We start from the raw sequence: 55,060 nt of genomic DNA on the forward strand, positions 1-55,060 counted from the left end.
ATCACTTGATTGAAGTGAATTTGTGGCATTTAGTAATAAATCATCGAGTATCTGATCCATGCAAGTTTTGTAAAAAAATTTTGGGCCAAAATGCACCTATTGTGTCACCATTAACGCAACTATATGCAAGTTGTCATTACCTCAATAATGATTTCAGAGAATGACAATTTAAGATTTAATTAATTTGAAAATTAAATACTTCCTTCAATATTAAATGTAAGAGATAATATAGAGGTTTAATTTGCTTTGGTCCTAATGTAAGAGATCAATTTATTTTATTTTTTAAATTTATAATTTTTCCTAAACGCACTCAATTAATCGCATGAGAAGTAGTGTTGAATGCTAGTGATTAAAAGAGACATTTTATGAGAATTAATACCCATTGTTTTATAAATTAAGCACCAAGAAATATATAAGACTAATTCTTTAAATTATATATTAACTGTTAAATAATTTCATATCTCATATAATTAATTATTTCCAAAAATCATTGTTATTTATACTTGAAATCATTTTAAGCAAGTAGCACCACTACGCAAGTAGCACGACCTAGACCTACACCCAGTTGATTGATTGTGTGTGTGAGTGTGTGTGTGTGTGTGTGTGAGAGAGAGAGAGAGAGAGAGAGAGAGGGCTTTATTATTGAATATGACGTAGACAAAGTGGAGGTGAGGTTGATATAAATATAGGGTTCATCCAAAGCATAGTCCTTAGGAAGAAACACAACATTTAGTTTCTTCTTCTTTCTTTCGATCTCCACTAATAACTCTATATCTATCTATCTATCTAATATATTTCTCTCTGTCATCTTCTTCTTCTTCTTCAATGGCTTCCGAGAAGCTTGGGTGCTGTGGAAAGTTCCTGGAGAACTCAAAACCCTACTTCGCCATGATCTCTCTGCAGTTTGGTTACGCAGGAATGAACATTATCACAAAGGTTTCTCTTAACCAGGGCATGAGCCACTACGTCCTTGTTGTTTATCGCCATGCTTTTGCCACTGCTGTTATCGCCCCTTTCGCCTTCTTCTTTGAAAGGTTATTTCATTCCTGAGTTTCGATACTGATCTGACTCAATCAGATAAGAGTTGTTATTGTATATATTACACATATATGTTTACTTAATTGTGGTGGGTTTATAATTTTCCAGGAAAGCTCAACCAAGGATTACTTTCAGACTTTTCATGCAAATCTTCATACTTGCTCTCCTTGGGTCAGTATATATCTTCAATAATTTACTCAAAAGCTACAAGTTCCAAATATATTTTGTTGTTTCTTCTCTATTTATTTCTTTGTTTTCACTTTTCAGTAAGAATATAATAGCCAAAGTATAAATATCACAATTATTACTTATCCTCAAAAGCTCATCTCCACTTTAGTTTTGTCGTTACTGTACAGCTTGATGTGTTATGTGCTGCTTTATTGTAATATTCTTATTTCAGATTTCTACTTGTCTTAATAGAAGTCGTTCATTTTTTAATAAAATTTTGTCCTCTGATCCCATTGATTTGAATCATCACAATTTTTTTCTTAAAATTAAAATAATTTACTCTCAACAATTTTTTTTTCTTGGTCAAAATCAACTGATCTACTGCTAGAGTAAAATAACAATAAACTAATTAGGAATTAATTAACATGAAATTTAATTAGTGGGTTTTAATAATGATATATTTGGAACAGGCCTGTGATTGATCAAAATTTCTACTATGCTGGGTTGAAATTTACATCCCCAACCTTCTCATGTGCAATGAGCAACATGCTTCCTGCAATGACTTTTGTGATGGCAGCATTATGCAGGTATATAAAACATTATTCTCAACTTTTTTCTCTTAATAATGTTAATTATACATATTTTTTGGGTTAATATTGATTATAAATATATAAATAAGCAGGATGGAAAAGATAAATATGAGAAAGGTGAGATGCCAAGCGAAGATAGTGGGAACGTTAGTGACAGTTGGTGGAGCCATGTTGATGACACTATACAAAGGGCCTATTGTGGATATGGTTTGGACCAAACATCTTCATAATCAGCTTTCTCACAAAACCTCTGCAATCTCTTCTTCTTCTTCTGCAAACTCTACTTCTGATAGAGAATGGTTAATTGGCTCCATCTTCCTCATCATTGCCACTCTTGCTTGGGCCTCCCTCTTTGTTCTTCAAGTAAGACTTCTTATACTATCTTCAAGTTCCACATATATATTACCTCCAGTCCTTAATATAAGACCTAATTGACTAATTTGAGGAGATTAAAAAAACTACTAAATTATTTAATTATATCTTATATTATATGATATTTCTAAAATATTTATGTGTATCATTATATTACATATCAATTTATAAATGAAGCAAATTAGTTCGGAGAAAAACGATAAATATAAATACTTTTAAAGTAGTTTAGTAACTTTATTCTCTTTAAATTAGTTAACTGGGTCTTATACTAAAGACTGAAAATTTTGTGTGTGCGCGTGTGTGTAACATATTGGTTTAATAATGAATGAATGATTGTGCAGGCCAAAGTTCTGGAGACATACAAGAACCATCAGCTAAGCCTCACATCTCTGGTGTGCTTCATAGGCACTCTTCAGGCCATTGTTGTGACCTTTGTGATGGAACACAACCCTTCTGTGTGGAGAATTGGTTGGGATATGAACTTACTTGCTGCTGCTTATGCTGTAAGTTCACTCTATCTTTTAATTTCTTTTTATTAGTATTGCAAATTAAAGTCATAATTAATTAATTAATTAAATTGACGATTCTGATGATATTATAATATATAGGGGATTGTGACATCAAGCATATCATACTATGTTCAAGGTTTGGTGATCAAGAAGAAAGGACCTGTCTTTGCCACTGCCTTTAGCCCTTTGATGATGATTATTGTCGCCATCATGGGTTCTTTCATCCTTTCTGAACAAATCTATCTCGGAGGGTAATAATTCATTCTCTCACTTATCATAAACAACAACTAAGACAATGACAACTAAGGGCATTCATGTAATTTCATACAAAATTTTAATCACAAACTGATCCCTAGAGATTTCACGCTAGAATTGGGATTTACATATTGATGTGGGGGTATTTTTGTAACTTTCTTCCATACAGTATTCACACACATAAAAATGATCATTTCTCATTTAATTAGCACATCTTATATATATAGTTGGCTTCTCTTAACAAAAGCAATATTATTATATATGCAATGCAGGGTGATTGGCTCAATGTTGATAGTGATAGGGTTATACTCAGTCCTATGGGGAAAGCACAAAGAGAGTATGGAGGCCAAAGTGATAATGCTAGAGACACATCAAGAAATTGTAATGCCACCAATATTGCCTCTAAAAGCTCCAAATAATAATAATATTAATAATACTGCTGATTCAAAATCTGAGAATAATCACTCCTGTGTTGTTCTTAGCATGCCTTTGCCTGAATCTCCCATTAAAAACCAACCATTTGACGAGGCAGCAAAAGCTTGAGAATTTTCTATCCTCATAATTAAGGATAATGCTTTTTGGTTTTTTTTTTCCTTTTTTAATCATTAAGATATGTAATTCGTAGTGGATTTGTAAGGTTTGTAATTTGATTGAGAATGATGGGAAATCATATATTGAAAGTCCATCATCATTTCGGTTGCCACTAATTAATTAGCTTTGATGTTATTTTTCTAGATGCTGATGATTGATCTCAATGTTAATTGTAAATTAAGAATTTGATTCGTATCTGTTATATTACTCCTTTATTCCAGTTTATAGTCTTATCTTTTAGGCCTCTTTTCTAAATGTAAGGCTCAAGTTTTCGCCCAAGTCAAAGATATAGTTCTATCTGCAGAAAGATCTGATCTCATACTCTTTATTTTTTTTTTTTAAAAAAAAAGAGAAACTGATTTTTAGGCTTTATTTTCTCTCTGAATTTATTTGGTTTCAATGTGATCCATGAAATTTACTATAATTTTTAATTTCAATTTCAATTGTATCCTTTAATTTTTTTTTTACTTTAATCTAACTCACTTTTAATCTTAGTTTCATTTTAATATAATAGTTCAAGCTGGAGGCCAATATTTGAGCATTCTTCTTCTTCTTCTTTTTAAAAAAATTAGAACTACTATAAAAAAAGGAAATCAAACAGGCCTGATTACTTGAATATCATCCAAAACTTCAAAGGTTAACAAATGATTGTGTTTTATTCTTATGAAAAGAATAAACCAAGATTTTGTGCCTTCCTACAAAAATAAGGTTCATGTTGGCTCAAGAATATCTCTTCCCTATTTCCTAAATAAAATTTTATGAAATGTAGGTCCCTAGCCATATTCTCTTTTAAGTTTCATCACTCTTTCCTTATTTAGTAGATGTACTCTCTAATTCATTTCATTTTATGAATGTAAACAATATGAAAAATTGCTGTGCCGCATAAGTAATCTAATCATTAAAAAAAAAAAAAGAGTTATCAATACGCCATAACCTATTATTGTCATTTCCTTATCGAATTTTGTCATGGTCATGCTGTTCATTTGTTATAGAACTTTTTAATAATTAATTATTTATATTGGGCTGTACAATATATTTCCTTTAAAAAAAAAAAATTCCATATCGGTATGTTTGTCTTTGCCTGCCTCTATGCTCTGTCTCTTCTTCTTCTTCTTCTTTTTTTCCCCCTCCCTTAGGTACACTATTTTTCGTTGTCAAACGCAAGCCCAACCCAAACCCCAGAAATCCAGAATTGACTTTTCTTTTTTAAAATAAATTCCAAAGTATTTCTAAATTATATATAAGAATATTATGTCATAGAATTATATTAATGCTTCTGTTGTAAGATAAGCTACTTCCTTTAATCTTAAATATATAAGTTGAATAATTAATTTATATATATTAAATAAATCAGCTGAGTTAGTTATTAATCCTAAAAAAATGTGTATTAATTTTTTCTAAAATAAACCATTTATTCAATAAAATTTTTAAAATATAAAATTCAAAAAAATAAATTAAAATTTTATATTTAAAATTTAAAAAAACTTCTTGATTAGTACTTTTTATATTTAGAACCAAACACATTACATTTACGTGCATTGTATTTATAGATATAATTTTTCCTACCAAACGTGTATGCCTGTGAGGGGGAAAGATTCTTGCTCCAACCATTTGAATGTTCGTCAATTAGCATCGACATTAATAGTTGGCAATTTTTTTTATTTTTAAATACCACCTGACGAAGATTCTATATATTCTTCAAAAAAGTCAAATATAGTGGCTAAAGTATAACCAGGGATGCATAGCTCTTTAATAGCCAATTAATTACTAGAAATCAAGATTATAGGCTTTATGCTCCTACTTTGACCTCTATGAGTCCTATCATCTGCTTCTCTTCTCAGTTCTCAGTTCTCAGTAACTAACTTCTTTTTACTCTGGACGGATCCATCAACTTTTCACCTTTACAAAGTTCAATCTTTTTTTATCTTTCAATATTTTAATGAGAAAAATTTTTATTATAAAATTTATTTGTCCAAAATTATCTAATAATTTAGGATTACGAATAAGTATTTGAGTAAGTATAATGGGTATAACTCTTCCTTAATTATAGGTAATGTTTTTTTAGTTATATGCAAATATTTTTTATTTTATTTGTAGATGAAGATAAATTATAGGTAATGGAAAAAAAGTTGCACAGTTGAAGATACACAGCACGTAGATCATTAAATAAATTTTAGTTATTTTTGAATAATAATTTTATAATGATGGGCTTTTCAGTAATTTTTTATTTTAATTTTTATATGAAAAAAATTCATTATTCACTCTCCAATTAATTGTTATAGCATTCTCCTGTCAAATCGAAACAAAATATTGAAAAGCATACAGGAGAACCAGGGGTTACCCTGTCTAATCACTACGTTTAACAATCATCATGTTCACAAATAAAAAATAAAAAAGTTACTATATAGTCTTACATAAATAATTTAATTGCTCAAATTTTTTTCCCCAATATATCATGACCTATTATCACTTCTTATTTACTCTTGTCATGCCATTAACTTATATCTCTCATTGGGTTACCTTTTTTTTTTTTTGGCCAACTACCTTATTTTGATTCTTGTGTTTACCAATTTTTATACTCACACATAAAGAAATTAAGTAACAGAATAAATTATTATGCAGTCTCATATAAATAATTTAATTACTAAAAAATTTTGATTTGTTAATATGTCATGATCTGTTACCCTTTTCTACACCGAATCATGTAATTAGCATGCCATTCATTTATTATTTCTTATGAGACTTTTGAATTTTTTTGCCATCTTTAGTGACTAATTTCTTATATATATATATATGATTACATAGTAATTTTTTTCTTAGATAATAAGATAAGATAATTTCAAATATTCTCAACATTAGTCCACCGAGCTTTTAATTTTTTTCAATAATATGCACGGCGTTACGAAATTCCTAGCAACGCGTGGCAGACGCATCACCGTACTCTTTAATCAACCAAACGAGCCGTCGCGGAATCACGGGCACAAAACGACAGTCGAAGTCGTCGTCTTATCTGTCATCATTGAGGCCGTGAGACTGACAGCACAAAAAGTCAGGACAAGAGGAAGGAGAAGGGAATAGCACAGGGTTCAGAAGCTACCGTTTCAATTTGCGAAGCCTCGAGATCAACCTCTCTCTTCCCATTCGCCGATGCGAAGAAAATGAACTCAACATGTGATTCTCAACCCTCCACTTTCTTGGTACTTCTTCTACAATCTCTGTCTTCCTCTTGCAATCGAGGCGGCGATGGCGGCTCTTCTCAGCTCCTCAGGGACTTGGTCACTCGAGAAGTCAATGCTTTTCTGTGGCTTGCTCTTATTGTCATCACTGCGCTTTTGCTCAGGAAGGTCGTCAAGTTGTTCCGATTGTGGTATCAAGCTAGGAACATTCCTGGGATTCCCAGTCCTTCCTTTTACGGACACTGCAAGCTTATTTCCCGGGAGAATTTCACTGGTCAGTTTTTTTTAATTTTTTTTTAAATTTCCATTATTTGTTGAGTTCAGCCGTTGTCTTCTTCGAGCAGTAGAATTAATTGTTGTTTTCTGAATTTCTTTGATGGATTCTTGCTAAGTCAATTTTAGATTTGGTTAATTTATCGTTAGTTTATAAGGCGGTGGCGGTGCATAGATATGGGTCTTGCTTGATGCTCGTCGGCGGTCTACTTCTGTTGCTAATATCAGATTTTTTTTTTTTTTTTTTTTTGCATTTAGATTAAAGATCTGAGTACTTTTAAGTACGCTTCTGTTCCCTGGATCACCTTTATTGGTTGAATAGATTTCTTGTCGAGCTAAGGTTGTAATGGAATTTTTTTTCAGCCTACGATTGGTTGCAGGAAATAGATGGTATTCTTTTTTTCGCCATGTCTTTATTTATTGGCAGTATGTGTGTGCATTCATTCTTTTGAGAAGGATCTATGGGATGAAAGGTTTGAATGCACCTCTAGTCTATTGACTAAGTTGTATGATGCATAACACTGAGCAGTTTGAGATTGAAAACTATATGTGGCACGACTCTAATCAGCAATGATTTTATAAAAGATTGAAGGGGAATCTGTAGTATTTATTACATGCTTGCTTGTGAACGGAAATTATATGGTTCAATGCGGGAATGGTTGAATTGTTGATAATCATGGACTTCCATAATAGCAATAGAATTGGCGTATGCTGTCAATATTTAAACGCCTGAAGATTCCATTTTGCTGGTTGTCTTGCAGATCTGCTGTCAGAATCTCATAAAAGGTATGGGCCAGTTGTTAAGCTATGGTTAGGTCCTACTCGGCTTCTGGTGTCGGTTAAGGATCCAGTGCTAATTCAAGAGATGCTTGCAAAGGCTGAAGATAAGCTACCTTACGCTGGAAAAGCTTTTCGTCTAGCCTTTGGGCAATCAAGTCTCTTTACTTCTTCCTTTAAAGAGGTGCTTAGCCGTCTAATTACTCGTTGTTGTCTTCCTTCCCTATTCTTATATATTATATACTGTGCTTGTGACTATCTTCACAAAAGTTGAAGTTGTAACCTAATATTTTTTCTCACTTCGGTTATTTGGAGAAATCTGAAATCATTTATGAAACTTATCACGGATTAGTATCATGTACATACATTATTTAACCACGACAGAGCATTCATTTTTCCATTTTGATGCCAATAACTCAGGTTCTAAATATAATTTCTAGTTGAAAGATTTGTTTTGGTTCTAAATATAGGACCTTCATTTTCTTCATCTCCCTTATTTAATATTTTCTCTCACGTTACCCTCATTAATTTTATAGTTTTTCTTATCCTCTTTGTCTCTCACATTTAATACCCTTATTAAATGAGGGTATTTTAGGAAAAGTGATACACATTATTTACATAATAATGGCAAATAACCAACTTAATTGATTTGTTTAATTTCTATGAATTTGTTAGTTAGGTCTTATATTTAAGATTGGAAGGAGTAGTTGCTCATTACATGATACTTGCGTTAATAAAAACACGATATCTATATTTTGGTATGGCCGGAGTCACTGGATGCAATGGTAGATTTGTGCCTCAGCTGCAATATATTTGGGGCCTCTCAGATTTGAGATCTTGTCAAACAATTTGTTCGTTCACACTCTAATATTATTTATATCTAATATTTCCTACAGAAATGAAAAGTCCTGTATTCTTCAAGTATATACGATTCTCATTCTGATTATAGAAACTTAGCATTTGATTTTCAATCACTAGGTGCAAAAGAGAAGGGAATTCTTGGCCACAGAATTGAATGAAAGATTGCTCGAGAATGCTGACCTGATTCCTTCAACAGTTGTTGACTTCATCATGCATAAAATAGAAAACATCAGAGGAGATATTGATTGTAGATTGGTTTCTCAGAATATGGCTTTCAGCATAATGGGATCAATGTTCTTTGGAGATGACTTCTTAGCATGGCCTAAGGCTGCAATTTATGAGGAACTCCTTATGAAGATTGCTAAAGATGCTTGCTTTTGGGCGTCCTATAATGTGACTCCCTTCTGGAAACGTGGATTTTGGAGATATCAATGCCTATGCACGAAATTGAAATGCTTAACTCAAGATATCCTTGAACATTGCAGAAAAAATTGCAAGCTTTTTCATCGCATTGAACATAACGGCCATAGTGAAAAATCTAACACAGAAATGGGGACAGCTCATGGTGCACAGCGCTATTCTGATGTTGACTGCCCAGGTTTCCTAGGTCAGCATAGGGATCGTGACACTGGAAAAGAAGAGCCTTGTGGAAATATCATGGGTATGATGTTTCATGGATGTCAAACTACAGCAGCGCTAATCTCCAATGTATTGACTATGCTTGTCATGCATCCTGAAGTACAGGATAAGGTAACTATTGGTACCTTATGTTTTTGTTGTATTGTGGATCATGGATCCTTTAATTCAAATTTGCTCTCTCAGATGCTTCAAACATAGCTCACAAATTTTAACTTCCCTGGAAGGACTTACCAGATTTGAGATGGATCTATGTGGTTTGCTCAGAAAATTCAGAGTGTTGGCTCAGTTGCACTTGAACATAGAATTCTTCTTATTCCCATCCGGATGAATGCTCTTTGTTTGCCAATAGAGTAGGTCTCGTGCATTTTCCTGGTATTCAATATAAGCCACACTATTCAAAGCTTGTGAACAACACGACTCCCTCCACTTTTTTGTATTGGTTTATAAATTGATTGTGTTTTCTGCTAAGATTATATTTTATGATTGTTTCACTTGATGCTTGTTAGCCATCATTTGTAATTTCTAGGTTCAGTCATAAAAGGAAGGAAAAAGGAGTTAAACTAGTGCATTTGTTTATTCAGGTTTATTCGGAAATCACCACTGTGGGGAAGAAGCCATCGAAGTATGAACAGGAAGATATTTATAGGATGCCCTTACTATTGGCTACAATTTATGAATCTGCACGTCTTCTGCCAACAGGGCCCTTGCTGCAAAGGTGTTCTCTGAAACATGGTGAGATCTTGCTTACCTTCTCAGAAGCAAGTATGAGTTATAAACACTACTTGCTGTATATCTAGTCCTGGCATGTTTTTCTTGGGGTTTTTAGATTGAAAAAACCATCTAATTTAAACCTGCGCACATTTCCTGATTAAGTATGGTCAATGCATGCATATCCTTTTACTTATTCGTGAATGTGCTTTGCTACTTGGTCAAGTAGTGACATTTGAGGTAATGATAACAGTTGAGAGTTAGTATCATGCATCTGAACATTTAGAGAGAAGAGTTTGTCATATGTTAAGCTTTATCTTTGTTACTCTGCTTATATACCTACATCAACAATGATTTCGGACTCATGCCCATTTGTTTTCTGCTGCAATGCAATTAATTATCGGATATTTTAAGTTTCACATTCTATAACTGATTGACGTGAAAGAATGTTTAATTCCGTTTCAAAGCAATATTGCTTATGCACAGGCATGATTTGACGTTTTGTTGTTCATCATATGATATTTATTCTTCACATGTGATCCCTCTTGGCCCACATTTATCTGTTAGAAACTAAATATCCGGTGCTGTTCATAATTCTGCACATCTTGTTTATTAACTTTCATCCTCCTATCTCAGACTTGAGCTTTGCAACTGGGGTAACCATACCTGCTGGAGCTGTACTGGTAGTGCCTATTCAGCTGGTACAGATGGATGACTCCAATTGGGGTAGTAACGCCCATGATTTCAATCCTTACCGATTTTTGTCAAATGCTGGAAAGGGCTCTAAGGTGGTTCTTGATTCTACAAGCACAGGTTTTATGCTACCCTCATATTTGATATTGGCTTTTCTTCTTTTCAGTTCGCCCCTTATCTAAGTCAAGATAATTTGCTATCCTGAATTTCAATCACATGGTGCTCTGGCCAATGTATATGTATATGAAACTATTTTTTTTTAAAACTAAAACTATTCTTCCTTTCCTTTATCTCTTGCAACAGTTTTAATATTGTCATGCACTCAACAACATCAGTCGTTACTGATCCAATTTTAATTTTAATGATTTCTGTATGAAGTTGTATTGGTGAGAATTTTGAAGAGTTTGTTAGATTTATGTAGTTCAAAGTCCTGATCCTACAGTCATGTTCTAAGATAAGAGTAATTTTGTGATTTGGTTCTTTCTGAGCACATTGGCTGAACTTATTTGGCATATTTTTGCTCGAAGTTATGTTAGAAGCATGCTCTTTTATGTTTGGAGACCAAAAAAATCTGGGGGAAACCTAGTCAGATTTATTTGATGTTGGAGTGATTATCTTATTTTAAAAGTTTGGTTTTCTTAAAATTATTTTAAGTAGGATAACTAGGTTATTTTTTGTTTGGGTTTAAATTAGTTTAAATAATTGTTGTTATTTGTGTTTAGTTCTCTATAAATAGCCCCAGGGTTTTCTTATTTATTAGACCTTATTGTTAATTGAATTCGATTAGGGTATTTTGTTGTCACATTCTTTCTTTATTTCTCTCCTTCTCCATCCATTCTTATTACTTTTTCTCTTGATTTCTCTTATCTTCTTCTCCCTTCCTCTCTTTCCCCTTTGTCATACATCAAAATCGGTATAATTTTGCTGGCAACTCAACTTCTGAATGTGTTATTGTAATGAAGTTTGCATATAACTTGGTTGGGGAGCTGTGTAGCAAGTGTGGAGTCCATGTTTAGCTTGTTGCTTATCCTTCCATAACCTGTGTTGTTGCTTTGCCGTCACTGATCTCCAAATATTAATCATTCTTTCAGGTTCTGCTGAAGACCATACAAATCCTGGTATTGACTCATTGCTCTTGAACGATCCAAATGAAAATGCAGCATTTCTTCCTTTTGGATCTGGTACCCGTGCCTGCGTTGGCCAGAAATTTGTTGTTCAAGTTGTTGCGACATTGTTTTCACTGATTCTCAAAAAATATGAGGTTTGTGCCATATACAGCTATTTCTTTTGTCCTTCAGGCTCCTGTTGTTCTATTTGCGTGGGTTCTTACAAGCATTTTATATTGGATAGTTATATTCTAGAAATGAAACCTACATGGACATAGTTATTAGATACAAAATTGTATTGATTGTAAAACATCTGAGGACGTGTGCCAAATCTTGGGTATATTTTTTATATTATGGTAACCAAACCAAATCTTAGGTAAAGCATGAATAATGGGACTCGTTAGGGTTCATATACGATACTAGCTCTGATCCTTTAGATAAGAGGTAGTTTGACTTTTATTTTGATCCTAAATATAAGACCCTAGTTTACTTTACCTCCTATATTTATCTTCTTTTTTTTTTAAAGTAGTTATTGTAGTAGTTGTACATATTAATGGTTCTATCAAATGGTAGTTCTAGCTAACACACATGATTAGCAAGGATATTTTAGGGAAGATAATACTTATTTATGACAAATTACTTTTAGGGAAGACAACACTTATTTATTACAAATAACTAAGTTAACAAACTTTCTTAATTTACTCAAATTAGTCAAATAGCTTTTATATTAAGGACTGGAGATAGTATATAGGTATAGATTTTGCTGTATCTTTTGAGAACTTACACTCGGACCTTTGGTGCAGATAAAGCTTCACTCTGGACCAGAAAGTGACCCAAAACTGACCTTGAAGAATAGTCTTCTTCAGCAGCTCCCTAATTCGCCAATAGTATTTAAGAAAAGGGTCAACTGACAGTAATGAAGTGAAAGTGCGCTCTGTATGTGGATGTAGTTATAATATATAAGTCAATTCAAACACACACTATCCTGTTTTTCCTTATAACTTCCCTTCACATCATCTTTTTCCTCTCTCCCGAGGTGAACCGGGAAGCTCTCCTCCATGTTTGTGGCTCGTCGCTGTCAGCTGGGAGGATGCAACATGAGTTTCATAAGAGACCTTAGGTTTTTTTCCTCCTGACTTTTATCAATAGCCCTGGTGCTTGGCTTTTTGGCCATGTCACATCTATTTGCTTGTGTTTGAAGCACTGTGGGTCTATTGCTGCGTCAGAGCCTTATATTTTCCTCTCCCTTCCCTTTTGGATATGATGCGTTGTATTTCATGTTGCCAGCTTATCTTTTTCACTCCTGAAGGAGTTTGTTGTTATATCCCAAAGTTGGCATAATGTGCTATGAACTTTTTTACACATTGTTAGGATCACAATGATTATATATATAGTTTTCTTATTTTGGTGCCCCTTGGGTAGTTTTTGAATCGTCGGATGGCTGATCCATTGTTGTCATAATATGTGTGTGTTGAGCCCTGTTTTCTTAGAAGGATTCGATAATGGCAAAGATATTTTATATATGGAGATTTGCGTTGAGAAATTTTTAGAGCTTCATCCTTTCTTGTGCGTTGGATACTCATTACGTTCTTTAAAGAACGTTCTCATATTTTCTTCTAAAATCCATGCTTCTGAATAGATTATGCGTGAGTGTCTGATATGTGCTGTTGATTTATGTGTGATTATTCCTATGTACTTATCTTTTTAAGAGAATGTAATTTGATATTTCCCCCCCCCCCCCCCCAAAAAAAATCATAGATTATGCGTATGGTGAATTGGGTGAAATAAGGGGAAATCGCATCACGCGCATCCAGGGCATTTTGTTCCTGCCCTTTTGGTCGACATTCTAAGAACATTAATTAATTATATGAACTGTGAATTTTATAAATTTTAGAATGTTTATATGATTATATGATTTGGCATAATTGGTGTTTTAATGGTTATAATACATTTGGAGATTAAAGGGTGATGGGTTTAAATCCCACTTTGATTTTCTTGGAAGAATGAACTCATCATCAATGACGGCTCCGGTGACTAGCGATTGGAAGCCGTGGCTGGCAATGGGTCTTCGGCGGTTAGCAATGGTCTTTGGGTGACAATGGTGGGAGAAGATGGAATTTTTCAATTGATGGAAGCTGCTACTTGAAAAGTTGGTTGAAAATTCAATTAGGACTTAAATACTCTTCTGATTCTAGTTAAAAGTTACTTCTAACATGTTTTATACAGACTAAATAAAATCTTGAATTTTATCGACTCTTATTTAAAATCCAATAACTTTTTAACTTTATCTTTATTTAATATACATTATATTTTATGTAAACAAAGTCAATTTAATAACAAATGAAAGATAAAATTGTATATCCATACCAAAAAATATCCTCTCAGTGCCTTATAAATGAGACAAAAAATATCTTTTTTTTTTTACCCTGTAAATAGGATCAGAGGAGTATAAGATTCTGATTCACTTCTCCCATATTATTTCATTTTTTTCTCAAAGTCACACTTATGGTTATTACATATGTTAAATGATTTTTATTTTAATATACATGATTAATAATAATATTTTAAAGAAAATGATACTCATTTATTAAACATAACTAACTTAATTAATTTTTTTAATATTTATAAATCAGTTATCATGCTTTATAGTATTTTAGCAATTGACCATGAAATATATTTTCAAATTAGTTCTCTGATCACGTATTGAAATTTCGAAATGTTTCATCGCAATTGCCCATATCAATGCAAATTTTGTAAAGCACTTTTTCCTCTGTTCGTCTCAGCTAAACGTTCTCTCCACTCTCTCCATTTGACTCAAGCGATGCCAATCTATACCTTTTAGGCTTTGGCGATCCAATATCTTTTATGCCAGGTTTGGTATGATGGAATTGGGAGGTATGGAAATGGAAATGGAATTGATTTCCATCAAGATGTTTGTTTGGTATGATGGAATTGGAAAATTTTCCAATTCCATTTCCACCAAAAGTGGTGGAATTGGCCTCCACCCTCACACCCCAAGATTTGTAATTCCATCTCCCTACTTTCGTTTTTACCCTCCTTAACCAGATGCAAGCGAAAGTCCGAAGGCTTTCAAGCTTATCGCCAGCGACTACCCACCTTTGCTCCAACGACCTTCAAGCTCATCACCGGCGACTACCGACCTTTGTTCCGACAGCCTGAAGGCGATAGCGAGACTACCTCTTAGAAATCTTTATCCTTTGACCCAAATTCTGTTCGCCTAATCTTCAAACTAAGCTCTGATTTTATAGTTTCAAATCTGACAAAATGGACAAAACCATTGAAAAATTATCCTTTGAAAACATGGGTCATCAGTTCTAAAGAAATCGTTTGTTTCGAAGCTCGATCAATTTTTGCATCTGTGAAGAAAAATGATTTTTTACTTCTTTGGTTGAAGTTCCATCAATTTTTGCATATCAGAAGAACCATGATTTTTGCTTCTACATGTGCGTTTCTTTTTCCTGGTGATAATCGATGCTTGTAGATTGATTATTTATGCCACATTGTTGATGATGTTGGGCAAAGACTTCTCGATGTTAGATTCAGGTGGCGGAGGAGGTGCTTTTTCCTTTTTTGAATTCTTGAGGGTGTTTTAGTATTTACACATTTTAATATATATTTTAATTAAAATTTAAATTAGATTTCCATACTTATACCAAACATGTTTTCAAATCTCATATCCATCTCCATCTCCATCTCCATCTCCATCTCCATTTCAGTTTCCATCAAAATCAATTCCATGGTACCAAACGGGCCTTTATTTCGCATGATCGTCGTTTACCTACGAAACAGGCATGATGTAATAACATTGGAACTGTTTTGCAGCTAAACGATGTCGCGGCAAGAAAAGAAACGATGTTGGATTGCTGCAACAATGTGACAAATAAATATTCAAATGGGAGACATGTCTAATATGACATGATCGTTTTTCTTGTCATTACTTTTATGTTTAATTGAGAAAAACTATTATGTCATGGTGAATTATATTAGATCCAAATGTCTTTGAAATATTGATGGGTCAATATAAATTTTGGTCTCTCAAATTTATTTTTATTTTGATTTTGATCTCTTAAATTTTAAATTATGAGATTTGACCCCTGAATTTCTTTTTCTACAAAATATCAGCTGCTACTACCTTTGATATTTAATACTACATCTGGTCTTAATTATAAGAACTAGTTGACTAATTTGAGAAAATTAAGAAAAAAAATTAAGTTAATTATTTGCAATAAATATGTGTTGTCTTTCTTAAAATATTATTACTAATTAAGTATGGTGGCTAGAACTATCATTGCTAGAAAGACTACTTTGGGAAAAAAAAATATAAATATGAGACAGAAAGTGGATTGGGGTCTTATATTTAGGACCAAAATAAAAGTCAAATAAGGTCTTATATTAAAGATCAGAGGTAGTATAAGAGTTATTTTGACTTTTAATTTGGTCTTAAATATAAAACCCTAATCCATTTTATCTCTCATATTTATCTATTTTTTTAAGGAAGTCCTTATAGTATTTACACATGTTGAATATTTCATCAAATGACACTTGATTAGTAATGATAGTTTAGAAAAAGATAGTATTTATTTATTACAAACAACTAATATAATTAATTTTTCTAATCTATTTAAATTAATTAACTAGTTTTTATTTTGAGGACCGGGAATAGTATAATTTATAAAAACTTAGCTCCTATCAAAACTCATCATTTAAAACTTTCAAATCAAAACTAGAACCAGAATAAATTTGTGGAAAGAATGATAACATTAAGTCATGAAACAAATTCTTCAAAAATTAATTTTCTCATATGACGCCTGAGTCGGTCCCAATTCCCAAACGTGGCCAGTCTTACGTTCCTTATGTATTCCTCGCCATGCCAGGGGCCTTAACACAGTGAAAGCCTGAAAGATAAGAAGAGTGAGAAGCTTGAAGCTTCATTCGCATTTTGGAGCAAGAGGTAGCTTCCTCCATCATATTTCATACAAAACTTCGCCTTTGCTTGCTTCCATGTTCTAAATTTTACCTTAGAATTCATCGTCGTCGTTGGTACTGTTTCGCTGTGGACGGCATTTTCCACGGGCTCACACGAATGATATCTCATGGGTTTTCTGTGCCTGCTTCTTTTGTTTAAACTCCTATTCACGTTGGTTTGAAAATAATGCTTGTATTTTTAGGGCTCTTTCATTGTCTTTAGTATACCTATTCCAAAGGATTATGTATTTGGAGATTCTTTGTGTGGCTAGGTTCAGGACTTGGTTAAGGAAGGGTCTCTTTTAGGTTTACGAAGGTATTGGAGAACTTGGCTGCATGTTCAATCATCGCTTTTTTCTCTAGTTGGCGGTGGTCCCTGTCCCTGTCCCTGTCCCTTTCTTAGGGCATGCTTTTGCCTGGTATAATAGCTCTTCCATTGGAAAGCCCACTTCCATCAAATATATAACTAAGAAAATACCACTCCCCTCTAAAATTATAACTTCAAGGATAAAAATAACCCCACTCTTCATAATTTAAGTCTAATTATGTTTCTTTAAGGACTTTTGTGTCATTTACTTATTTTTCTTAATTTTTTATCTTCAAATATTTTTAAATATTTTCATCCATATCAAACATGTAAATTATCTCCATGAAAAGCCTATTTCCCTTTTCCGCTCTCATTCTCATTCCTTTGCTTGTTTTCTTTAAGAACTTTTCTATTGCACCAAACGTGACTTTTGAGGAAACTTGTTTCGTTGTCTTTATTTAGTCTACACATCATTACTTCGCTTCTGGCTTTTATCAGTCACCAGAACAAAATGTCTTCATTGCACAATCTGATTTAAATTGGAAGATGCTGGCTAAAGAGGAGATTATTATTCTAAATATTTATTTTAACATCGCCTTGTAACTGATACCATCAGCACATGAGTTAAGTCGGAATATATAAACTACATTTATGATATTGTGTTCTGTAAATCCATTAAATCTGTTATACGCATAACATTTATCATACATTGCTCTTATTTATTATACATTGCTGAATGATATATTCTTCTTTATGTGAGTGTTAAGATTTTTAATTTTAACAAGAGAAGTAAGTATAATGTTTTGAAAGGAAAGAGATCGCTAACTTAACTTTCACTTATGAATGATTATAAGGATTGGATTTGTCTTCTATGAGTTTATCTTTTATAATTATTATATTGCTGCAATTCTGATTTATATTTAATAGTAAATGCTGAACTCTATTTAGAATGAAGAATGCTATGCATTACTATGGCATTTTTTTATTTTACCATCCATTATTACTATTAATAACTATGTTCTCCCGAAAGTTAACATCTTATCTCACTCTGCAGGAGAAATCCGTATGGTCCAAAGACTCAGCTCTATGCTTGTTGTTATTCTGTTCTGATTTTCTTGTTTTCTTATTGACATTGGCTGATTTGCTCTCGATTATGTCTGTAAACCTTGGCTTTGGTCGCTAGAGTTTTATTGAGAGCCGAGCAAAAGATGTTCGTTAGTTACTTAATTTGAGGAATCATGTTCTTGTTTCAGTTCAAATTGAAATGGCAGACCGGAGTAGCGAACAAAATGAAGAGCATTCCGAACCTGAACAGAGCTCTATTCCTTGTCAAGACACTGGTGCTTCAAATGACAATGTTGACCAAATTCAAGGGGAATACCAACCGGAACCTAGCTCTGCTTCTTGTCAAGATGCCAATGATTCAGCCAATGACATTGGTTCGACATCTGATTCTGATACAGATTCGAGCATGGGTGAAAACATTTTAGAATATGAACGAACTTTAGCCGAATATGTTATTCATGAGGGGATGCCCTTTCGGCTAGCGAATAGGTCTGGGTTTGAATTGTTCTGGGATCGTCTAGGCCCTGGGTGCAATTCAATTCCATCAGAACTGACAATTGCTAAGCATTGTTTCAATCTCTTCCGTGAAGAATCCAAGAAGCTCAAGGAATTTTTAGAAAAATCATGTTCAGGCGTTTGCCTCGCTGCAGAAACTTGGACATCAGTTCATGATTTTAAATATGTGTCTCTTACAGCTCATTTCATCGATGAACACTGGAGACTTCAGAGACGGATGCTTAACTTCTGTATGATTGAAGATCATGAAGGTGACACCATAGGAAGTACAATTAAGAAGTGTTTGTTGAAATGGGGGATTAAAAAGCCGTTTACATTAACAGTAGATGATGCAAGCTCTGATGTAATAACACATTTGAAGGGATATTTGAAAGATTGGAAAGGGCTAATGTGTGATGGAGACTATCTGCATGTGAGATGTTATGCTCATATTTTAAACATGGTGGTAACTGATGGGTTGAGGGATTTGAGTGACTCTATTTCTGCCATTCGCAATGCTATTCGATATGTCAGGCTATCTTCAGAAGGACTTGAAACATTCAAAAGGTTAGTTCAAAAAGAAAAGATTGAGTCCAAGAGTCTTGTGCGCTTGGACATTGTTTCCAGGTGGAATTCTACTTACATGATGCTGGAACGTGCTGTTAAGTTTCAGAAAGTGTTCGAGAGAATGGAAAATGAAGAAAAGGGATACAAGGCATACTTTAAGGAAGGTGTGGATAAAATTGGTCCGCCTACAACTTCTGATTGGAGTAAAGTTTGTGCGTTTGTTCAGTTTTTAAAGATCTTTTATGATGTTACTTTGAGACTCTCTCGATCATTACGTTTGACACCAAATGAAAGCTTTCATGACATCACTCTTGTTCAGGACATGTTACAACAAAAAATTACAGATGAAGATCCTCTTATTAGGGATATGGCTAAGAATATCAAACGTAAGTATGATGAGTATTGGGGGAAACTAGACAACTTGAACCCCTTGTTGGCCATAGCAGTGATATTGGATCCTAGATATAAACTTGACTATGTCAACTTGGTTTTTGAAAATATATATCTTGATGCTGAAGTGTGTGCAGCCATGAAGAAAAAGATCAAAGACACTTTGTACCGGTTATATGAAGAATATTCTGTGTTGGTTGTTAATGAACCTCCTGAAAACCCTAAAGATAACAGTGAATCGAGTAGAATTGACGCTGGGGTATTACCTGGAGCATCTTTTGTTTTTACAAATCTGAAGGAGAAAGTATTGAAGAAAATGAGAGTGACTTGGGATCCAAAAACAGAGTTGGAGAAGTATCTGACAGCTGATTTAGTTGATGATTACCCTTCTTTTGATATCCTGATTTGGTGGAAATATAATGCTCCAAAGTATAAAGTACTTTCTCTGATTGCGCGTGATGTATTAGCTGTGCCGGCATCTGCATCGTCAGAACATGTCTTCAGACCTAGAGAGCGGGTGCTCGAGGAATATAAAAGTAATTTACCGGCAAAGATGGTTGAAGCACTAATGTGTGCCAAAAATTGGCTGACTGCCAAAAGTGTCAAATTTAGTGATGGTGATTTTAACCAACATGAGGAGCCTGAAGGTATTTTCACATATTTGAGCTTTATACTGAATTAAAAATTAGCTATTGTGTGTTTCTGTCATTTGATTTCAATTTTCTAACCTTCTGGTGTTTACTTTTACAGAAGGAGATTCAGATTTCGATGATGATGAAGTTTACCTTGTCTTTGAGTAATGTCTTTTTATTCAGCTTCTAGAATTACAGTTTAGGTAGACATTTTGTGACTATAGGATGCATCTGTAATGCTCACCTAATCAGAACCTATGCGATATGTCTTAATCTTTTAAGATGGTGCTTGATTTATAGAATTTCATCTATATTGTAAGGACCCTTGTGATAAATGGGAAGGATTTTGGAAGGAATGGGAAAATAAAAGGAAAAGACAACAACAACAAGCCTTATCCCACTAGATGGAGTCGGTTACATGAATCACATGATGCTATCATGCTCTGTCAACAACCCAGTCCTTAGATATGTTGTTGACTAGGAGGTCTCGTTCAATGACCTCATTAAGCGTTCTTCTTGGTCTTCTTTTGTTCTTTTTTATGAGACTCCATCTTGTCTGATCCACCCTCTTCACCGGGGCTTCCAATGGCATTCTCTGCACATGTCCAAACCATCTTAAGCAATTTTCAATCATTTTCTCTTGGATAGGTGCCACACCGACTCTTGCTCTGATATTTTCATTTCGAATCTTATCTTTTCTTGTATGACCACACATCCATCTCAACATCTTCATTTCTGCTACCCCAACCTTGTGCTCTTGTTTTCCTTTTATTGCCCAACATTTACTATCATACAACATAGCCGGTCTTATAACAGTCCGATAAAAGGAAAAGAAATGGGCCTTAAAATGGAATGAAGTTCTATCCCAAAAATATGTTTTGTAGATTAGAGAAAGTAAATAAAACCTCGTTTTATACTTTGGTAGATAAGAAAAATTGGTTTTCATGAAAGAGTCTTGGATTCTCATGCTACCCTAATGGAGCCAACTTTTACATTTTTGATGACAGTGGCTCTGCCAAGAAAATCCCACTGGCCACTTCTAGTGCATCAAACAAGGGATTTTAATGTTTTTCATTTCATTTTTAATCCCATAGTTCGGATTATGTGCTACCAAACAGTCCCTTGACATTGCTTGCGTTTCATGTCGATTGACTTGCATTCAGGATAGGAACTAAATAACCATACAAGTTGATGGAAACGTCACGAGTTTATTAGGGACTTTCTATGGATCCCTTTTGATTGATGAAAGAGAGTAACGGTTTTTTTTTTTTGGGGGGGGGGGAAGTATCGCAGAAAAATGCCTGCAAACATAAACTGAAAAAAATGTGCTGGCAAAAAAAAAAGGGATTAAGGTGAGCACTTTGGAGTATTTTTCCAAATGCATCTTTCACTTCAAAGTATTTTTTCAGGTGTATTAAGTATTTAAATTATATTTTAATGCATCTATCATTTTAAAGTATTTTTTTAAGACATTTTTTAGTGTATTAAAAAATACTTTAGGATGCTAAATGTACCTAAAAAAAATAATTTACGATATTAGATACATATGAAAAAAAAATATTTTGAGATATTGGATGTATTACCTAATATTTTGGAGTGCTAGATACACTTTAAAAAAACAAGATAATGTTAATATTTTTTTTCAAAAAAGGTCCGGGAAGTGATCAGTGGTGTGCGTATGTGTACATACTAGCTTATTTACATATTCAGTCTGAGGTATTGTGAAGTATTTGCCATTATATCTGGCCAAGGCATTCTGTACAGTTGGAAGAAAGAAATTAGTCAATTACTAACTAGAGAAATAGTTGCTAACGGTTCTTCTCCATCCCTATATATCTATAAAATTTATAACAAGTTGTAAATAATATTTCCCCTTTTCTCTGAAAAAATCAAATTGGTGAGGGAAAAAAATCTACTGACTTGTCCTTGTTTGCAGACTATCACAATTTTTGTTTCAATATATTATCCACTTTTCTTGTGACCGTATGTCATTCTTTTTCCCCACTTAAAAAGCACCGACACTTAAAATTGCCTAGCAAATGCATGTCGATATCTATCTGATAGAATACGTGCTAATACTTCTTTGATACGTATCTGTAAAGTATTATAATATTATTATTTTTAATTAAAAATATTTTAAATTTTTTATACGAACCCGATGGTGATTTCAAGACATTTTTAAAAGAAATTAAGTTTTATTCAATACTCAAATACTTCTTAGGACTGAGTTCATAAAACAAATAAAAATGAGTTGCAATAACCACAAGTCTATCCTCATCAAGTGCATTATTTGCACAAGTGCACACAAGCTGGGTGATGGACGTTTGGTTAGAACAATAACTTAGGTTTGGGATTCAAAATTCATTATGGGAGAACAGCAACATAAAGATCCATAATGAGCACAAGTACTTGTACCAGGGACAATATCTTATATAAGCTTGTGGCGTGTTCATGAGGTTTTATCATTTCATTGAGATGCTTCAGCAGGGGTTTTCGTGGTCATCTGATCAACTGCATGAACTGTGCTCTGAAGCTCCTCCCATATGGCTTTGTACACCATCCTTTGCCTATTCACTGCTGATTGTCCCTCAAAGGCAGCTGACACAACCTCAATACTGCAAAATCAATAATGCCAATAGTTGTTAAGATCAAGATTTTGTATGGAATTGGCCAACGGATCAAAATTATCGAACCGTATGATCAGATTGAAGATCATATGATCCCACCATTTATATTAAAAAAAAAAAATTGAAGAAAATAAGTAGTTGCATGACGTTCATGAACAAGCATGTGCCAAAATCTGATCAAACATTACAACGAAAACCGTCACTTACAAAAGGCTCAAAGTTCATAAAGTTTCTATTGGTTGGATTGTACGATTACACAACCTTACAATCAGGTTCAAGATCCAGACAACTATGCAGATATTAGACAACCTTCTTATACAGGGTTATTCTGATAGCAACTGACATTACAAAACATGGCATCTTGTTTAAATGGCTTGATAATTGCTCTGATAACATGCCAAAAGCATGCATTCCACAGATTTTCATACTTGTGCAAAAGCAAATACAATTTGAGCCCCTAAATCTGGGCCAAAAGTTCAAATTTGATGCTCCCTGGGGAATTTTAGAAAAAGATTATGGTGAAATTAAAAATTTTCAATTGGGAATGCTGACGTTAGATGGATCTTGACAAATCTTTTAACAGTAAAGCCAGTGTATGTGGCAAAAAGGAGTACAGCAGCAACCCCAAATTCCTCAAAATGGGCTTTCAATGATATACCAAGCAATTAAAAAGCATGCACTTGTGATTGTAAGTTATAGTAAAGAAGAATATAATTTTGAAACCTATAAGCTGGAACAGAAGGCAACAAAGACCTAAAGTTGTTAAAATCCTATCACAGCCAAGTGCCAATTGCAAATGATATGACAAAACATGGCATCTTGTCCAAGTTACTTGACATTTGTTCAGATATTATACCAAATACACGTTTCCCACAGAAAGTTTCATGCTTCTCTGTAGGGTAAAATACTCTTTAAGACTCTAAATTTGGCAAAAAGTTTCAAATTTATACCTAGAGTTAACTTTTTCCACCATTTTTCTTCAACAAAAATTTTTCAATTGGGAATTTTGAGTTTAACTGGATGATATTGATTTGATTTTTTTATAACAGTTGAGTCTGTGTATCCATTAAATACATGAAGTTGTATGCTTGCATCAAACAATACAAAGTTGTTCTTTTTTGTACGGATTTCTTTTGTAGATATCTTTAAATCTTTGTCCCCTCTGAAAATTTCAATGTCCAAGGTTACCGGCTCTCCATAGCCCATCTTCTACTTTACTATTTTTCGTTTTTCTTTTCCCGTCCAGGGTCCTCTTGCGCGCTTCTTGTGAACCTTTTGTTTAGTCCCTATCCAATAAAGATTTCTACTAAACTAGGAGCTTAGAAAACAAAAGCATATAAAGTTGACAGCAGTCATGATAAATCCAGACTGAATTTAAACTGTAAGATAAACTTTAAAGCTCACCTAACATGCCGACCGTCACCATAAGCATCTTTTACAGAGACTGATTCTGCATTGAGATGATCCTTGATCTGTTGAATTAAGTTTCCAATTAAAAAAAGAAAAAAAATCAATAAACATGTCATTTTGTGTCACTAACGTTCTCAGGAGCAAATTATAAAATAAAAGGATAAAAAGAGGGTAAAGCTTCTAAGAGGAATTGCAAGAAAAAATTATAAAGGAAATGTAAGTATAATGAATACAACATAAAGGCTAATGACTACTAGCAACCATTTGAGGTTTCTACAAGCTCACCATTTGCAAATTACAATCGCTTCCTTAATTTTGATTGGCTATTTGGGAACCAGACACCCACATAGTCATTCTCCCTCCCTGCCTATTACACTATTATGCAGCACTACATCTCATATTCCTACCACACAGGTTAAAATGCAAGTCAATAAAACTGACTATCTAACAACGTAGCAGCTAGAGAACTGTTGCCCGGGTCAACTTCTCATCCATTACATGGCAGAAAATAAAAAAAACCATTAATAGTATCATGTAAAAACAGGGATTAAGATCTTTGACCAGAAATTTTTTTTGTCAGTAACCATGTATTGGTGAAAAGAAAGAAAATTATGCAAGAATAATGAAAAAACACCTTCTTTTCCATGGACTGCATGAGAGGCGAATCGATAGAGCCAGCGTCGTTGACATTGGTGGCGCGGACACACAGGTTGCGAACAAAACGGGAGGAGAAGGAGGCGTTTTGAGAGAGAATCTGAGGATTGGATTTTCGGAGAAGAATACGACGAGACGGAGAAAGGAGAACGGAGTTGTAAGGTCGAAACAGCGCTGGAAGACGAAGTAAGCAACGATTCGCTGCAAAGAGATGAGGCCGCATTTTCACTCGATCGTTCCTTCCTCTTCTCCTTCGAACCCCCAAGTTTTGGGAACCACTCATACAAATACTACAGTGTAAGCACTTGCGGTTAAAAAACCCAAAAAAAAAAAAGTCTCAGAAAATAAACATAATTCCCATAAAATCTTAATATTTTAGAATAAGAAATAATAATTTTTTACTTTTTATTGAGAATTTTTAGTATTTTTTTTATAGGATTGTATTTCTCCCATAAGAAAATCAATTTCTTTTCGCCAAGCAAGAAAATCAAAATTTAACATCAATATTACTACTTTCAATCTTTAATATAATAGCTAGTTAACTAATTTGAGTAAATTAAAAAACTAATTAAATTAGCTATTTGTAACAAATAAATATTATTTTTTAAAAATATTCTTATTAATCAAATATATTAGAGAAAAGACAGAAAAATGCTAACTTAACTTTAGAATGACCAAAACGTCCTGAATTTGCAAAATGCCATCTTGGTCAGATGAGACCAAATTGGCATTAGCATTATCATGTCAAATGAAAAGACCAAATTTTCCTTCCTTTTAAATATTGTTTTTAAACTATCACAGCCCCACTGGCCGGTCGGTCACCGGAGCTCCGTCGGTCAGAATTTTTTTTTTAAAAATTTTTACAACTTCAACATAACGGTTAATAACTTTTGTGATGCTATTAACAACTTCAATATAACAGTTAACAACAGGTTTTCTAGAAAATTCAACAAGCTCTGGCGGCCGGAAGTAAATTTTTTTAAATTTTTTTACAATTTCAGTATAACAGTTAACAAATTTTGTAATGCTATTAACAACTTCAGTATAGCGATTAACAACAGATTTTTAGGGAAATTCAATAATTGGACGCCGGAGCTCCGACGGTCGAAAACAATTTTCTTGAAATTTTTTACAATTTCAGTATAACAGTTAACAACATTTGTAAAACTATTAACAACTTCAATATAGCAGTTAACAACAGGTTTTTTAAAAATTTCAACAAGCTCCGATGGGCTGAAATAATTTTTTTGAAAATTTTTATAACTTCAGTATAACGGTTAACAACTGTTGTAACATTATTAACAACTTCAGTATAGCGGTTAACAACAGATTTTTCGGGAAATTCAAAAAATAACATTTTTACAACCTCAGTAATGCCGTTAACAAACTCAAAAACTTGTTGTTAACTGTTATATGAAAGTTCTTAATAGAAATACAAAAGTTGTTAGCCATTATACTGAAACTGTAAAATTTTTCAAAAAAAGTAGTTGTTAAAGTTATAAAAATGCCAGTTTTTCGAATTTTTAAGAAAACCTGTTGTTAAACGCTATATTAAAGTTGTTGATAGCGTTACAGAACTTGTTAACGACATTATTGAAGTTGTAAAAATGCTACTTTTTGAATTTTTTGAAAAACTTATTGTTAACTGCTATACTGAAGTTGTTAATAACATTACAAAAATTTTAGCCGTTATACTGAAGTTATAAAAATTTTCAAAAAAAATTGTTTCCAGTCGTCGGAGCTCTGGTGACCAATTGTTGAATTTTCCGAAAAACTTGTTGTTAACCGCTACATTGAAGTTGTTAATAGCGTTACAAAAGTTGTTAACCGTTATACTGAAGTTGTAAAAATTTTCAAAAAAATTGTTTCTTGCCGCTGGAGCTCCGGCGACCAATTGTTGAATTTTTCCAAAAACCTGTTGTTAACCGCTATACTGAAGCTATTAATAGCGTTACAAAAGTTGTTAATTACTATACTAAAGTTGTAAAAATTTTCAAAAAAATTGTTTTCGACGGTCAGAGCTCTGGGGACCAATTGGTGAATTTCTCCAAAAACCTGTTGTTAACCACTATACTGAAGTTGTTAATAGCATTACAAAAGTTGTTAACTGTTATATTGAAGTTGTAAAAATTTTCAAAAAAATGTCAGAGCTCTGGCGACCAATTGCTAAATTTCTCGAAAAACTTGTTGTTAACCGCTATACTGAAGTTGTTAATAACATTACAAAAGTTGTTAACCGTTATACTAAAGTTAAAAATTTTCAAAAAAATTATTTCCGACCACCGGAGCTTGTTGAATTTCCTAGAAAACTTGTTGTTAACTGCTATACTGAAGTGTTTAATAGTGTTACAAAAGTTGTTAACCGTTATACTGAAGTTGTAAAAATTTTCAAGAAAATTGTTTCCGGTCGCCGGAGCTCCGGCGTCTAATTATTGAATTTTTCCAAAAACTTGTTGTTAACTGCTATACTGAAGTTGTTAATAGCATTACAAAAGTTGTTAACTGTTATACTGAAGTTGTAAAACTTTTCAAAAAATTTATTTCTAGCCGCCAGAGCTTGTTGAATTTTCCAGAAAACCTGTTGTTAACTGTTATACTAAAGTTGTTAATAGCATCACAAAAGTTGTTAACCGTTATGCTGAATTTGTAAAAATTTTTAAAAAAAAATTCTGATCGACGAAGCTCCGGTGACCAATTGTCGGCTAATGGGACTGTGATAGTTTTAAAACAATATTTAAAAAGAAAGGTAATTTGGTCTTTTTATTTGACTTGATAATACCAATTTGGTCTCATGTGACCAAAATGGCATTTTGCGAATTTAGTGGACTTTCTAGTCATTTTGAAGTTAAATTAGCATTTTTTTGTCTTTTTCTCAATATATTAACCAGAATTACTATTATTATAAAGAGTACTTTGAAAATAAATAAATAAATATGAGAAACAAAGTGTATTGAGATCTTACAATTAATATCAAAATAAAAATTAAACAAACTCTTATATTGATGACAAAAGTTATAATTTTTTTTAAATTTCTAATGGCGCATTGATATTTATAGGGATATGTAAAACGATGTCGTTTATTCAACCCCTGACCAACCGCCTCGAAACAGGATCCCAACGCGTATCGAAACTCAACTACTCGTGGCGATCACAGACAGAGAGAGAAAGCGTTCGGAAGGCGAAGCGAGAGCGAGACCATCTGTGGGCGCGTGAAACCGAAGCCTTCTTAAGTAAGAAAGCGAATGAAAGCACAAAATTCCTTACTCCTTCGCTCTTCTTCTTCTTCTTCTTCTTCGATTCCATCATTCTCTTTTCTATTTGTATTCCTCTTCCTCTTTCTGGCTCGACCATCCCTGGCAGATTGTTCTGATTACGATCGCCCTGAAATGGCCACGGTTGGAGGTGTTCACGATTCCCCAGGTGCTCAAAACAGCGCCGAGATTGAAGGCCTTGCACGTTTCGCTGTTGAGGAGCACAACAAGAAAGAGGTTTGATTGTCCTTTTTACATAAGATTTCAGTGGGAGTTTCACTTTGGTTTGATTGTCGATTGGTGATTTCTTTTTTAACACAACCCCTGATTTTTTGGGGAACAGAAGGAAAGATGTTTCGTTTTTGGTCAGTTTCGATGGGTTTGATTATTCAATTCACGTGTCGTGCCTTGGGTCCACTAGGGGGCGTGAACTTGAAGTGTTTGTTTTGTGATTGCATGCGTATATATGCGCGCGCGCTCAATGAGTGTGAGAAATTAGTGGAGTTGGTATATTCGGATGGGAGAGAGGTCTGATATCATGCATTGATTATTTTTCTTTTGGGAGCTCTCCGAGCATCATGCATTGCTTTAATTTACGTACCTATGAAGTGGTTTGGGGAGTTCTGTGTTTGTCTTACATGTTTCCCTTTTAATTTGGTTTTCTTCCTGACTGTCCTCTCATGTTTGCCCTTCAAAATGCAAACCTTTTGTATGGAATTGAGTAATGGTCTTTCATGGTGTTGATTGAAGAACGCACTACTGGAGTTTGCGAGGGTAGTGAAGGCACAGGAACAAGTTGTTGCTGGTACACTGCATCATCTTACTATTGAGGCCGTTGATGCTGGCAAGAGAAAGCTTTATGAGGCCAAGATCTGGGTGAAACCCTGGTTGAACTTCAAAGAACTTCAAGAGTTCAAACATGCTGGTGATGTTGCGGCATTTACCAGTTCAGACCTTGGTGTCAAAACAGGTGTGCCATTTTCTAAATCAATTATACAGGATCTTGATAAAATTAGTGAACTGACGTTCTAAAACTTGTGTTTGATTAGTTCCTATTTCAAAAAATTTAATAGTGTAACAATAATTTGACATGGTTCTGCAAAGAAATGCAATATCATTTGGGCTAGAATTTATAAATTTATATGAAAAATATTGATGCTTGTAGTTGCATTAAGAGTTAGTGCAGAGTTAGTGCTCTTGGTTTTGATTAAGTACGCTGAGGACTAATATTCCGTGGCAAATGCTGAAATAGGCTTTCAGGATGAAGGCCCTTGATTTGCAACCATCTTGGACAGTGGTGGTTTTCCTATGTTGGATTTTCAATCTCAGTCATGTTAGTACATATAGGCATTCCAAGGTTAAAAACTTGTATGATAATTTCAGTGTAAAGTACTACGTTGTCTGCCTTTCTAATTGTTGCCACTTTCTGACGATTCTCTTATGGAGCAGATGAACCTCAGATTTAATTGTTATCTTGATCTGCTGACCTATTTTGTCTTCAGATGGCCATAAAACTGGATGGCAAACAGTGCCAGCGCATGATCCTCAAGTTCAGGATGCTGCAAATCATGCTGTCAAGACCCTCCAGCAAAGGTCTAACTCATTACTGCCGTATGAGCTTCATGAGGTTGTTGATGCAAAAGCCGAGGTCAGTGCCTTTATACGTATCATTTTAAATTTCTTTGTATGTTTTTTTTTTCCTTAGGGCTTTACTGATGTCACTTGGTTGTTTCAAGGCGAACTGTTGGTTGTAATCTGACGCTCAGCATTGAAGGGCTATAAAATAATGAATTATTGGTTTTTGGGATGAAAGCAGATCAAGTTGCAAGAAAATTTTCTGGATTTTCTTGTGTTATTATAGGAAAATTTGTCACTGTTCTAGCTCTCAAAAACTGTTTTTAGATTTAGTTTTCATCTTCTCTGAGTGCTCAATACCTTATATTCTTTGGCGATTATGAGCCTATTGCCGTGCGCTTGTTTACCTGAAACTTTGCTGAAAATGGTTATGCTTTCTTTCAGTGTGTTGTTCTTGGCATTATGTTGGGCAGTATTAGTTATACTTTGAGTTATTTATCTTTGTACCTAATATCTGAGACTAAACAGAGACTTCTGATAACTTGGTTGGTTGTAACTCAGGAGGAATTTACCGATACATGGAGTATAATAGTTACGTGATAAAATTTTCAAATTGACAAGAATATGCTGTTTGCTTTTATATGTTGTTTTATATGATATCTTTTGAAAGGTGACTATGCTCTTATGTTTTGTCCCCCGTCTTGTGTATGTCGATCATAATTTATGCATGGTGGATGATATTGCATTTTTCTTTCTTGGTCAGACTTATATCTTACTGCTGTGTAATTAATACTGGATCCCTAGCAAGAATGTTGCATTGAACATTTTTTGGTTCAGCTCTATTTGCACTTTCAGTCAATCTTCAGTGAAAAACTCTGAAGTTCTAGATACAAGGCAACGGCTTTTTTAAAAAAGTGAACTTGGTAATCAAAATCACGCACCCTTTAGAAGAGAAACCTGCAGTCTGCCTGCGTCACTTCTTACAAGCTCTTTTATAACTTGCTAATATGGCTTTGCAAGTTGCACTCCTGTCTAATTTTCTGATGATTTGGCTCTCTCCCCCCCCCCCCCGGGGGTGGGGGGGTTGTTTGGAGGTTTAACTGTTGGATGGGCAATCATTTTTCTGAAAGCGGGGTGCTTCCTTTCCTCAATAGCAAAACTTGGTATTTCCATAGGCAGTCACTATCTTGTGAACTTGTTTAAACAGGTCATTGATCATTCTGCCAAGTTCAACTTGCTCCTGAAGGTCAAGAGAGGAGGCAAGGAAGAGAAGTTCAAGGCTGAGGTACACCAGAACAATGAGGGTGGGTACCATCTGAATCAAATGGAGCAAGATCACTCTTGATCTGAAGCTGAGTCTCCGGTAATGATGAGGGATGTTTTTCTATTCCTGCTTTTTATCAGTTGTGTGTGGTGATGTCGTATACTTTATAGAAGAATCAAAACGTCCTTGGATACCACTCTTATGATCTATGTATTAATAATAGTATAATAGTTCTTATTGTGCTTTGCCAACTAATTCTAGTTTCTTGGGTGTTTTAGTTCTTTGTACTATCTGTTTCAGCATTTTACTTTCAAAATGTTCTTTTATGTATGAAAAGTTATCGACCAAACGTTAGTATAAAGACAATTGGCTTCTCTCCACTACGGCGGAGGGCGTTTATATCAACTTCGGGCAGTTGTGATTAATAATTATTAAAAGGAAAATACTTAGATTAAGTAACTTATATTTATTATGTCAAGTTCTCCAAGTACACATGGATATGTGTTTTGTATTGTTTTTATATGTGTTTATAATCAAATAACATTAAATGTTAATATTTTAAAAATATAATACCTGGTCACCTGTGATTGGAGAACTTAACAATAATGAATACAAGCAATTTGTCCTAATTATTGTCCTTATTAAAATAGAGTCCACTCAAAAAATAAATAAAGAGAAATTTGATGCAAGACAATTGTCTTCTCTCCACTGCTGTATTAAATTTGGAAAGTTCATAAATCATGTTCTGTAAAAGTATTATTCAAGTAACAAGTTAAATTAATATAAGCAGAACTCGCTTTTTAGATACTCTCTCGTCCTGAGTATAAAAATCTCCTGCAAGTTTCAAAAAATTATTTTTTATTCACCCATGATCTTTAACTAATTATACGATCTTTTAACAAATTAACCAAACTTTTCTAATTATTAAAACCTCACAGTTACAGGTAATTCTTATTCTTTTCAAGAACAAACCTTTTACTTTATTAACTTGCACTTGACTTTTTCATTTAAGATCACCATCTTACATAGAATTGAAGTTTGTGTCTAAATTCATCCTTCAAGCACATTCACAAAGAAACGATAATTACTTCTCATTTCATGTACAGATTTGATATCAAGTTTTTCAATGAAAGCATACTAAAAAAAATATAATTTTCAAGAGACTTAATCATTTGAAAATACTTAAAATTATCTCCAATTATCAGTATTATTGAAAAACTTGATATCAATACCACATAGTAAAACATTTTATCCATTTGTTATTAATACAGCTTCAAGACATTAACAATATAACATCCTAATATTGCAAAGTTAAGCTCTGAGTTTCACTCAGCACTAGGCAAGGTTGTTCCACAACTACATTCATACATGACCTGTAACTACACAAAGCTAACATTTTGGTTAATAGATATAGCTATATTTGCTACAAGAGATTATAGGAAACAAACAAACCAGAAAAAAAAAAACAAGGATTAGGATCATCCTGGGACCTACAGCTAGGAGCATGTTTAGCTATCTAATGGATAGTCATAATAGCATTGGTATGCAATTTTTATAAACTTTTCCATTTGATCCAGTTCCCCAGAAGAGGTCAATATTCACCCTTCTTCATCATAATCTTCCTGATCCTCTTCTATCTGTCTACCAAGGTTGGCAAGCTGCATAGAGTCAATGACCATCTTGTCCATATCCGAAAGAGACCAGCCAGGGATTTCCTCATGCTTAGTCTCAGGTTTTGGAGGATCAGGCATAGGGGCATCAGTTACCGCCGTGCTAGCATTTTTGTCTTCGTTTTCATTCAAGTTGGCATTCAGATCAATGTTACGGACAGATTGAGTGCCTTCATCAGGAATTGCATTATTCTCTTTCGGTAACTCCTTTGTCTCTGAACCATTATCAATTGCCACGTTTGTATCAGGGTTATGTTTGCTGCTGTTCAGCGCAGAAGTGCAGGGTTCAGTTTCAAGCTCTTGTTGATGAACCTCTCTTTCCCGTTCAGCATTTCGAGCCCCTCGACCTCGGCCTCTCCCTCTACCTCGGCCTCTCCCCCTACCACTGCCGCCACTCTGGCTAAACTCAACCTGGAATAAAAGAAAAACATAATTAATCCCCAAGAAAATATTCAAGTTTTAGATTATGAGACAGCCAGACATTAAGCAATTTACTTGCAAGACACGTCCTTCAATACCATAAATTTGTCTTGTCGTTCATAAAATGACCAATTGCAAGACACGTCCTTCAATACCATAAGTTTGTATTGTCGTTCATAAAATGACCAATGACACATAAAATAACAGTTGTTGAGCAAGAGAAAGAAATTTTGCCTTCATGCACATAGGAATCAGACATGATACAATTTGAAAGAATGAAATCATTAGTGAAAAATGCATGTACTAGGTGAAAGCTTGTGTGAAGGAAGCATAATTAAATTCTCATAGAAAAGAAACGTGCAATGATAAAGGAAGTTTCTTTGTCCATAACAAATTTGGATAAAACACATTTACGTTAAGAAAGGCAAAAGTTGGTCATAAATATAAACGCAGAAGGTTTAATAATGAGTCTAAGATCAGTTTTTATAATGAACTTAGATAATCTTACCTGCAGTAAACCATATACATGCACATATGCAGGAGAAAAAAACATGTCAACATAAAAGAAAGGAAGTAAATATATCAGCAAGCACGTGGATGCAACTAGCAAGGAAAGTGTGATTACCATCTTGCTTCTCTTAGAGTCGTCATCGCTATCATGGTGATCATCATTTGCTGCTTTCCTGGTTTAGAATAGCATTATTAAGATACCCGAACGCTTTAAGGCATAGATAAATCATAAGTTTAAGATGAAAAATGTGAGTGGATTCATACCTTCTTCTTGGAATGACCCGATCATCAGCGCCAGTCTCAGAATGGTTATGTCCATGCCCATGCCCATGCCCATGGCCATAGTCAGGAACCCTGCTGACGACATCCTTCAGAAAATCAAAGACGTTATAGCTTTGTACACAATGTTTTCTGCAATTCAGATTTACACCGGTTATTATGGATTTAGTAATATATGTTAAAGTAAAAACATGAGCTGGGGAGGGGAAAAGGAGAAGCATTACCATACCATAAATATTCACGTCCTAAATATTACATGCGTATTCTAGAAAAGGGAGACTTTCTTCAATAGGAATAACGTTTGCATATATACATAATAAGCCTCAATTTTGATCTACCATTAGTATGAATAGTTTTACTATGTCAATTAATCAAATAACACCCTCTTGTTGGTATCCACTTGCGAACTCTACAGAGGCGAATGTGTCCGTGTGAGGTTGATCTTTCTTGAGTGCACAACATTTGAAAAGAAAGTTGTGCAAATCAGTATCTTAATTAGAAATTGAACTTTCAACAATTTGCAGTGTAAAAGAGCATAATGAGGAAAACAGGGGAAAAGAAGATTGTCAAAACAACAGATAGAGGAAAAACTACAGAATACTGCAGCATCCAGACAGAAAAACAGTAGATTGTGGCAGGTCAAACAAGAGGGTGTAAATATACTTTTAATTTTGTCACACAACATAAAAGGAGAAGGAAGTTTAACAAAGTACCATACACCCAAATAAGCAAAGGCACCATGAAGCCCAAATACTTCAGCAATATTATAACCCTAAAACATCATTTATCAATTATACGGATTTGACAATAATAAGTATAATACAGCATCAAGACATCTCTGGTTTATTTTATAACTATAAGCAACAACAGAAACTAAATTCAAGGACAAGAAAATTAACTGAATAATATTATCAACACTGCTATGTTATTCGGTTAGTTCAAATTCACTGGAATGTTAAACAAAAAATAAAAATAACACAGATCATGATGGTCCCAGACTTACAAATGCAACGCACTCATCGTCTTTGCTCCTCTCTGAAGAGTTATTTCATATGTACGATCACAGAGGTCTTGTAAAAACAGCTCTAGAGCCTTAGCTGCAAAATGTTAGAAGTTATCATCACTACAAAACAGATAAACCCCAAAAACAGACAACCACACCCACATCTACACAGAATCAAATGGAAGCCTAAAGAAATTAGCCAGTATTCAAATTAACTCACAAACTAAAACAGGCACTGCAAGTGCTATCTTCCCAACATCTTCATCTGCTTGCATTATCTTTTTGATCCGAGCCTGCAAATTAATGTTTACATAAATTCATCACAAAAAGTATTACTTTATAATATCTTGCTCCTTATAAACTATAAGACAAGTAGAAGTATTCTGCAAAGTTTAAACTATATTATAACACCTCAGACGAGGACTTTACAGTAAGGTTTCAACTAAAAACATAGTTAACATCTTACAGTAGAAACCATCTTTTCCCCCTTCGAGAAATATAAGGAAAAATCTATTCCTTTCAGATCTCTAATGAAGTAAGCATACAAGAAGGCTATCGAATAAAGCAATCGCAAGTATTTCATTCATTTAAGACAATATGCACGCTGGAAAAGCATAATGGCTGTAACTGCCATATACAAAATATCTATAACGTATCAGAAATGGAATGAGCCACAAAGCGGTGTTAACATATGATCTTCCCAGTGTGAGATGAGATAAGTGGTGAACGGAATTGTAATTGGATATCAATCACCCTGATGTCACAGGAAGCTACCAAATCAGACAAAACCTTAAGTTCAAACGGAAGACATTAGCTCTTAATAATCTAAACAAAAATTCTAAACGAGAAACGGGAGTCCTACCTCTAACGTTACAGATTTGAAAATCATGTACCTCAAACCTAATTTTCAAGGATACTTTTCAAGGAGAGGATAGTTAACACAGGTTGGCTCAAAATGGCCAGGGAAGTCTCAATTGATGGAACCATCAACTAATCGCAATGCAAAATCACATCCCAGAGCTCAAACCTATTGAAAAGTTTAAAAATAGCATCTTTTAGCTCCACGACACCCGACGATACACCCATACACTTGAATTCACAATTCCGACCGTACTAAGCAATGAAAACCTAGAAAATACAGTGAATCCGAATCATGCCAATACTTGTGACTCAAACCCACGACTCAAAAATGTTCGATTATGTTCAGCCCAAGATCGGAATCTTCTACAAACGTCGGCGAATTTTCATCCTCTTTCCAAGGCTGCCAAAGCTCCCAAACGACACAACACAGACAAAAGATAAACAAAAATTATAAATCGAAGCAGAAATTACTCACAGCAGGAAAACGAGTATCCAGCTTCTTCCTCATAGTATCCGATTTAGGGCACTAAATTGAACCAAAGGATGAGACAGAACAAAATCAAGAACTTCAACACAAAATCATTTCCACCATCATTCAGCACATAAAATCCATCAAACCCATCCCAGATCCGAACGTACTTCCAGAGATAATAACAAGGAGCTTTTGATTCAGCGGAATATCCGTCCGTACGAGTTTGACGAAAGAAAAAACAAGCAAAAAATTTGCGAGAAAATTAAAATGAACTAAACTGACGAATCGGTGACGGATGGTTCAACACAGACCAATAGGGAAAGAGTAGTTGGAAAAGTAGGGATAAAGTAAACAAAAAAAAAGGGAAAAAAGTGGGCAAAGTTCGATGGGAAATGGCCGGGAATGACCCATAAAATTACAACAATGCCCTAAAAGACAATAAATTTGTGAAATGATTAAAAAATCATTGTAAAAATAAAAATAAATGGAAAAAATATACATTCAATAACAACTTATAATTTCTAGAAACGAGGTTGCAATCAACTCAGTTATACATCTGAAAAAATTAATTGCAACGAGATACAAGTTGCCGGTATTTTGTATATCTCCAAAATTCAATAATTTTTAAGGTTTAATATAATTTTTGGTCTTTTAAATGCGTTCTCATTTTAATTTTGATCCCTTAAATTTTAAACTATAAGTTTTGATATTTTAAGGGGTAAAATAGTCTAAATTTTTATTAGATTACATGGAATAATGTTTTAAATAAAATGAAACTTGAAGTATCAAAACCTATAATTTAAAGCTTGAGGAACCAAAACTAAAATAAAAACAAATTGAAATAATCAAAAAATTATATTAACCCAATTTCTTAAAACTAAGTTATAAAATTTAGAAGTTTATTTAATAAAAATGTTTCACAATTTAAAACTTATTAAAACTAATTTCTTAACTTGTTTTAATTAAGCTTCCCCACTTTCTCATTAATTTTTTTGAAATTTATTAAAATTTATGCTGTATAATTTATTTGCAACTAATATTCTAAAATTCATACCTAAGTTGTTGAGTTGAGATTTGTAGCTAAAAGTATGAGATTGACAATTGAGCTATACAAGATATTTTTGGTCAATTTATATTTTTTTTTAAACTCTGGTGTTTTTTTTTTTTTTTTTGCCTTTGTTGTTTTATAAATTCAAGATCCTTAACTATTAATTTTTGGAAAAATAATATTAAAGTCCTACGGAACCAAATATATGGCAAAAAAGTCCTCTAAAATCTCATAATTCTTCTGAAGTCCCAAAGAGACTTGACTATAATTTTTCAAATGTTAAAATGACTCTCTTGCCCTAGCATATCAGAAACAAAGATGCTGAGTGAGTTTCTCGCGTAGTGGCTCTGTTGTGGCTGAAAGAAAGGACATGGAGAAAGAAGGAAGGAGCCATTGATGATGAAATATTTTTCCCATTACTATTAGTGAATTTCAAAAAGCTTCCATTTGAATATCCACAAATCTTCAAGTCTAGAACTTTCTTTTCTTCCTCTCCTACTTTTCTTGACAAATTGATTGTGTTTGGGAATGGGAAATCAGAAAATCATTTTTATTTTTGATACTGCAAAGCTTTTGTTTTTGGTCTAGCCAATAGAAACTTAAGAGGGATGCCCACGAAGAGAGAAACGGGTGATGAAGAATTTCACGAGGCGAAGTACCGCTGATCATTCCGAGGAAAGAACGTTCCTGATGATTGAAAGGGAAGGATTAGAGGCTTTTGCGAGGGATATAAAATGGGATAGTTTAAACGAAAAATGACAATGAGGATAGCACCAACGCTAACAATGACGGGAGATTTTCGGTGGGTTGAATGGATTTTCAGCAGAACAAAGCCACCGAGAGGGTTTCAAATTTCTTTTTAGCATTTTAGAATCTCATAAGCAAGGCATTAGAGTCATTTTAACTTTTTAAAAATTGCAACCAAGTCCTTTTGGGATTTCAGAAGAATTATGAGATTTCAAGAGACTTTTTTGTTATATATTTGCTTGTGTGGGAGCTTAATATCATTTTCCCTTAATTTTTTCCTCCTGCGGTCCTTTTACGTCATTCTCCAAAGTTCTAATCTTCACCTTGTTGAGGAATAAAAAGTTATAGATAAGACTGAATGAAAATCCCTCAACTTTATTCTTTTTCCTTTGGTTGTTCTCTGCCTCTTCTTTTTCTTTTCCTTTCCTCTTTCTTTTGCAAGGTGGCTATCGGGCTATCCTATGCTTCTCTTCTTTAGGCAAGGGCCATGCTTTGCTTTAGTTCAGCAATTGCTTGTATAGCTATGATGGAAGTAGAAATAATAATAACTACACTTGAAAACGATGTCACTAGCCAAGGTCATCTTTTTGTTTTCTTTTGTGATGAATAAAATTTGTTTAAATAAAATTGAGAAAATTATGTTAGAGATACCTATACTTTTTTTAGATTTTTTATTTGATACCTATGTATTTTTTCTTTTAATCAAAGTTTTAATTTTGTTCTGTTAACATTATTAATCCTTACACAAAGACTACTAATACGAATAGAGTAAAGTTGCAAGAATTAATGTTTCTAAAAAAAATAAAATTAAATGATTTAATTGAGAGAAAAAAATTCGTTGATACCTAAACATGTATTTAGATATTCAAATTGGCAACCTTCCTCTACTCTTCTTTCCTTCCCCTTCATTAACACATCCCATTTCAAGTAAATGACAAAAAACGAATTATCATTTCTCAAGAAAAGAATTTAATCACCCAAAATCTTATAACAATGATAATTTCTCCTATAATAGCAAGCTTATGATACACACTAACTATTGAGACTTTTTGAAGATTAAATATTTTTTGTGGGAACTCATACTAATTCTTCCCAAAAGAGAATTCACCTAACCTGCATTAACCATTGACTTAATATTATGACATTTTATTAACTTTAAAAGATTATGTGCTACGCTGCCCAACAATTTTTTTAGGATGCCCATAATTCTTTTAAAAATATTCCAAATAAAAAGAGAAAATTAATTGTTTGATTTTTTAAATGTTAACTTATTTATAATTGAATCTTCAATTATGACTCGATGTAACTTAATTTCTGAACTTTTAACTTATATGTAATTCAATTCATAATCTTTTTACATTTAATGATTTAATCTTTATTATATATAAATTATTTTGAGTCATCAGTTAGTAATCTCGTGTGGCCAAAAAATATCAGCTAACAAAAATTGTTTTCACCCACATGTCCTTAGCGTTTAGGCGAATATTCACTGGCTCAACATTGATCTTGTCCAACCAACGGGGGTTGGTCCAAGTGGTAAGCGGATTGGTACCGCTTAAACGAGGTCTCAAGTTCGAGCCTCAGCGTATGCAGAAATCCCCGTTGGGAGACTCATCCACCACAGCCAGGTGCGCGATGTGGGTCGGATCCAGATATAATCGGAACAAAGTTCCGGTAAACTGGGTAGGTAGCAAAAAAAAAAAAACATTGGTCTTGCCCATTGTGATTTGGAAATGGGCTTCGTCTAGAGCTGGAACATTGGATGCTGAATAATTCCCATATTCACTCAATTTGATAAATATGCTGTACATGCATATACACTACTTTCACTAACTTAAAAAAAAATTAAGGAAGCTAACAATTTACTTAATTATAGTATATATATAATAATTAGGACCAAAAATAGTATATCATTGGATTATATATTAGTTTATAAGTCAAGTAAATTAGTTTGGAGAATAATGATATATACAATATCTTAAAACTATCTATTTAACCTTTTTAATTTTTTTAAAATTAATTAATTGAGTCTTATATTAAAAATCAGAAATAATACATGCATATATAGCCTATTTATCAAATAGTTGATTAAATGTGTCAATTAAGCCCAACGAAAACAAGACAAGTTTTTTATTTTTTGCTAAAACAAAAGTATTATCTTATTAGAGACAATTCTATTTGAGGTATCACATTGTGAAAGACTAACCATTTTTACTAGACCTAACTTTTGTTGGTGAAAACAGGACAAGTTAATTCAGTTCCTTTTTTCCGAAAACTATTTTTGTAAAAGTGTTTTTTGTAAAAGTATGACTATGCTTTTAAAATATGCAAATGGGACGCTGGACCTTTGTTTTTTTGGGGGGTGAAAGCATGATTATTGGACTTGGGGTGTTTGGAATACTCAAAGGTAATTCTCCGCAAAACGAAATTAATTTCTTCACAGTTTTTTTTTGGCCAAATTTCTTCACACTTTTAAAACCATGATTTACGTCGGGTGTGTTTGGATGAAACCAAACCGTAATTTGGAAAAGTGATTCTGGAGAATAGATTCTGGAAAGAATAGATTTTATGAAAAAGTGATTTTGAGAAGTGAGAGTGTTTGGATAGTTGTTATCAGAAACACTTTTTATATATACAAATTACTAAAAAAAAAAGAAATAAGTTAATATGATAATTACAGAAAAAATAGATTTTATGATATATTTTAATTTAGAGAAATAAAATTGTTAATAATATATTTTTTATTAACATAATTAATAATACATAAGATAATATAATTAATAAATAATTAATATGTATATATATTTATAAAATATAAGATTAAATATGTTTATAAAAAAATATGTTTATAAAAAAAATAACAAGATACATATCCTATAGGCTCTCACACTCTCTCTTTTTTCTCTAAAAATAAAAAATTTTACTTTTTTCAAAACCATGGTTTTGGTTTTCGAAGGGTGTTTGGATAGCATTTTGTGCATCGTCGGTTTGGATTGAATAAACAAGGGAGTTCGCTCTCCCCTTCCTCTGTCTGGGGGAGTAAAAACCTAGCACTTTCACTTTCATATTCCACAACTCCTCGGCGTCGTCTCTGTCCCTCACGAACTCGTTGGCTTTGTCTTCCTCTGGGTCAGCCTTGGAATCTGGTTGCTCTCGGTCTCGCCTCTCGCAGAGGCAGTCTCCGTTCCCTCTTCGTCTCTCCCTCTCCGTCGGACCCGGACGTCCTCCCTCTCGCTTCTCCCTTTACGTCTCCATTGTTTCTCGGCGAGTCAGTTTCTCAGTGTGTTTGGAAGATTGTGGAAGTCTGGAAGATTATTCTCGGTGCGTTTCTCCAGTCTCTGATCTCCGTCTCCCACTTAGGCCCTCGGTTGACTCACGCTTAAGCCTTCAGGTATCTAAAGCGCTAACAATGAAAAGATGAAGGATATGCAAACTCAAGTTTGTTTTGCCTCCTGAGCTCAACTTAAACTTATGAGTTTAATTATAGTTTGTCAGAGTAAGATGTTTGAAGCTTGATTTCACTGCTGAATCGTAATATTTTATTCTAATTTAACTGGGGGAATTGTGCTCCTTATCCTCAATGCTTTCTGAACTTCTTTCTGTTTTAACTGCTAATGGAACCTTAATAAGTAGCCTGATCCCATTTGTTTATATGTTCCCCATGCAGTGTATAGTCTAAGGAATGAATAAATCACACTATTCATAACTTATTAATCTTGCGTCTTGCTTTAGATTTTATATTATATATTGATTGATATATTAATTCTGCGTAAATTTAACAATGTTGGAATGATCTCTGTTTCTATTTGGAGGATGACTTCAGGATAATCAAATCACTGGACTGTAAAAGTGATGGCCATTCACTGTTGTCACTTGTCCGGTCCAATATAACAATATTACAATCTTTTGTTTAGTTATTATTGTTCTTAGTCTGGGAAAAAAACCATCAGGTTGGAATTTGTTTGGGTTTGCTTGATTGAGTGAACAAGATGGATGTTCGTTGATCACATATTATTTTTCTACTATCTCATATTTTCCCAAATTCTAGCCCAAAAACTTCCTTCATTGTGGCTAGGCTTCTGAAACAGGTTTTCACTTTTACTGAAACTGATTATTTTAGATATGTTTACTTGAGTAGCCATATATATACACTTATATATGGTTTAGACGCTCATGCGCACATATGCTGCTTGCAATTGGGTGAAGATTTTGTGCATACCTTATTTGTGCGCGCACGCGTGTGTATTTATATATACAGATCATAGCATGATTACTGTTCAGGTGTGTTGAATTCGATCATGATGGTTTTTGACCTGAGAATGTATGTCAAACCATCTGACTCTAATATGAGAACTAGGTTGAGAAAGTGACAAAGGAGAGTTAAGGCACTTTCTTCCTGGTCAGTGCATTTCCTTGCAGATGTTAGGCCTGCAAAAATGTCTTGGGTGACTTCTGCTTCTGACATAGTTAGTGATTTTCAATACATGTGATATGTGGTGATAGCAACGGTGAGGGTGATTAGGTAAATGATGATAGGGGTAACAGGTCTATAAATAGGATATGGAATGACGTATTGGGTGTCTATAGAATTGGAAGCTACTGTTTACTCTACTTTCGCCTTTTACTGCTAACAGTATGGAAGATTGATTGGTATTTTGTGGATCGAGTTTAGAATATTTAATCCATTAGTTAGTACATAATTAGGTCTTTCTTGAATCTCTCTCTCTGTATCTCATATCATCTATGAATGCAATAATGAATATGATGCTTCCATCTACAATTAGTTTTGACAGAAACCGAATCACTAGTTTGTACCTATATTCTAAGCGACTCATTGTTTAAATTTGACGTATACAAAATGAATGCTCTTGTTGGAACTATTTTTAAAACTTTGCAATTCATTTAAGTAATATTGAATTCTTTATATTGTACCAGATTTTTCTTCTTGTAAGGATGCAAGGATCTTCTTCCCTTAAAAGAAAACGGCCAGATGGTGTTGCTTCATTAGAGTCTCTCACAAAAGAAGAGCATGCCCTTTATAATGTCATCCGAAGCAGAAAAGACATGGGAATCTGGAGTAAAGACCTGAAACAAGAAACTAATCTCCCTGACACTGTGGTTAAAAGGGCCCTTACTTCGCTTCAACAGAAGAAACTCGTAAAGGAGGTCGTAAATTGCCATAACAAAGCAAAGAAGCACTACATGGCTTCTGAGTTCGAACCGTCCAAGGAAATAACAGGTGGGGATTGGTACAGCGATGGGAATCTTGATACAGAATTCATAGGGGTAGTAAAGAAAGTTTGTTTGAGGCACATTCTTGCGCAAAATGTTGCCACACTCGATGGAATTCTGGAGTGGATTAAAAAGGGCAAGTTCTTTAGTGTTGATTTGTCATCACATCAAATCGAACAGATTCTACGAGCTTTGGTTCTGGACGATGAGATCGTCGAAATGAAGAGCACTGGCTTTGGAGATTTTTCTTCTGTTCCTGTAGGTAGGGTTTGTTATCGATGCAAGAAGAAGAATAAGGGGGAACCAAAAATTGGTGCCATGGCTTCTATTCCATGTGGAGTTTGTCCAAGAATAAGCGCTTGTACACCAGAAGGCATCATTTCTCCCAAAACTTGTGTCTATTACCAGAAATGGCTGGACTTTTAAATGTGAGTCAAAGATCATTTATTCCTTTTTGTCTGATAACATGAGACTGGCTATACTCATTGCTTTGGATGAACTACTTTTTTTTTGAAGTAGATTGAAGATGTAAAGTTATTTTTTTAGATTGAATTTTGATTAGCAACTCTACTGATATGTTAATATATACGCAAAATGAATTCACAATTTTTTCAGCAAAATGATTATTACCGTTTACATAGCCTCTACTGTTTGATGAAATTTTCATTGCATTTTCTTTGTAAATTATAATCAGGAAATCCATAAATAAGCTTCATATATATCTCTTGACCTAAGGTTTTATAACATTAGAGTTGGTTTCATGAATTTGGTTACCTGAAATTTATCATTTTCCTGAGGCAAATTAACTGGATTAAGCATTGCGAATGGAAATGGACAGATTATAGCTTTCTCATAATCATATTTATATGGTGCATCCTTACAAATATTTTCGTAATTTCTTTTCTTTTTATTTTTTAACTCTTTTTGATAGATCATCCCAACCTACCTAGAGATAAGTTACGGTAATATTGTTTAATTCAGTTCATATTGACTGCTAAAAAAAAAAAATTTACTTCATATTGCGAAAGCCTGTCATTCTACTTATTTCATATTTGAAAAAGTAACTTCATGTATCAAATGATTAAATTTGTTTTTTAATCATAATAATATATCGGGTTAAATTGCAAACTTTTTTTGGAAGTTTTTATTGAAGAACATTTGGTACCCAAAAACTTTTTTTTGAATATAAACTTAATTTAAAAGTTTAAAATCATAACAACATTGTTTTATACTGTTAAAAAACTAATATTGACAAGTAAAATAGTGATATTGACTATCAACAATTTTAGCTGTAAGGGTAATACTCTTCCGGTTCTTAATATAAGACTCATTTAACTAATTTGATTAAATTAAGGAAGTTAGGTAAGTTAGTTAATTATAACAAAAGTAACACATTTTTTCTAAAACACCATAATCATCTTTCTTAATACCACATCTCCCTCTTCTACTTGATTATAATTGAGGGAGTATCCATAGGGGTAATTTAGAGAAAATTGATAAATATGAGAAATTGGTCTTATATTTAGGACCAAAACCAACTCAAGAATTGGGTTCTATATTAAAGACCGGAGGAGTATTACAATGATTTTAAACTTTTAAAGCAAATTTATGCCTAAAAAAACTTTCGGCTATCTATTGCTCCTCATCGAAACTTCTCAGGACAAATTTGCACCTTAATCTTATATATATTTCACATCTTTTCAAGGAACAAAAAACAAGATTGGACACTAAATCGGTTGAAGTAGTGGTTTAAGGGTTATTTAGTCGAATCGGTGTCAACTTGGAGTCAAACTGGTCATATTAAAATAAACTAATTTAATTGAAAATAACATAATGCAACAATATTGATAATCACTAATAACAAAATACAAGAAAATATGATAATAATTTGATTGTAACAATGATAAAGTATAACAACATTGAGGTTTTTGATATTTATGATTCATCAGTACCTGAAATTAATAATCATTGATATCAAAATCATCACTAAAATCTATTCAAATATATAATAACTAAGATATTAGGAGCGGAATGAGAAAAAATAAGACCAATAGCAATATAATTATTCAAATCAGTTCATTATTAGTTCACACCGGTTTTTACCGATTCACGTCAATTTGACCAGTTTGATACTTGTTTAACTCTTAGTCAGTTTTGTGCCTAAACCAAATTGGATCACTAGCCAGTTTATCATTTTTCTAGTGAAACTGACAATTCAGTCCTGTTTTTTATTCTATGCATCTTTTCTAGCAAAATTTTGAAATTTGGTAACTTTCTAAATATATGGAAATAGAAATGGATAGGTTGAAATTGTCATCTCTAGTCAGTGACATTAAAATTAAAGAGAGAGATAATTGAATGAATATAATTAGTATATTCCAATGAAGTATGCCCTGAGCCTCACCCAGGAGTTTCTATGTACTTGTAACATTGTGGCTGATCATTGTTCATCTTTAATATGTCAAATTCACAAACAATTTTATCAGAAATATATAAAGCTGGAGGAGTACTTTGAAACCTTTTATTTTAAAAACAAACTCCATATAATTATTGGCATTATTCCATTTATAGTTGCAATTTTTTTAAAAAAGGAACTCTTTTAAAACCATAAACATATCAAAACACACTCCCAAATCCCAATTACACATTTGCATTACACGCATACGATTTTTTCTTTTTTTTTGGGAGATGATAAAGTTACTAATCTTCCCAACAAGATGGTGCATGGACCCTGGATTTAGTTAATGGCTGTGTATACGCATTTCTATTTGTGGCAACCCCCTGCAATTACTTTAAAAATATTTTTAATGTAAGTTGAGGCAAAATTTCTCTTATACTTATCTCATATACCATAAAATCACTTTTAAAATACAAATATGCCAAAAATGTTTATCTTTTTACATTGTCCATGTTCATATATATATTTTTTACATAATATGTTTTTTGGGTTGTGCATGAATGATTCTCAGCTTGTTCATGCATATACTTTTGAAAAAATGTCAAAAAAAAGACTGTCGAAATAAAAAATTACAAATAAGAACCCATGACAATATTAGTGTGCGTTTTGACAATAATAGTATGGGTTTTAATAATAATTTTTATCAACCAGTCTCTAAGTGCAATTTTTTTATTATTTTGGAGCTGTCTTTTTTTGTTATTTTTCCTATATTTTTTCAAATTATTTTAGAAGAATATTATTAAGAGATTCGTGTATATACATTTTGACTAAAGGTTATACCATGCTCGTTCATGCATTGTTTTTGTAAAAATAATAAAAATGATAATAAATTGGTGCATGAATGTAACTTTTCATTAATATTATTAATATCATGCATCCATAAGAGTATTTTGACTAGATACATGTTGACTTTCCATTCATGATAATGGTAGGCGGTCAGCTAAAACCGTTACGATACATTTTTTTTTAATCTTTTTTATTTTAGGGTGACGGTTTTTGTATACCTGTCTACCTGATAACTTCCTTTTCTGACCTTAATTTTTGTTATTTAAGATTCACAGAGATTGCAAGCAGCCATTATCGTAAGTTTTTTAGGCTCAATTACAACAACATTCGGAGGTATGATGTTATTTTTCTTCATGCTCCCCTCATACTATCGTTGATCTTTCTTTGAAGAATAGTGTTTTGAATATAATCATCATGTGATTTGATTCTATTGAATGAGTGCAAATGATTATTAAATTTTAGCATACTATTTCGCAATAATAAATTTTATACTTTGTATGTGCTAGATCAAGCATCATATAATCTTAAAGTATATTATGTTGGAGGAGCATATATAATATCATATTCAAATCAAGTAGTAAAAATTGGATTTTGAGTCTATGTACGGTATCCCATGGGAGTTTAAGGAAACATTCTCAAGCCCTAAAGGTGATAGAGATTGACATATAATTTTAATCTTTAAAATTTAGTTTCGTTTTTTAGTTTTGATTTCTAAAATTTAAAATCAGTAGCCTCAATTCTTAGAATAAATTTCAGGGATTAAAGCACTGTTTTGGGGATCACAAATCTTTATAAACACTCCCTTAATTCAACTTGGTCCAAATTGAGTTTCAAGCCCAAAGTCAATGCTCCTTAAGAGTGGATCTTGGATTTTGTGTCAAATCTGACCCTGCTTGGCTCTGCACGCAAACTTATTGTTTAAATAATTATTTTCACACTTTACAAAATAAAGGCTACATTTGTTTTGAGAGTTTTCATTAAAAATTGTTGGACATCAAGAAGTCGCTCCTCTTGCATCAAGAAGTCCCTATGTTATAGGGAGAAGTTTCCCCCTATTTATAAGTTATTTTATTAATTTTTTAGTATGAATGTACTATTAAATAGAATAAAATTAGAAAATTGTTATATTTTAATAAAAATTAATATATTTTAATTTTTTTATGTGAAACATATTAGAAATAGAAATTTGTCTAAAAAATTTTAAATCATACTAATTTTATTTTATAAATACGAATTTATATTACTAAACACTGAAAAGGTTTTATTATACAAATTTGACTTCAAAATTTAAAATCATAACAATATCAGCAATTAGCAGTAAAAAAAAAAAATTCACGCAAGACCGTTAAAATACTTACGCGTCAACCCTTAATTGTGAAAAGATAATTATTGCCCCGACCGTACAAATTCAAACTGCGTTCGCACTATAAAGTATAAACTAAACTATAAAAAGCTGCTTGGCGCTCAGCCTCAAGGACCAAAGCAGTGGCGCGAAGCGCTGTCTCAAGCACTGTTCATTCTCTGCATTGCGAATGCCCTCCTTCATGGCTTCGTTTTGGTGTGTGATTTTCTCATTTTGTCCCTTCGCTTATCTCTGAGTGTCGGTGATGGTTTTCTTTTGTGGTTTTGCTTAGGTTCTTGACTGAATTAAAGTTTTGCTCTGTTTTGCGATCTCAGTCTTTGATCTCATTTGTTCTTAGAGGGTGAGGCGGCACTTGAAATTGCGATTTAAATCCCTTTGACTGTATGGAATTAAGGGCTTTTTTTTTTATAATTGCTTCTTGATTTTCTACTTGCGTACAAAGTTGAATGTGGATTTACGCAAGTCATCTTGTGTTTTACTGCTTAATTCAGTCTTCGAATGATTGGTATTTTGTAATGTACGATTAACGGGTTTAGGAATTCGTTTATTTTTGTTATTACGTGATTGGGGGAGAGAGGGGATAGAGCGTTGTTCTTTTCTTGCGTATGGGTTACTTCTTCTTCTAGCTATTGTTAACACCAATGCCGTTATTTGTCTCCCTCGAAAGATCCTTTGTTATGGTAGTCTTCATTGGTTTGAGAAGTGATGATACTGACAAAAGCTTGCGAAAAAGTGCTTTCTATAGATACTTTATTTTGCAGCTTTGAATAAATATGAGTCATTGCCTTTCATAGTACTAATTTCCAAGTTGTTGCCTGATTGGAGCCAACTATTTATAGTTGTTTCTATAATATATTTAAAAGGTTTCGTAGGTTTCATTTTTCCAAAAAGGTAAATCAGTAAAGAAAACATCAGTTCCTAACACCAAATTGTGGTGTTGAATTTGTTGAGTGATTTGTCCTGATTTTTTTAGATGGTTCAATGTCATAGTTGCTTTGCAAATTAGCATCTATCAAAGAATGCCACTGCACTGCATTAGCACTATGTTTGCAAATCTCTCATATTTTATGAATTTTAGGGACATATTGAGTATCTCGCGAACAGGATGGACAGTGACAGATCAGTAGCTGGTAACGGCATCGCCAACAGTGAGACCAGCGGGTGGAAATCTGTGAGGTTTCACGCATTGATTGTGTGGGAAATGTAAGAAGCACGCCTTTGCCAAAATATTTTTGGAATTGCTCTTATCATTTGAAATTATCATAGTCATATGTCACATTGTGGATCTTCTTCGAAACTTTTTCCTTGGAAGATTTCAACACTACCTATAAAGGAAAGATGATAAAATCTTCAAGTGCCAGTGACAAGATAGAACTCTTCTCTGAAAAGAGATGCTTACTTGTAAAAATTCAAGGGCTTAGTGATAAAAATAATATTTACTTTTATCCTAGATATGAGATACTTTTGCATGGCCGCGTGCATTCAGCTCAAGTGCAATCCAAGAGTATCTAGATATTTAAACCATTGGAATTTTTAATTAGGGAAGAGTACTCTTCCTGTCTCTTTCATGAGTTTCAACTCATTTCATCTTTATGCAGGTTTCTCTAATGATTTTCAGATTGATTGTATTGTTGTTTTGAGTTCATTATGAAGGAATACTTTTCATTTTATTTTCTTATTTTCTTTACTTGTTCTTCTGCTGTGTTTTAGGATGATTCCTTGATCTATTGCTTTGTGCTTTCTTGCTTCTCTACAGTTTATCATTTGGGTTGAGCATTTTGGTAGTTTGGGAGTTTAATTTATCTGCTTTTTTCTCTAATATTATTCAACTTTCTAATGACTCGCTGCATTTTACCTTACAAATTTTTTCTGGCATAGAACCCGTTAACTTATGTTAAGGGAGTATTTGGATGGAAACCAAACCATGGTTTTAAAAGTGCTTTTACAGTTTACGAAGTAAATATGTAGAAGAGTTTGTCTCGTTTTACGAAAAAGTGTTTCTCAATGTTGCCAAACACTCCTAAGTTCTTTTTAACTCGGTATCATCTTCATGTAATGCATTATTTTACAGCGCATATGCTATTATTGTGAGTTCTCCTGGCAATATGATATGTAACATGCCTGAGATCATAGCTTGGGTGGAAGAATTCGAGAAAAAAGTGTATACCTCTGCCAAAGATAAGGTATCTTCAATCATGTTGTCTTATACTCTTATTATGCTCTGTCATAACAAATTTGAGCAAACTTCCATACAAAGAACTTGAACTCAACTCATTAAATTATATTTTTGTTTTGGCATTAATTTAAGGATGATTACAATTTAAACATGGCAAGATGGATAATGTCTATAGACACATCGTCTCAGATTCCTGGACGCAAACCTTTGGCCACCTTTTCTAATCCAGGTGAAACTGCGTCTTCTTCGTCGTGTAATGAAATAACTATATCTGTTTTTCATGTCAATCCACCATGGCAATTTTCAAATGCTGTATTTTTCTTTTTTCGAAGTTGGAGTTCATTATCATGTTCTACTTTCATAATTAAAATTTAATCCCTAGTCCATTAGTTTTAGTTGGGACAAAAACTCTTAGCCATGGCAAACAGTAATATTAGTGTTCCCAACCTACTTGTGGTCAGAGCCCTTATTTTAACTTAGCCGTCCTATATTTGCTATTCTAACAATCCCCAACCAGCTGATTGCAAATATTGCCTTTACTATGAAGGAGAAGACTCTATTTAATTGAAACAACAACAATAACAAAGCCTTATTCTATTAGGTGGGGTTGGCTACACGGATCACATGATATTATTAAGTTCTATCAAAAGCAAAATCTTTAGATATATTGTTAATTGAAAGATCTGGCTTAATGACTTCATTAAGTGTTGTCTTTAGCCTTCCTCTACTTATTTTTAGAGGACTCTATACTGTTTAGTTAACTCTTCTCACCAGTACATCCAAAGGCCTTCTTTGCACGTGGTCAAACCATCTCAAATGGTTTTCTACCATTTTCTCATTAATAGCAGCCACTCCAACTTTTTTGTGTATATGATCATTATGAATCTTATCTTTTTTTTGTGTATGACTACACATTTATCTCAACATTCTCATCTCGGCAACCACTACTTTATGTTCATGTTGTTCTTTTAAAGCCCAACACCCACTGCCATATAACATTATTGATCATATAGCAGTGCGATAAAACTTTCTTTTAACCTTATTAGGTACATTTCGGTCACAGATAACTCCTGTTGCTTTTCTCAATTTAAACCACCTAGTTTGAATTTTATGACTAACATCACCATTAATCTCACCATCTTTTTGGATAATTGATCCCAATATTTAAACTTTTTCACTTGTGGAATGACTTGATCTCCCAATCTGACCTCTAAATCTGTTCTAACTTGTCTTTTACAAAAAAATACAATGCATATATTCTGTCTTGTTTCTACTCAAATGAAAACCCTTCTTGTGACTCAGCCAACAAAACTATATCATCAACAAAAAGCGCATACTTAGAGATTTCTTCTTTGATATGCTCAGTTAGAATATTGAGAACTAGGTTAAACAAATAAGGGCTCGAAGATGATCCCTGACATAGGCCAATTGTAACACCTTATGTTTATACCAATTAACTTGCCTTGCGAAAACATTTGGAATCACTTTTAAAGACTACAAGTTATAAAAAATCAAGTTTAAATTTTTTTTTCGGGATTACTATTCATTATAATCCTAAAATGTGGCAATTTTAAAAATTCATAACTAATTGTAGAAAAATCAAAATCGAGTGATTCTAAGTTCTATAGAAAGCTCTTTGGAAAAACTTTTGAGAAAAAATAGTTTCTGCACTGATTTTCTTTGAAAAATTTACTGTTCATTTGGTCGTTTTGGATTTTCACCTTATTTTTGCCTAATTTTGGAAAGGCATAACTTTCTGCTTGGTTATCGGAATCGGACAAACTATCTCTCATTTTAAAGAGAAAAATCATATATCTTTGCTTGCCAAATTTCATAACCTGACTCACTCGTTTGCTCAAATGGTCATTAGTCAAACTTTAGTCTATTTTAGTTGACTTTTTACCCCCTTGGAAGGGTAAATTAACTTAATTGACCATTTACCATCATAACATATTCTCATTAACTATACTAGCTATTTCTAACATGCTTGGACTATTCTAATCATGCTTGTATACTTTTAACCTTAATTATACTATTAGAAACTTAAAGCATGCTTATTATTATATTCTTTCAAAATAGTAAGGTTTAAAGCTATATAAAGTTACTATGGCTTAATATCTCTTCAAATAAAAGCCAACTCCCTTCTTTTACCCTTGGATGTTGAAGGCCCTAGGGTTTGTTTAAATATTAGGGTAAGATTCTTGGGAAATTTTTGTAGCACTTACATACATTATCAAGGTCACACAATACATTGTAAATCAAGCTACATGCATGCATACTCTAACTTTATGTTCATGCTATAGCAAGGATATATCATCATAAATATTTATAGCACTCAACATAGCATAAACCAAGGCATAAATTGCATGGAGGCAACATCATATAACATAACATTCTCATCCACCTCATAGCATAATAACTTAGCAAAACACATAGCCATAATCATACAAAGTAAAGTGACACCCTAATATAATGGATTGTAAAGCTACCTTGAATGCTTTCCTTCCTCTTGATTAGATCTTTGCCTTTTTGTTGTGTATAGCCTATTATGCAACAACCAATGACACAACATTAAGCATTACTTCAACTCCATAACTTAACATAACCCCTTAAATCCCTTTTTTCTTGACTTTTAGGATTTATTTTTCTAGCTTTGATTCTTGAACTTTCTTGAGCCTTTCCTACATAATTTTCTATGTAGAATTCATTTATCATATTAGTTTTATGAAAATCCAATCTCTTCCCATTGAACTTGACTTGGTCGAACACTATATATAATCATAGGGAAAAAGATTTTCAACAAAACTAACATGTAATCACTTAATCCTTAACCTTTAACCATGTCTAATCTTAATCATACATAACCTAAACCCTTCCTATCTATTTTAATGAAATTTGGGCAGCACTTTTCCCTAGGAAAATGACTTTTCATCATCATCAAAATAGCAACAAACCAACATATAACCATTATAACTTGAAATAGAAGAGTTGTAGAAGGTTATCTTGCTTCCAAGTGACTTCCTCTCATTAGAACTCTTCTCTTTTTATCTCTATATGAAATTTTGCAAGAGTTTTCCTACTGAATGGCCTTACACAAAATGAACATGTGGGGGGTATTTATAAGCTTCATATTTCATTAATTCCACATATGCCCTTCTTGCACAAGACTTGATCTTGGCCTTCTAATTTTTACCTCTTTCCAAATGTACAAATCTTAAACTATGTGGCCTAATATGTTGACACTTGGATGGTGAGTCTTTAGGGTTTATGTCATCTCTTCTTATCCATTAAGATTAATTAGACTTTAATCAAGGTTAACTCTCTTAATTTCTTGATTAACTTGGCTAATTACTCTTCTAGAAGCTTTTGACTTTTCAAAGACAGATGGTTGAATCCTAGCCATCCAATAAACCATGTTTGCCATGTGTCAAGATCTTATGGAAGATGACTTAACCATAATCATCTTACTTAACCCTAATTAGATTTTAATCTAACTTGATTATTATTTTCTTTTTCTTTTTCTTTTTATTTTCTTTTTTCCTTTCTTAGCCAATTTGGGCATGACATGTGTCCTTGACATTCTGTTAGAAATTTTACCACTCCGGTTGTCCTGATAGTCCACTGAGTCTTAATATAACATTGGTTTATTTTATCTGATCACCGAAAAATTCTAGTATCTCAGAATTCTTATATCAGCTCACCATTAATTATATCTCAATAAAAGGAACTTCTTTGATTAATTTCACAATTTTTCTCCCTCTATAACTCTTTAAATTGCCGTTTCTGTAAAAACAGACCATCTACCGATATTAATCTAACTTTAAATTCAATTAAAGCTAACCTTCTCATAATTTAAGGTTGGAAATAATTTTATAATTCTCCATAATTTCTAAATTAATTTCTTGTAATTTTTTATAATTTTCTGAGATCTCTATGTATTTTTAATAATTGATATTGGCCAATTTTTCCTAATTTGGCCAAAATATTAATAATTAAAATAAATTATTTTCAATCTATATTTACTTCCTATACCTCAAATACCATTCTACAACATTAATTCTATCTTCCATGATTTACTAAAATTTTTTAGGATTTTTGAACACTAATTACGATAATGCCCTTTATAGACTAATCATTTCAAAAATGACAATTTGGTCCTTTTTCAGTTTTCACTTCAATTGTTGTGCTGTTTATCTATCTTTTATCTCACCTGGCCTTGGTCAACCCTAATTCCTTTATTAATCATATTAAAGATATCAGGGTGTGACATATTTCTCTATTTTTGGGTTAGAAATTTTGGGATGTTACACCAATCCTTATAAGAAAGTCCTTTGTCTCACTACCCGGCATTCTAACACTGGTTGTGACTCCCTCATACATGTTTTGTATGACTATGATATAAGTGACACACACACCTTTCTTTTCCAAGGCTCTTTAAAGCACTTCTCTCTGTACACGGTCGTAACTTTTTTCCAAATCAATAAAAATCATATGCAAGTCTCTCTGTGGCTTTGATACTTTTCTATTAACCCCTTTAGTAAATAAATCACCTCTGTTGTCAACCTTCTTGGCATGAGCCCAACCTGGTTTTCAGAAATACATGTCTCCAATCTCAACCTATGTTCTATTACCTTCTCTCACAATTTCATGGTATGGCTCATGAGCTTAATCAATCTGTGGCTAGTACAGTTCTGGATACTCTTTTTATTCTTATAAATAAGTACTAAAATACTTTTTCTCCAATCATCAGGCATTTTCCTGGAGCATTATGTCATTGAATAACTAAGCAAGCCACAACACACCATCTTTGCTCAAACATTTCTAAACTTTAATAGGAGTATCATCAGGCTCAATTGCTTTATTGTTTTCTATTTTCTTGAGAGCTTCTTTAACTTCATCGTCTTAGATTCTTCAATAAAATGCTGAATTATGCTCCCCTTCTCCAATTGTCAAATCGGCAAGCTCATAAGTCAAACCTTTGCCTCTATCATTAAATAGTTTATAAAATTAGGCTTCCCATTGATCCTTAATATCTCCATCAGTAACCAAAAATCCA

The 55,060-nt window shown here is 33.3% G+C and overlaps 7 protein-coding genes across 9 annotated transcripts; 5 read left to right on the plus strand and 2 right to left on the minus strand.

Annotated features, from left to right (window-relative positions):
- The first annotated feature begins 804 nt into the window (after positions 1-804).
- LOC114738820 (WAT1-related protein At5g07050-like) lies at positions 805-3,475 on the plus strand. The gene is made up of 7 exons (XM_028926882.1): positions 805-1,034; positions 1,147-1,209; positions 1,677-1,793; positions 1,889-2,159; positions 2,510-2,671; positions 2,777-2,928; positions 3,205-3,475. The coding sequence occupies exons 1-7, from the start codon at positions 826-828 to the stop codon at positions 3,473-3,475; spliced, it is 1,245 nt and encodes a 414-aa protein (XP_028782715.1). The 5' UTR covers positions 805-825.
- A 3,088-nt stretch (positions 3,476-6,563) lies between these two features.
- LOC114739047 (3,9-dihydroxypterocarpan 6A-monooxygenase) lies at positions 6,564-13,186 on the plus strand. The gene is made up of 7 exons (XM_028927119.1): positions 6,564-6,973; positions 7,734-7,933; positions 8,728-9,360; positions 9,831-9,981; positions 10,594-10,770; positions 11,742-11,911; positions 12,560-13,186. Exons 1-7 carry the CDS (start codon positions 6,682-6,684, stop codon positions 12,665-12,667), a joined length of 1,731 nt encoding a protein of 576 aa, XP_028782952.1. The 5' UTR covers positions 6,564-6,681; the 3' UTR covers positions 12,668-13,186.
- A 5,127-nt stretch (positions 13,187-18,313) lies between these two features.
- LOC114738830 (zinc finger BED domain-containing protein RICESLEEPER 1-like) lies at positions 18,314-20,374 on the plus strand. Its single transcript, XM_028926891.1, has 2 exons — positions 18,314-20,213; positions 20,317-20,374. Exons 1-2 carry the CDS (start codon positions 18,314-18,316, stop codon positions 20,364-20,366), a joined length of 1,950 nt encoding a protein of 649 aa, XP_028782724.1. The 3' UTR covers positions 20,367-20,374.
- A 2,062-nt stretch (positions 20,375-22,436) lies between these two features.
- On the minus strand, positions 22,437-25,160 carry LOC114739104 (protein BOLA4, chloroplastic/mitochondrial-like). Its single transcript, XM_028927157.1, has 3 exons — positions 24,870-25,160; positions 24,230-24,297; positions 22,437-22,813 (listed from the first exon to the last, which is right to left on the minus strand). The coding sequence occupies exons 1-3, from the start codon at positions 25,110-25,112 to the stop codon at positions 22,666-22,668; spliced, it is 459 nt and encodes a 152-aa protein (XP_028782990.1). The 5' UTR covers positions 25,113-25,160; the 3' UTR covers positions 22,437-22,665.
- A 2,885-nt stretch (positions 25,161-28,045) lies between these two features.
- On the plus strand, positions 28,046-31,362 carry LOC114739139 (cysteine proteinase inhibitor 6-like). The gene is made up of 4 exons (XM_028927191.1): positions 28,046-28,377; positions 28,891-29,110; positions 29,643-29,788; positions 30,923-31,362. The coding sequence occupies exons 1-4, from the start codon at positions 28,132-28,134 to the stop codon at positions 31,058-31,060; spliced, it is 750 nt and encodes a 249-aa protein (XP_028783024.1). The 5' UTR covers positions 28,046-28,131; the 3' UTR covers positions 31,061-31,362.
- Positions 31,363-32,215: 853 nt separating this feature from the next.
- On the minus strand, positions 32,216-36,395 carry LOC114738923 (dr1-associated corepressor homolog). Its single transcript, XM_028926988.1, has 6 exons — positions 36,198-36,395; positions 35,082-35,154; positions 34,862-34,955; positions 33,844-33,990; positions 33,695-33,752; positions 32,216-33,060 (listed from the first exon to the last, which is right to left on the minus strand). Exons 1-6 carry the CDS (start codon positions 36,228-36,230, stop codon positions 32,578-32,580), a joined length of 888 nt encoding a protein of 295 aa, XP_028782821.1. The 5' UTR covers positions 36,231-36,395; the 3' UTR covers positions 32,216-32,577.
- Positions 36,396-41,047: 4,652 nt separating this feature from the next.
- Positions 41,048-43,861, plus strand: LOC114738932 (DNA-directed RNA polymerase III subunit rpc6). 3 transcript variants are annotated; one of them, XM_028927004.1, is made up of 2 exons: positions 41,048-41,380; positions 42,925-43,861. In XM_028927004.1, exon 2 carries the CDS (start codon positions 42,943-42,945, stop codon positions 43,645-43,647), a length of 705 nt encoding a protein of 234 aa, XP_028782837.1. In that variant the 5' UTR covers positions 41,048-41,380; positions 42,925-42,942; the 3' UTR covers positions 43,648-43,861. The 3 variants fall into 3 exon arrangements, with proteins under 3 accessions (XP_028782837.1, XP_028782842.1, XP_028782831.1); XM_028927009.1 differs by having other exon boundaries at positions 41,048-41,310; XM_028926998.1 differs by lacking the exon at positions 41,048-41,380 and adding an exon at positions 41,405-41,520.
- Positions 43,862-55,060: the final 11,199 nt, after the last annotated feature.

Source organism: Neltuma alba, unplaced genomic scaffold (genome assembly GCF_004799145.2).
Source record: "Neltuma alba isolate B1F8T4 unplaced genomic scaffold, ASM479914v2 tig00002811_pilon, whole genome shotgun sequence".
Taxonomy (NCBI): Eukaryota; Viridiplantae; Streptophyta; class Magnoliopsida; order Fabales; family Fabaceae; genus Neltuma; species Neltuma alba.

Bases quoted from the DNA above. Each gene is read 5' to 3' on its own strand.
- LOC114739047 (XM_028927119.1), top strand. From the start codon at position 6,682: ATGAACTCAACATGTGATTCTCAACCCTCCACTTTCTTGGTACTTCTT. The intron at 7,934-8,727 runs GTGCTTAGCCGT...TTCAATCACTAG, and splicing joins TTACTTCTTCCTTTAAAGAG to GTGCAAAAGAGAAGGGAATT. The intron at 9,982-10,593 runs GTGAGATCTTGC...CTCCTATCTCAG, and splicing joins AAGGTGTTCTCTGAAACATG to ACTTGAGCTTTGCAACTGGG.
- LOC114738820 (XM_028926882.1), top strand. From the start codon at position 826: ATGGCTTCCGAGAAGCTTGGGTGCTGTGGAAAGTTCCTGGAGAACTCA. The intron at 1,035-1,146 runs GTTATTTCATTC...ATAATTTTCCAG, and splicing joins TTCGCCTTCTTCTTTGAAAG to GAAAGCTCAACCAAGGATTA. The intron at 1,210-1,676 runs GTCAGTATATAT...TATTTGGAACAG, and splicing joins TTCATACTTGCTCTCCTTGG to GCCTGTGATTGATCAAAATT.
- LOC114739139 (XM_028927191.1), top strand. From the start codon at position 28,132: ATGAAAGCACAAAATTCCTTACTCCTTCGCTCTTCTTCTTCTTCTTCT. The intron at 28,378-28,890 runs GTTTGATTGTCC...TGTTGATTGAAG, and splicing joins AGGAGCACAACAAGAAAGAG to AACGCACTACTGGAGTTTGC. The intron at 29,789-30,922 runs GTCAGTGCCTTT...TTGTTTAAACAG, and splicing joins TTGTTGATGCAAAAGCCGAG to GTCATTGATCATTCTGCCAA.
- LOC114738923 (XM_028926988.1), bottom strand. From the start codon at position 36,230: ATGAGGAAGAAGCTGGATACTCGTTTTCCTGCT. The intron at 35,155-36,197 runs GTGAGTAATTTC...ATTAATTTGCAG, and splicing joins TGGATACTCGTTTTCCTGCT to GCTCGGATCAAAAAGATAAT. The intron at 33,991-34,861 runs GTAAGTCTGGGA...TCTGAATTGCAG, and splicing joins ACGATGAGTGCGTTGCATTT to AAAACATTGTGTACAAAGCT.
- LOC114739104 (XM_028927157.1), bottom strand. From the start codon at position 25,112: ATGCGGCCTCATCTCTTTGCAGCGAATCGTTGCTTACTTCGTCTTCCA. The intron at 24,298-24,869 runs GTGTTTTTTCAT...TTAATTCAACAG, and splicing joins TGCAGTCCATGGAAAAGAAG to ATCAAGGATCATCTCAATGC. The intron at 22,814-24,229 runs GTGAGCTTTAAA...TTGATTTTGCAG, and splicing joins GGTGACGGTCGGCATGTTAG to TATTGAGGTTGTGTCAGCTG.
- LOC114738932 (XM_028927004.1), top strand. From the start codon at position 42,943: ATGCAAGGATCTTCTTCCCTTAAAAGAAAACGGCCAGATGGTGTTGCT.
- LOC114738830 (XM_028926891.1), top strand. From the start codon at position 18,314: ATGGCAGACCGGAGTAGCGAACAAAATGAAGAGCATTCCGAACCTGAA. The intron at 20,214-20,316 runs GTATTTTCACAT...TTACTTTTACAG, and splicing joins CCAACATGAGGAGCCTGAAG to AAGGAGATTCAGATTTCGAT.